The sequence below is a fragment of the Lactuca serriola genome, chromosome 3 (assembly GCF_051521515.1).
Source record: "Lactuca serriola cultivar US96UC23 chromosome 3, Lser_US96UC23_V15, whole genome shotgun sequence".
Classification (NCBI taxonomy): domain Eukaryota; kingdom Viridiplantae; phylum Streptophyta; class Magnoliopsida; order Asterales; family Asteraceae; genus Lactuca; species Lactuca serriola.
The window spans coordinates 144905696-144977784 of record NC_136410.1 but is presented as its reverse complement, the minus strand read 5'-3'; the positions used below and the strand labels follow the sequence as shown (position 1 = coordinate 144977784).

The 72089-nt window shown below is 37.3% G+C and overlaps 1 protein-coding gene across 2 annotated transcripts; it reads left to right on the top strand.

The window, feature by feature from the left end:
• Window positions 1–38092: 38092 nt before the first annotated feature.
• On the top strand, window positions 38093–57841 carry LOC145093230 (protein MHF2 homolog). Of its 2 annotated transcripts, none has more exons than XM_079031306.1 (8): window positions 38093–38204; window positions 41162–41226; window positions 41318–41366; window positions 41482–41522; window positions 41751–41790; window positions 41999–42052; window positions 42176–42341; window positions 57623–57841. In XM_079031306.1, exons 2-7 carry the CDS (start codon window positions 41206–41208, stop codon window positions 42271–42273), a joined length of 303 nt encoding a protein of 100 aa, XP_078887432.1. In that variant the 5' UTR covers window positions 38093–38204; window positions 41162–41205; the 3' UTR covers window positions 42274–42341; window positions 57623–57841. The 2 variants fall into 2 exon arrangements, with proteins under 2 accessions (XP_078887432.1, XP_078887431.1); XM_079031305.1 differs by having other exon boundaries at window positions 42170–42341.
• The last annotated feature ends 14248 nt before the right edge of the window (window positions 57842–72089 follow it).

Here is a 72089-nt window from a genome sequence, read left to right as displayed (position 1 = left end):
TCAAATCACTGGGAGAGGGTTAGGGTTCGGTATAGGAAGCTCTGAGGGTGAAGGAGACTAACTTGGGGAGCATAAGGGGGTTTAAATAGGGTGCAAACCCCTGAAATTAGGGTTTCTTCCAGACTGGTGGACTCGCCGAGTCGCCAACTTAAACGTGCTCAATATCCCGTCCCTACTCGGCGAGTCTAGCCTACGACTCGCCGAGTCCAAGGCTAAAAATGTAAAATACTCAAATAAATCATACATACCAGGAACCAGGTGCTACACCTAGAGAATCCAAACTGGTTGACCTTCTCATCAAAGCAAAGATTCCATCTGCAAGAAGCTTGATTCAATCCATAGATTGATTTCTCAAGCTTACACACTTTATTGGGGTATTTTGCATCCACAAAACCTTATGGCTGACACATATAAACATCTTCAGCCAACTTTCCATTAAGGAAAGCGGTTTAGACATCCATCTGCCAGATTTTGTAATTATGAAACGCAGCTATGACTAACATAAACCTAATAGACTTAATATTGGTCACTGGTGAGAAGGTCTCATCATAGTCAACCCATGGGGTTTGAGTAAATCCCTTCGCAACCAGCCATACCTTGAATGTGTGCACCTTTCCATCCATGGAGGTCTTCTTCTTGAAGATCCATTTGCACCCAACTATCTTACGACCTAGTACATTGTTAACCAGGTTCCAAACTTGATTGTCATACATGAACTAGATCTTGTTGTCCATTGCCTCATTCCATTTGGCAGACTTAGGGCCCCCCATGGCTTCCTTGTAGCTAGAAGGCTCATCCAAATTTACCAGTGTATTATCACTGATAAACGTATCATCATCAGTAGTAATATGAAAGCCATAAAACTTTGGTGCCAATCTAATTTGATTGGAACACCGAAGAGGTAATGATGCGTCAATTGGTTCAACAGGAATTTCTTCCTCGGGTGGAGTGCCAGTGTTAGAGGTTCCTTCATCACTTGACTTTTAAATTTCTTCAAGATCAATTATGCTCCCACTGTCCTCTTTGCATATGAGTTCCCTCTCGCGGAAAACTCCCCTTCATGATGCGAAGACCACGTTCTTACTAGGTCTGTAGAACAGGTATCCAAAGGACTTCTATGAAAATACACCGCTCACTTTGAGTTTCAAGCTTGTTGTGAGTTTCTCGTCTAATGAAAGCTTCACAACCCCAAACCGTGATATGTGCCAACGAGGGAACCTTCCCTGTCGACATCTTGTGAGGTGTTTTGGCAACCTTCTTTATTGGGAATAGATCAAGGATATAGGCGGCAGTCTCTAAGTCATACCCCCAAAACGATATCAGAAGCTAAGCTCGACTCAACATGGAACGAACCATGTCCAACAAGGTTCGATTATGCCTTTCAGCCACACCATTAAGTTGCGGTGTCCTATGAGGTGTCAATTTTGAAACAATTCCACATTCCTTAAGATAGTCTTCAAACTCGATACTAAGATACTCACCACCCCTATCGGATCTGAGCATCTTGATCTTCCTGCCCAATTGATTCTCGACTTCATGTTTAAACTCTTTGAACTTTTCAAAGGTTTCTGACTTATTCTTGATTAAGTAGATATATCCATATCTGTTATAATCATCAGTAAAATTCAAATAAAATCGATTTACATCCCTTGTGGTGGATCTGAAGGGCCTACACACATCGGTGTGTATGAGATCCAACAATCCCTCACCTCTTTCACAAGTACCAGTGAAAGGCAATTTAGTAATCTTTCCAAGCAAACAAGACTCACATGTATCATCCGATCTAAGTTCAAATGATTACAACACTCTATCCTTTTCGAGTTGGGCAATGCTCTTCTTATTAACATGTCCAAGACGACAATGCCACAAGCATGCTTTGTCTAAACCATTAAAAGAATCAATGTGCAATTCACTATTTCCTAAACTGTATACAACCATCACAGTTTCATATACATTATCACAAGGCAATGCTTCAAAATAAAATAAACCAATTTCATTATTAAATGAAAATCTAAAACCTTGTCTGTACAAACCATGAAAAGAAATAATATTCCTCGTCATTTCTTATGAGTAGCAAAAATTGTTCAAGTCGAAATCACAATCCATGTCACAACTAGGAATTCTGATACGTTGTAAACACTTAACAAAGAATGACATTGTAGCTAAAACATGTATGGTGTTTATTCAATGACAACAAAATTCCATCAAATACCTTATACAAACCTTCAAATAGTCAACAAAAGTTGGAAACCCTAAAAATTCCGGTTTAAGTCCATTTTGGACTAGGATTTTCTTATTGGGCCTAATGGACCAATAAGCTTCCAATTTGACTATTTTGGGCTTAGAACTCTTAAATGGACCCTAATTGGACCCATTTGCATGAAATTTAACATTTTGGGCCTCATAAGCCTAGAATGGACTAGTTCATCTCTAATGGGCCTTATTGGGCCATAACAAATTTAATTAGCCCTAATGGGCCATAAAACTCATACCTTGATTTATATTGGGCCGTGAACCATCTCCAAAGACCAATTGGGCCGAAAATCATCAAAATGGGCCCATGATATGGACTTAGGCACAAAAGGCCCAAATTCTTTTCTTTCTTCCCTCTTTCTCGGCCCAAGAGGAAAACAAAAAAAAATCATGAAATAAGGAGGGTTAGCCACCTCCTTATTACACCATGGACTTCCAAGCAACAACACACGTCTCCATGCACCATCTCTTCACCTCTATCTCTCTTCTCCTTTCTTCTTCTTAATTCTCGGCCAATTCCCACTCACTCCGCCTCATTTTCTTTCAATAATATCTCAAGAATACTCTCTCAAGAACTCACCCTCCTTCCATCAAAAATTTCGAAAATCACAAGGGCTCCAAGAAGATCTTTCCCTAATATCACTAATCCTTGGTAAGTTGTTGTTTGATCCATACTTTAACTTCTTGATTACCTCAAAAATCTCCCCCTAACTCATGCAAAATTCGTGATCTTGCTTCTTAGAACACATCTAAGCCAAAGACCTTCCTAGAAGCTTGCTAGGCCGAAAGACATCATCATTTTCTTTCATTTCTTCTTCAAATCTAAAACAACAAGCAAAGGTGAGTTCATACCCCTTTATTTTCGTTTTTTCACATGTTTTATGGGGAAGAATACAAGTAAAATGTGTAGATCTATGTGTATTTGTATGTTATGTGTGATTCATTGTGTTTATGTGGTAAATATGTGCCAAAAATGAAAGATTATTTCGAGATCTATAGTTCATGGGGTAAAATATGTGATCTAGGATGTATTACACTTAACAAGTTAAGAAAATTTATCATTTAAGGTTATAATAAGCATGTTACAACATAAAACCAATTTTTGGACTTAATTTTTCAAATAAACAAAAGTTGGGTTGAAAATTGCCATCCACGGTTTTCTTAAGAACTAAAAGAGTCAAAACAGTAAAAATAAATCTTTTTATGAATATCATACTCTTTTAAGGACTAGAAATATAATTTGTAGCTTAATGGGCCAAATTTGGGGCTTTTCGGCCCATTGAGCCAAAAATTGCAAAAAATACAATTTTCAAGGGATTGAAATGGTAAACTTCTCAAAACAGGGGGAAAAGGGTAACCAAAACTAATTCAGGGGTTAAAATGATTTATTTTCCATACAAGGATCAAAAATGTAAACTTTTTGGATTTTGGGCCAAAATTGTAAAAGTTGCGAAAAGTTTGGGCTTCAACTAAAAAACTCTTTACTGGACGGGCTGAAACCGCCAAAGAGTAAATTGTGAACTAAAAACATCACTTAAACAAGTCTATGGGTCAAAAATGTCAAGAAAATGGTTTAAGGGCCTAAAATGTCTTTTTTTAAAATAAGGGACTAAAATTGTCATTTTTATTAAAGAATGGCTGAAAAGGTCAAACCAATATTTTGAACCAGTTATTTTATTATTAAGATATTTGATTCAAAAATACCAAACTACAACTCATGAAAATGGAAAGATGAATATACATATAATTCCAAATATCGTTATAAACAACCGACCGGCCTTGTGCCGATACAAAAATAACAGTCGTTCAATCAAACTTTCCAACAATTATACAATACCTAAAACAAGTAAATATTCAAATCTTTGGGCTTGAAAGTCTCAAATCATGCTTATTGGGCCTTCGTGACCCATTAACATAACTTTTGAGCCCAACGATGAAAATAAATGTTTATTGGGCCTCCGGTGACCCAATTACATGCTTAAGGGACCCTCAATGGCTTTCAAGTGCTATTGGGCCTCAGTGGCCCATTGCCATTGCTAGTAAGGTCCAAGTAAATCAAATGCGAAATGGGCCAACATGTCCTTCGTATACCCAACAACCTTAAATAATACACGTAATTAGCAGGACTTTGTAATCCTCTTCTTCTCGTTTGTTAGGCTTACCTTCAATTCAGTAAACAAATACAAGTCGTTAATCAATGGTAATCAAATTAAATTTGGATTCAGTGAGTAATAACGGGCGGCACCTTGATGGGTCGTTTGTAGTCTGTAGTTATAATCAAAGTCTCCTGGAGGGAGAGCGAGAGTTTGTGTATAGATCTATACGGGGGTGACTCCCCCACACCTCAGTTGTTCGCTACAGTTAGACTCGAGCAGTCTAGGGTGACAAAACCTTAAGATCAATTCCAATGTTCGTTAGAATGTCAAGACAGACGAACTAGTCATTATCATGCATGTTTATAACGACTCACATAAATAAATCCAAATACTGTCCGGGTAATCAAGGAAAAGCATAATCATTTGTTGTGATGGTATAACAATTCGAAACAATTATATTATATTATGTTGTCGGAAAACATCGGGTTTTTCGAGGAAATCAACACCATACACTCGTACTTTTCAATAACTATCATGCAAAAACTTCTCATTTATACACGCTTTGAAATCACTCACGTACAAAACTATGGATCTTCACACTTTGGTATAAAACAATTGTCTTTTCAGAAAATATCGAATTTTCTGGGTTTTATAAACTATACAAACATTTTCAAAACAACCATACTTATGAACTCACCAACATTCCATATGTTGACGTTTTTCAACATAACTTGTATTCTTAGGTAACAGGTAAGATGAGGAGTAGTTTATGTGAACAATGTCAGCTGTAATGTATTGATGCATGGTGAAGTTTATGTTATGTTTCATGTATATTCGTTGTGATGATATTCAATTTGAGTCACGCGAGCCCTCAGACGTTTCCGCCGACTGGTTCGGGGGTGTGACAGGTTGGTATCTGAGCTCTGTTTATAGTGAACTGGCATATCTAACCACACATTGATATGCAACTATAAACCAAAGAGGGAATAAAACAACTTCTAACAAAACAAATAAAACACAACGATAAAACACCTCTACTTGTACGATATAGGAAAAAGAATATAATACCAAATCAAATAAGATGATACTGGCATCTCGGTTAAGTCAGGACTGTACATAGTTGTATTAAGGGGTGAATGTAGCTTGATCAACTACATTTCCTCCGAAGTACAACTATCACATGCCCCCAGGAAATCGCGATGGTCGGTAAACTTAAAAACATACCCCTTTATTACCAAGAAGAGAACATCAACTCAAATTATACAATAACTAAAACATCTTAGGAGTAATAATAGTTATTCATATACCTCCTCTCAGTCTCTATGGAAGGGGAGCACCAGGGCATTCAGTTTCATCAGGTCTTAGTGGCCTACGGGATGATCGAGGATGAGCCTGAGGGAGAGCAGGGGGAGCACACGACGTGGGGCCTAACGAGTACACGGACACAGACTACGAGTTTGATGGGATCGATGACGACATGGAGGAAGAACAAGACTTGGATGAGGATTCTGCCACATCACCTGCCAACGAGGCGCAGTAGGACCACCCCGCCCCACCAGGGAATCCCGCGAGGGAGAATCGCTCTCCGGAAGCTGGGATTGCTGCTCTGCGGCAACAGCTATTCGCCATGGAAGCACGAGCAGTGCAAGCTGAATAGGAAAGAGATGAAGTCATTGGAGAAATGACTGAGATGGCCCAGTTGTTGGCATAACACTTCGGTATATGACCTCGTTGCCGTCATAGGATGCTCCTTAGAGTGTTAGGACCAGCCTTACCTTACTAGTACTATGATCTATGTTATGTACCGTCGACTCTATGTTTAATTGATTACACTACTCATAGAGTCGTTACGCTGCAAAACTTGCACCACTTATGTATGCTCTTTCGAGCAAATTTTCATGTATCAAAGTACGGGTATTATTAGTGAAAAATAAATGTGTTCTATTGCGATGTTGTTATCTGTTATATCCATGATTATATGTTAACATGTGAAACAAGTTAAGTACATGCACTACACCTAGTTTATAGGACCACAAACTTACAAAGATCATAGGCACTCAACATCTTTCCAATCCATGACAGAAAGATGCCTCAACGACCAACCCGTGGAAACCCTGGACCAACCCCACCCGAAGTCAACTCAGCTGCATTCCAAGCAGTTGTATCTGTTGCGGTCACTGTAGCCATGGCACAAATCCACCAAGGGAACAATGGGGGAGGAAATGGAAAGGGGCTGGAAGTTCGAACAACGGGATAAATCAAGGACCTACCAAGACATGCTCCTACAAAGATTTCACCAACGCCAAGCCACGAACCTTTAAAGGCATGGGTGGAATGATAACCCTAAAAAGATGGATCGAGAAGGTGGAATCGGTATTTGAGATATGTGAATGCCCCGAGGAGATGAAAGTGAAGTTTGTCGCATGCACGTTCTTTGACCAAGCTCTCACCTGGTGGAATGGACACGTAGAAGCCATGACTCTCCCCATATCCAACGCCATGCCCTGGGTGGAGTTGAAAGAAATGTTGATGGTCGAGTACTGCCCGCGAGCCGAAATCTAGAAAATGGAGCAAGAGTTATGGAATCTCACTGTCCGAAACTCTAACATTGATGCATACATATCAAGGTTTAGCGAACTGTCACTGTTGTGCCCTGGCATGATTACTTCAGAGGGAAAGAAAATCGAACGATTCATCTGGGGATTAACCTCCCCAATTCAAGGGAATGTGATAGTTGCAAATCCCAAAACCTTCGACAGTGCCAAGAGGTTGGCTAAGAAACTGTACGAACACAACAACAAGAAAGGCGAGAAGCCAGGGGAAGCTGAAGGAAAGAAGGAGAGTGACAACAAGAAAGGAAAGAATAACAAGAGAAAGGGACGAAAAGGCTTGGATTCATCAAAGAAGCAACAAACAGTGACAGTCAACGCAGCAACCACCCAAGTTCCCTCCACACCACATGCTCCATTCTCAGCTACTCCGAGTTCCCCTAGGTAGTATTCTAGGAATCTCCCAAAGTGCAACAAGTGCAGTCTCCATCATAATTGCATGTGCAAGGAGATGCATTGTACCAGTTGAAATCGAAAGGGTCACACGGAAAAATATTGCAGGACCTATCCTTCCCAGAACCAGCAGCAAGGAAACAACAACAACAACAACAACAACAACAACCGCAACAACAACAACAACAACAACAACAACAATGGAGGCAATAATGCAGGAACAAGCCACACATGTTATGGATGTGGAAATACTAGGCATTTCCGTCGAAACTGCCCCAACAACAACAACCCTGGGAATGGAGGAACAGGAATAGTGCTGACCATGGGTCAGGGAGAAGCGGTTCAGGATCCCACTGTTGTCACCGGTACGTTTCTCCTAAACCACAATTATGCATGCATTCTTTTTGATACCAGGGCAAAACGAAGTTTTGTGAGTAATAGGTTCCAACACTTGTTAAAACAACAACCCCAGATGCTCAATGAAACCTTTACGGTGGAAATGGCTAACGGGAAAACATAATCCACTGGGGAAATCTACATCGGATGTACCCTGATCTTGAACCAACACGTCTCTCAAATAAACTTAATGCCTGTTTCCATTAGGATTTTTGATGTGATTATCGGCATGGACTGGTTAAAACCCCACCATGCTGAAATTATGTGTCACGAGAAGGTCGTTCGCCTTCACCTCCCAAATCGCAAAACCCTAATTATATACGGAGACAAACCCAGCATGAACCTTTGCCTTATCTCGTGCATTAAGGCACAAAAGTATCTACGAAGGAAGGACTTGAAGTTTCTGGCTCATATTGTGGATAAGTCCAAAGAAGAGGTCAATATTCGAGACATCCCAGTGGCTTGCGAGTTTTCGGATGTCCTTCCTGAAGATCTTCCGGGGATACCCCCATAAAGACAAGTCGAGTTTCGAATTGATCTTGTACCAGGAGCTACACCCATCGCCAAATCGCCCTACAGATTGGCTCCTGCGTAGATGCAAGAGCTGTCCAGCCAACTCAGCGAACTTTTGGACAAAGGATTCATCCGATCCAGTTTCTCACCCTGGGGAGCTCCAGTTCTCTTTGTTAAGAAGAAATACGGTTCCTTTAGGATGTGTATCAACTATAGGGAACTAAATAAGGTCACTATCAAAAATCGCTATCCACTTCCGCGAATCGACGATCTATTTGACCAACTCCAAGGAGCAAGTTACTTTTCTAAGATAGATCTGCGATCCGGATACCACCAACTCAAAGTCCGGGAGTAGGATATCCCCAAAACCGCTTTCCGAACTCGTTATGGACATTATGAATTTGTCGTAATGCCCTTCGATCTAACGAATGCCCTTGCCACATTCATGGACCTAATGAATCGAATCTGCCGACCATTCCTCAACAACTTTGTCATCATTTTTATCGACGATATTCTAGTATATTCTCGAAGCGAATAGGAGCATGGCCGACATCTCCGACAAATCTTAGAAACCCTAAGAACCGAAAAACTATATGCAAAACTCTCGGAGTGTGAGTTCTGGCTCTGTAGTGTGAACTTTTTGGGTCATGTTGTTAGCCAAGAAGGGATACATGTGGATCCTTCTAAGGTCAAAGCCATCGAAGGAAGGGCGATCCCAACGACACCCATAGAGATTCGTCAATTTTTAGGTCTCGCTGGCTATTACAGGAGGTTCATTCAGAACTTCTCCAAAACAGCCAAGCCACTTACCTTGCTTACACAAAAGGATGTAACCTTTAAATGGACAGATAAGCAAGAAACTGCATTCCAAACTCTGAAGCGAGCACTCTGCAGTGCATCGGTACTATCACTACCAGAGGGAACAGAGGACTTCGTAGTCTACTGCGATGCGTCGAATCAAGGTTTAGGCTATGTGCTTATGCAGCGTGGGAAGGTGATATCTTATGCGTCCTGACAACTAAAGACACATGAGGTGAATTATACCACCCATGATCTTGAATTAGGAGTTGTGGTCTTCTCCTTGAAGATTTTAAGGCACTACCTTTACGGTACAAAGTGCACCATTTTCACGGACCACAAGAGTCTCCAACACATTTTAAATCAAAAGGAGTTGAATATGAGGCAACGAAGATGGTTGAACTGCTAAACGATTATGAGTGTGAAATCAAATACCACTCAAGTAAGGCTAACGTGGTAGTTGATGCCTTGAGTTGGAAAAAATACTTGAATCGTCGTGTGAAGACTCTCTCCATAACCATTCAATCCCACCTGACCTCGCAAATCAGGGTAGCCCAGTTTGATGCCATGAAGGCAGAAAACAAAACAAGCGAAGCATTACGTGGAATGGAAAAGAATTTTGAAGTGAAAGAGGACGGAACATATTATTTCGTGAACCGCATTTGGATCCCTAAACTTAGGGGATTCAGAGAAGTAGTCATGAATGAAGCCCACAAGACACGATACTCCATCCATCCGGGTTCAGATAAAATGTACTTGGATATCAAGATACATTATTGGTGGCCTAACATGAAGGCAAAAATTGCCACTTACGTTAGCAAGTGCCTCACGTGTGCTAAAGTAAATGTGGAATATCAGAAGCCCTCAGGATTGATACAATAACTAGTAATTCCCGAGTGGAAATGGGAAAGTGACTAAACTACCCAAGACGACTGATGGTTTGGATACCATATGGGTAATAGTTGACAAGTTGACGAAATCTGCTCATTTCCTGCTAATAAAAGAGTCATATAAGATGGAACGATTGACAGGGACCTATATCAAGGAAATCGTGAGACTCCACGAAGTTCCACTATCTATCATCTCAGATAGAGATAGTAGGTTTACTTCACGCTTTTGGCAATCGCTTCAAAAAGCTATGGGAACACAACTTGACATGAGCACTGCCTACCACCCACAAACGGATGGTCAAAGCGAGCGAACCATTCAAACGCTAGAAGATATGATTTGCGCATGTGTGATAGACTTTGGAAGGTCGTGGAATACCCACTTGCCTTTGATCGAATTCTCGTACAACAACAGTTATCACTCAAGCATCAAATTTGCCCCATTCAAGGTAAGTGACACTCAGCTAGCAAGAGGACAGACACCAGGCAATGCATTAACAGGACCAGAAATCATATGCGAAATGACCGAGAAGACAATTCAAATCAAAGCCTGACTGCAAGCATCACGAGACAGGCAGAAAAGCTATGCTGATAAACGGCGAAAGCCCTTGGAATTTTAAGTCGGGGATCGAGTGTTGTTAAAGGTCTCACCATGGAAAGGGGTGATTCGTTTTGGGAAACATGGAAAACTAAACCCACGATACATTGGACCCTTCGAGATTCTTGCCCGAGTCGGTCCAGTGGCTTATAGACTGCAGCTACCCACTGAGCTCAGCAATGTACACATCCTGTGTTCCATGTTTCCAATTTAAAGAAGTGCTTATCCGACGAAACTCTCGTCATTCCATTAGATGAAATCAAAATCAACGAGAATCTCCTGTTCATCGAAGAACCAGTTGAAATCATGGACAGGGAAGTGAAGCGTACTAAGCAAAGTCGCATTCTGATTGTGAAAGTTCGGTGGAACGCAAAACGTGGACCAGAATGCACATGGGAACGTGAAGATCAGATGAAGTAGAAGTACCCTCACCTATTCTCGCATTCTCAAATCTAGCTTTAAAAAGAATCTCGGGACGAAATTCCCTTTAACGGGGGGATGATGTCACAACTAGGAATTCTGATACGTTGTAAACACTTAACAAAGAATGACATTGTAGCTAAAACATGTATGGTGTTTATTCAATGACAACAAAATTCCATCAAATACCTTATACAAACCTTAAAATAGTCAACAAAAGTTGGAAACCCTAAAAATTATGGTTTAAGTCCATTTTGGACTAGGATTTTCTTATTGGGCTTAATGGACCAATAAGCTTCCAATTTGACTATTTTGGGCTTAGAACTCTTAAATGCAACCTAATTGGACCCATTTTCATGAAACTTAACATTTTGGGCCTCATAAGCCTAGAATGGACTAGTTCATCTCTAATGGGCCTTATTGGGCCATAACAAATTTAATTAGCCCTGATGGGCCATAAAACTCATACCTTGATTTATATTGGGCCGTGAACCATCTCCAAAGACCAATTGGGCCGAAAATCATTAAAATGGGCCCATGATATGGACTTAAGCACAAAAGGCCCAAATTCTTTTCTTTCTTCCCTCTTTCTCGGCCCAAGAGGAAAACAAAAAAAATATGAAATAAGGAGGGTTAGCCACCTCCTTATTACACCATGGATTTCCAAGCAACAACACATGTCTCCATGCACCATCTCTTCACCTCTCTCTCTCTCTTCTCCTTTCTTCTTCTTAATTCTCGGCCAATTCCCACTCACTCCACCTCATTTTCTTTCAATAATATCTCAAGAATACTCTCTCAAGAACTCACCCTCCTTCCATCAAAAATTTCGAAAATCACAAGGGCTCCAAGAAGATCTTTCCCTAATATCACTAATCCTTGGTAAGTTGTTGTTTGATCCATACTTTAACTTCTAGATTACCTCAAAAATCTCCCCCTAACTCATGCAAAATTCGTGATCTTGCTTCTTAGAACACATCTAAGCCAAAGACCTTCCAAGAAGCTTGCTAGGCCGAAATACATCATCATTTTCTTTCATTTCTTCTTCAAATCGAAAACAACAAGCAAAGGTGAGTTCATAACCCTTTATTTTCGGTTTTCACATGTTTTATGGGGGAGAATACAAGTAAAATGTGTAGATCTATGTGTATTTGTATGTTATGTGTGATTCCTTATGTTTATGTGGTAAATATGTGCCAAAAATGAAAGATTATTTCGAGATCTATAGTTCATGGGGTAAAATATGTGATCTAGGATGTATTACACTTAAAAAGTTAAGAAAATTTATCATCTAAGGTTATAATAAGTATGTTACAACATAAAACCCATTTTTGGACTTAATTTGTCAAATAAACAAAAGTTGGGTTGAAAATTATCATCCATGGTTTTCTTAAGGACTAAAAGAGTCAAAACAGTAAAAATAAATCTTTTTATGAATATCATACTCTTTTAAGGACTAGAAATGTAATTTGTAGCTTAATGGGCCAAATTTTGGGCTTTTCGGACCACTTAGCCAAAAATTGCGAAAAATACAATTTTCAAGGGATTGGAATGGTAAACTTCTCAAAACAGGGGGGAAAAGGGTAAACAAAACTAATTCAGGGGTTAAAATGATTTATTTTCCAAACAAGGATCAAAAATGTAAACTTTTTGGATTTTGGGCCAAAATTGTAAAAGTTGCGAAAAGTTTGGGCTTCAACTAAAAAACTCTTTACTGGAGGGGCTGAAACTGCCAAAGAGTAAATTGTGAACTAAAAACATCACTTAAACAAGTCTATGGGTCAAAAATGTCAAGAAAATGGTTTAAGGGCCTAAAATGTCTTTTTTTTTAAATAAGGGACTAAAATTGTCATTTTTATTAAAGAATGGCTGAAAAGGTCAAACCAATATTTTGAACCAGTTATTTTATTATTAAGATATTTGATTCAAAAATACCAAACTACAACTCATGAAAATGGAAAGATGAATATACGTATAATTCCAAATATCGTTAAAAACAACCGACCGGCCTCGTGCCAATACAAAAGTAATAGTCGTTCAATCAAACTTTCCAACAATTATACAATACCTAAAACAAGTAAATATTCAAATCTTTGGGCTTGAAAGTCTCAACTCATGCTTATTGGGCCTTCGTGACCCATTAACATAACTTTTGAGCCCAACGATGAAAATAAATGTTTATTGGGCCTCCGGTGACCCAATTACATGCTTAAAGGATCCTCAATGGCTTTCAAGTGCTATTGGGCCTCAGTGGCAATCCACTACTAAGCTTTAAAGTCCTATTTCCCATTATCGCGTTCATCTTCCCAAGCTCCACATTCCTACTTTGTCTTAGTCCCTGCAAGTCAGAGAAAATGTGAAAACCACATCCTATATCAAGGAACGAAGAATTAGAGTGCGATGAATTTTTAGACAAAATAGTGCAAATACCTGCCGAGGAAGGCTTGATCTTTCCATCCTTGATGTCCTGCAGGTACTTAGGGCAACTTCTCTTCCAATTCCTGTTGTCTTGGCAGTAGAAACATATTGCATCTTTTGGATCTGAGGCAGGGGGAGCAAAACCATATTTTGCTTTGGATCCACTAGACGAGGACCCATCATGAGACTTTCCCTTCCAGCTTTTAGAGGGAGTTTTCCTCTTTTTCCCTTTTCCTTGTCCAATAGCTAGGGCTGGAGCAGCAGTAGGAGTAGGAGTGGATTCGATACTTTTCCGTTTTAATCCACTTTCAGCAGTTCTTAGAAGGTCTTGAAGCTAACTCTTTCATCAAATTTCACATTCAACTTCAATAGACGGTCCACATAGCGTTGCATCCTTTGCAGGTGGGCCGTGATGGACTCTCCATCTTTCATCTTGGTGGTAATGAATAACCTGACTATTTCGTACCTCTCTTGACATGCTCTTTGATGGTACTTCTCCATCAAGTCCTTGTACATCTTGTAAGGCCAATAGTCCTCGTAGAACCGCTGTAGCTCAGGAGTCATACTGTCTACCATAATGCAAGACACTTTAGTAGCATCCTTGCAGTGAGCCCTATACTCAGCTATCTCTCTGGGAGTTGCTTTGGTTTTAGCTATCTCGTTCAACTCCTTGTCGAGGACAAATTCATTTTCCTCATGTAACATCCGGATTCCCGGGTATAATATTTTATTCCTTTATTTTTGAAGTTGTGAGGGGACTCGGCGAGTTGGTGCTTAGACTTGCCGAGTATGGTCGCGGATTCTTATCCGGGTTCACAACTGGACTCGGCGAGTTCATGAGTGGACTCGGCGAGTCCACCCTGTTTAATGAAACCCTAATTTCCTGGGTTTGGGACCTATTTAAATGCCCTTAGGGCCGTCATTTGCGGCTACCAAACCCCAGAGAGAAACCCTAAGAGAGCTAGAGTGTTTGTGAGGAAGGAGAGGCCATTTTTGATCATTTTGTTGGTGTAACTGCAAGAAGGAGGTGACCAAGACAAGAGGAGGCTGAAGGAGGTGCGATTCTGGTGATTTTAGAGCTCATAGACTTCATCTTGAGGTATTTATTCGGACCTTCTTCAGATTTGATGTTGATTCTTAGAGTTAGGGTTTTCTAACCCCCCCCCCCCCCCCCTTAGAAGATGGATATGTGGAGTAATTAGTCCCTTCTCGAGTTTATGCTTTGGATCTGGACTCAAAGAGGTCCAAAGACCTTAACCCTTGGAGCTTTTTGAGTTATTTTGGGAGCCATGAGCTTAGGATGTTGTTTTTGGGGCTAAATCACCAAGTAAGACCATCTAGATGTTATATAAGTGTCAAGGTCTAAACTTTACGTGATTATCATGCTTGGGAAGGTCAGATCTATGGATTAAAGGAATAGATCTGACCTCAAGAGGTCTATGGAGTTTGTGCATGGCATGAACTCGCCGAGTCCAAAGATCAGACTCAACGAGTAGGGTTAAGGTTTCCCGTAAATCACTCAGTGAGTAGACTTGCCGAGTTGGGAAATAACTCAGTCAGTCAGGGGGCGATTAGAGGACTGGAGTTCTAGGCGGAACTCGCCAAGTTATTCTTGAGACTCGGCGAGTTGAGTCGGGGTGGCCCCGCGATTCATGCCAGGTGAGACTCGTCAAGCAAGGGGAGGAACTCGACGTGCCAAGCGGGACTAAAAGAGTTAGCGGACACATGTAGACTCGTCGAGTCGCCCAAGTGCACTCGACGAGTTGGGTCAAAGTTTGACCATTGACTTTTGTTGACTTTTAGGGTTTGGTCAAGAGTGAGGCCTTCCAGCCAGGAGAGGGGTAAAATGGTCTTTTACCCTTCTGACGGTGCTAAGATAGGGTTGAGTGTAGTTATATTTATGAGAGTATTACTTTTTGTGATTAGGCGGAGGCTAGATCATATTTCTACCGAGTCAGAGATTTACCGAGACATTTGAGGTGAGTCTTCTCCCTATACTTTACCTTGAGTGGTAACTAGAGTTATGTGACAGAGTTATTTCTTGCTAGTTATGTGATGTGTTGCACTGCATTATTTCTATGTGATTTATGCCATGTGTATATAAGAGTATAACAGAGTTAGAACCGGAAGGTTCACAGAGCTAGGACCAGAGGGTCCACAGACTAGGGCCCACAGAGTTATAGCCTAGATTGGCTAGTATGTGTTATGTGTGGTATTTTGGGGAAACTCACTAAGCTTTATGCTTACAGTGTTATGTGCTATGTGTTTCAGGTACCAGTGATGATCGCGGGAAGGCTCCAGCATGATCTGTACACACGCCCGCGGAGTTTATTATGAATTGATCTTGGGAAATGTTTTGTGAACATTGATATGATATAATGAGATTTTATTAATGAATGTGGTTGGAAATTTGTTTTAAAATGTGAAAAATTGTCTTAAATTTTACGGTGTTACAAGAGTAGGGCTCGAGGGCCCACATAGTTATAGCCTCGAGTGGCTAGTATGTGTTATGTGTTGTATTTTGGGGAAACTCACTAAGCTTTATGCTTATAGTGTTATGTGTTTCAGGTACCAGTGATGATCGCGGGAAGTCGCCGACATGATCTGTACACACGCCTGCGGAGTTTATTATGAGTTGATCTTGGGAAATGTTTTGTGAACACTGATATGATATAATGAGATTTTATTAATGAATGTGGTTGGAAATGTGTTTTAAAATGTGAAAAATTGTCTTAAATTTTACGCGTACGGTGTTACAATTTGGTATCAGAGCCTTGGTTTGAGGGATTCGGATGCATCTTCGGGCGTATCTGAACTCAAACTGAGGATTTGAGGAAATTTTTTTAATAAAGAAAATTTTTTGAAAAGAGTAAAAAGAGTTTTGAGACAAACAGAGCAGAGCCGTGTGTACGATCAGCCAGCGCCTGAACGGTGATTTTCCCAAAATACCCTTATAATAAGTGCTATTGGATATGTTATGTTATGCTATATGATGAATTATGATACGCATGCTAGAGTAGACTAGGTATTCTTATTAGGACTAGAGTAGCCTGATATATGATGCCTTAGTCTAGGGGTTTTGCTGCTAGAAATGTTGAGAGTGTTTAGATAGCAGCGAGGTGCTTATGAGATATCTGCTAGTGAGTAGCACATGATTTTTGAGAGTAGAGTGCTTGGAATTTGGGACTCTGGGAGGAGGACTTGGAATGAGTGTTGAGTCGGTGTGGTCGGTAGTATTGGGCCCGTACTATCGAAGGCACCGGGTCAGTGCGCAACCCAGGTAAGAATCCTTAGGGTACCAGAAACCAAGTAGGATTGGGGATATCGAGTGTGTGTATGCTCGAGCGAGTCTTTGATATCTTGTGTTGTTTTTTTCAGAGAGGTGTCATGGTGGGGACGCGCCAAAAACCAGGGACCAGTGGAGGGGGTGCGAGCGATGAGGAGCTCCGCCAGATGATTCATGATGAGGTGGCTGCTGCCATCCGCGTTGAGATTCCAGAGATGTTCGGGTCTATCAAGACCACCTTGATAGAGACATTTGAGGAGAGATACGCTGCTCTTTCTGATGCTGCTGTTGTTGCGGCCACTACAGCTGTAGCTGCGGCTAGACCGTAGGGTGGTGATGCGTTGTTGTTCCGGGAGTTCAGTAACACAAAACCACCGGAATTTGATGGGACCCAGGACCCGATTGCAGCGATGAGGTGGATTTCAGACATCGAGGGGTGTTTCTTCACCTGCTCATCTCTAGAGCATTTGCGAGTCCGGTTCGCATTAAACCAGCTTCGCTTGGGAGCGAAGGACTGGTGGAAGTTTGTGACGGCGCATTATTCGCCTGTTGAGCTTGTTGTAGTGACTTAGGAGAGGTTCACTACTATGTTCCGAGATGAGTACGTTCCCTAGGTGGAGAGGGAGCGTTTGGCCCGGGAGTTTCTGACCCTCAAGCAGCGTACTGATTCTGTCACAGTGATTACGAGGAAGTTCCATGAGCAGGTGATGTTTTGCCCAGAGCACGTGTCCTCCGAAAAGGCACGTATGAGCCGCTATCTAAGTATTTTGAGGAGGGATATACGGGAGTTTGTGGCGAACTCGACATACCGGACATTTGCTGAGCTTCAGGCAAATGCCCGGAAGAGGGAGATAAAGCTAGAGACCCAGGATAGGGAGGAGGCTAAGTCTTAGGGGAGGGATCGGTGACCGGCACAGTCTCAGCCGGCAGCCAAGCGGGCCAAGCCCGCTGATTCGAGATCTGGGAGTCAGAAGGGCCGCACTTGTGGCAAGTGCGGCAAGAGCCACGATGGGGTGTGCAGAGCGGGGTCTTGCTACAAATGTGTCAATGAGGGGCATATGGCCAAGGATTTCCCCAAGGGGTTTGCAGTATGCTTTCACTGCAACCAGACCGGACACCGCAAGGCAGAGTGTCCACAGTTACGAGGGACAGCCCAGGGAGCACCTCAGGGATTTGCCCCTGCTGCTATCAGAGCTACTAAGAGCCGGCCAGTGAAGGCCAAGGTACCAAAGGCACGAGGGAGAGCCTTTCAGTTAACTGTGGAGGAGGTCCGCACGGCGCCCGATGTCGTGGCTGGTATGTATCCTTTCTTGTATTTATTTTTGATGTTGGGATATTGTGTTTATTTTATTTTATGCGTAGGTACTTTTCTTGTGAATTTTGTACCTGCCTTGGTGTTATTTGACTCGGGTGCGAGTCGGTTTTTTGTATCTTTGGCTTTTAGTCAGCACATCAGTATTAGTCGAGAGGCGTTGAGTTGACCTCTGAGATTTTCCATAGCTGACGAGAGAGCGGTGTATGCTACCGAGGTGATCTGAGGGTGTGTATTCAAGATTTTCGGCGTTGAGTTTCCGATTGATCTAGTTCCTATCGCGATGGGTGACGTCTGTGTCATAGTGGGCATGGAGTGGTTGAGCAAATTTGGAGCAATTATCGACTGCGAGGGACAACTGGTGACCATACGAGACCCTAGTTGGGGAGTTCTAACAGTATACGGCGAGGGTATGTGTTCTGGGATGACATTTTGTTCGGCCGCTAGAGCGAGGCAGAGCCTACAACAGGGCTGTAAGGGATTTGTAGCATATGTGATGGATACGAGGGTTGATTCAGAGAGAACGAGGTCAGTAGATAAGGTTCTGATAGTGCGTGAGTTCTCGGATGTATTTCCGGGAGAGTTACCGGGTGTGCCTCCCGAGAGGCAGGTTGAGTTCAGCATCGATTTGGTTCCGGGGGCTGCGCCTATCGCCTTGCGCCTCCAGAGATGCATGAGTTATCCTCGCAGCTTCAGGATCTGCTAGGGAAGGGGTTTATTCGGCCGAGCAGTTCGCCATGGGGAGCGCCTATCCTCTTTGTCAAGAAAAAGGATGGTTCACACTGGATGTGCATTGATTAACCGGAGTTGAACAAGCTAACAGTCAAGAACCGTTACCCGTTGCCGAGGATCGACGATTTGTTCGATCAGTTGCAGGGAGAATCTTGGTTCTCCAAGATCGATTTGAGGTCTGGATATCATCAGGTGAGGGTGCGAGATGAGGACATCCAGAAGACAGCGTTCAGGACTCATTATGGGCATTACGAGTTCGTGGTGATGCCTTTCGGACTCACCAATGCACCGACGGTGTTCATGGATCTCATGAACAGAGTGTGCAGGCCGATGTTGGATCGCTTGGTGATCGTGTTAATCGACGACATATTGGTGTATTCGAGATCCAGAGAGCAGCATGAGGAACATTTGAGAGAAATCCTCAGAGTTTTGAGATCGGAGAGGCTTTATGCCAAATTCTCCAAGTGTGATTTCTGGTTACGGGAGGTCCAGTTCCTTGGGTACCTCGTTAACCAGAAAGGGATATTGGTCGATCCAGCCAAGATTGAGGCAATGATGAGTTGGGAGGTGCCGAGGTCACCTACAGAGATCAGGAATTTTCTAGGGTTGGTTGGTTATTATTGGAGACTTATCAGGGATTTCTCCAAGATCGCCATGCCACTCACCAAGTTGACCCGGAAGGGTGTTGCTTTTTCATAGGGTCCAGAGCAGCAGGCCTCCTTCGAGACACTTCGCCAGAGACTATGCGAAGCCCCGATGTTATCCCTTCCGGAGGAGATAGAGGACTTCGTAGTGTATTGTGACGCGTCGATATCGGGGTTGGGAGCGGTGCTTATGCATAGGGGTCATGTGATAGCATACGCATTAAGGCAGCTGAAGCCTCATGAGATGAGGTACCCCACCCACGATCTGGAGTTGGGGGCGGTGGTGTTCGCCTTCAAGATCTGGCGTCACTATCTGTATAGGGTTCGGTGTACCATATACACGGACCACAAGAGCCTGAAGTATCTTATGGATCAGCCCAACCTGAATATGCGCCATAGGAGATGGTTGGATGTGGTGAAGGATTACGATTGTGAGATCTTGTACCACCCGGGCAAGGCTAATGTTGTAGCCGATGCACTAAGCCATAGGGCGGAGGGCGCCCTGATGCTAGATGTTTGTTTGAGACTGACAGTGATGATTCCGGTGTTGGACACTATTCGTGGGGCCCAGGCTGAGGCCGTGAGGCCAGAAAGCCAGAAGAGAGAGCAAGTTGTCGGGCTGGTATCGGAATTTGTTACCGATAGTCGGGGGCTTATGACATTCTAGGGTCGGATATGGGTACCGTTTGTGGGCGGGACGCGTACCATTTTGATGGAAGAGGCTCATCGATCGAAGTTCTCGATCCTACCTGGGGCCACTAAGATGTATTTGGACCTGAAGAGGGAGTATTGGTGGCCCTGTATGAAGAGGGATGCCGCATGGTTTGTAGAAAGATGTTTGACCTATCGCAGGGTTAAGGCTAAGCACCAGCGTCCACATGGTAAGCTGCAGCCGCTAGAGATTCCCGAGTGGAAATGGGAACATATTACCATGGATTTCACCAAATTGCCAAGGACTGCGAGAGGTGTTGATGCAATTTGGGTGATTGTGGACAGGTTGACAAAGAGCACTCATTTCCTTGAGAGCTCTTCCACGGAGAGGTTGGCAGAGATGTACGTGAGAGAGGTGGTATCGCGGCATGGAGTGCCGATCTCGATTGTCTCAGATCGAAATGTACGTTTCACTTCCAGATTCTGGAAGAAGTTTCATGAGGAATTGGGTACGAGACTGAATTTTAGTACCGCATACCACCCACAAACTGACGGGCAGAGTGAGCGGACGATTCAGACGCTCGAGGACATGCTCCGAGCATGTGTGTTGGATTTCGGCAGGAGTTGGGACACGTACTTGCCCTTGGTAGAGTTTTCCTACAACAATATCCATCATTCGAGCATTGGTATGCCACCCTTTGAGCTGTTGTATGGGAGGAGGTGTTGGACCCCTAATTGCTGGGGAGAGGTAGGGTAGCGTGTGATGGGTAGTACTGAAATCGTGCTTCAGACGACAGAGCAGATCCAGCAGGTTAGGCAGAGGTTGTTGACCGCTCAGAGTCGTCAGAAGAGTTATGCAGACAGACGCCGGTCCGAGCTCGAGTTTCAGGTCGGCAACTTCGTACTCCTAAAGGTCTCTCCTTGGAAAGGAGTGATTCGATTCAGGAAGAAGGGCAAGTTGGGGCCCCGATATATCGTTCCTTTCAGGGTGATCGCGAGGGTAGGCAGGGTAGCCTACCATTTGGAGTTACCTGCAGAGTTAGGTTAGATTCATGACACTTTCCACGTGTCGCAGCTGCGAAAGTGTATAGCCAACAAGTCGGCAGTGGTGCCATTAGAAGATATTCAGGTAGATGTGGGCCTGAACTATATTGAGAGACCGGTGGCGATTAGGGATCGGAGGATCAAGGTTTTGAGGAACAAGGAGGTGCCTCTGGTGCAGGTCCAGTGGCAGCATCGGAAAGGGTTAGAGTTGACTTGGGAGCCGGAGCGTGAGATGCGGGAGCAACATCCAGAGTTGTTTGCAGAGTAAGACTTCGAGGGCGAAGTCTATTTCTAGTGGGGGGGGGGGGGAATTGTAACATCCGGATTCCCAGGTATAATATTTTATTCCTTTATTTTTGAAGTTGTGAGGGGACTCGGTGAGTTGGTGCTTAGACTTGCCGAGTATGGTCGCGGATTCTTATCCGGGTTCACAGCTGGACTCGGCGAGTTCATGAGTGGACTCGGCGAGTCCACGCTGTTTAATGAAACCCTAATTTCCTGGGTTTGGGACCTATTTAAAGGCCCTTAGGGACGTCATTTGCGGCTACCAAACCCCAGAGAGAAACCCTAAGAGAGCTAGAGTGTTTGTGAGGAAGGAGAGGCCATTTTTGATCATTTTTTTTTGGTGTAATTGCAAGAAGGAGGTGACCAAGACAAGAGGAGGCTGAAGGAGGTGCGATTCTGGTGATTTCAGAGCTCATAGACTTCATCTTGAGGTATTTATTCGGACCTTCTTTAGATTTGATGTTGATTCTTAGAGTTAGGGTTTTCTAACCCCCTTTAGAGGATGGATATGTGGAGTAATTGGTCCCTTCTCGATTTTATGCTTTGGATCTGGACTCAAAGAGGTCCAGAGACCTTAACCCTTGGAGCTGTTTGAGTTATTTTGAGAGCCATGAGCTTAGGATGTTGTTTTTGGGGCTAAATCACCAAGTAAGACCATCTAGATGTTATATGAGTGTCAAGGTCTGAACTTTACGTGATTATCATGCTTGGGAAGGTCAGATCTATGGATTAAAGGAATAGATCTGACCTCAAGAGGTCTATGGAGTTTGTGCATGGCATGAACTCGCCGAGTCCAAAGATCAGACTCAACGAGTAGGGTTAAGGTTTCCCGTAAATCACTCAGTGAGTAGACTTGCCGAGTTGGGAAATAAATCAGTGAGTCAGGGGGGATTAGAGGACTGGAGTTCTAGGCGGAACTCGTCGAGTTATTCTTGAGACTCGGCGAGTTGAGTCGGGGTGGCCCCGCGATTCATGTCAGGCGAGACTCGTCGAGCAAGGGGAGGAACTCGACATGCCAAGCGGGACTAAAAGAGTTAGCGGACACGTGTAGACTCGTCGAGTCGCCCAAGTGCACTCGACGAGTCGGGTCAAAGTTTGAACATTGACTTTTGTTGACTTTTAAGGTTTGGTCAAGAATGAGGCCTTCAAGCCAGGAGAGGGGTAAAATGGTCTTTTACCCTTCTGAGGGTGCTAAGAGAGGGTTGAGTATAGTTATATTTATGACAGTATTTACTTTTTGTGATTAGGCGGAGGCTAGATCATATTTCTACTGAGTCAGAGATTTACCAAGACATTTGAGGTGAGTCTTCTCACTATACTTTACCTTGAGTGGTAACTAGAGTTATGTGACAGAGTTATTGTATGCTAGTTATGTGATGTGTTGCACTGCATTATTTCTATGTGATTTATGCCATGTGTATATCAGAGTATAACAGAGTTAGAACCGAAAGGTTCACAGAGCTATGACCAGAGGGTCCACAGAGTTGGGCCCGAGGGCCCACAAAGTTATAGCCTCGAGTGGCTAGTATGTGTTATGTGTGGTATTTTGGGGAAACTCACTAAGCTTTATGCTTACAGTGTTATGTGTTATGTGTTATGTGTTTCAGGTACCAGTGATAATTGCGGGAAGGCGTCAGCATGATCTGTACACACGCCCACGGAGTTTATTATGAGTTGATCTTGGGAAATGTTTTGTGAACATTGATATGATATAAGGAGATTTTATTAATGAATGTGGTTGGAAATGTGTTTTAAAATGTGAAAAATTGTCTTAAATTTTACGGTGTTACACCTCGTAACACAAGGCCACTCGAATGTTTCGGATACAATCATTGAAATTGGAACCATTAAATGTGATCCTCGCGTAAATGTTCAAGAGCGAAAAAGAGTTAGCAGAGTTATTGGAGGAACCGGAAGCGTTGTTGGAAGTTGACATCTGCAAAAGAAGAAGGACAGGTTTTGATTAGATAAGGAATCCTTAATATAACACCCAAAATGAAATATTATGGCTAGGACCTAACACAATAATTCACAATTCGGAAGAGGGATGTCGTAATCCAATTGTAAATTATTTGAAGGTAGGTAAATGACAATTTACCAATTCCACCACGAAAAACGAAATTAAAAGAACTAGGTTTTACATGAAATGAAATTCCTAGATTCTTTGAGATTCATTGAACTATTCAATGTCATGTTTAATCTCGATTATGCCCTTCAAGTTTGTGACTGAGATGCCGAGTATCACAAACAAGGTATGAATAACCATGCAAATTAGCTTGGTACTCTCGATGTCATTTACCACCAAATCAATGTGCCGGTTAACCACACACGCTCCATTGATCAATGATAATTTACGAGTTACCCATTGCCACTTTTTGTTAGTCCAAGTTAGTGTGTCGATTAACCACACACGCTCCACTAATGACTTGGCAAAGTGCAATGTGCAATTTCATGGATTAACATCATATTCACATTTCCCTAAAGTAAATAAGATTGGGAATTTATAAAAACATTTAGTTACTTTATATTTATCATTATACTTAATAATGAAGATTAATGTCCTATCATACCCGTTCGGCTAACGACCCTCCATAAATCAAGGAAGCGGTGGTTGAGAGTGGACACCCATTCACCCGCCATTTTATAGGCAGTTTCCTTATACACCCTTATAGATCGGCTTCGTGAATGAGGCCTAATAACGGTAAGACTGGCCTTTTCTTATATATATTAAACTTTTAATATTATAATAGTATAATGGTGTATTTTAAACTTTTTAAATAATAGGGTTTTAGAACTTAATATTTCAAAATTAAACTTCTAATTAAATTTTAAATTCCAAAACTAAATGGTGTAATTTGAAACTTTTCAAAATTACTATATCAAATTTTAAATAATTAAATTAATCAAAAAAATTTATCATTATCTTAAAATTTGACCAAATCAATCTTGTTTGATAAGGAAATCAGATTACCATTCAGTAAATTCAGTTTAAGGTATTAAAACCAAATTATGGTAATTATCCGAATCCAAAGAAAATTTGGAAATTGAAAAATCAGGCATCTAACGATTTAACTCTTCGAGTCAGGCAATGAACTCGTCGAGTTGCCCCAACTCATCGAGTTCAACAGACAGAATGTGAATTATGTTTGCTTCAGCTTTGGACAAATCACAAGAGCATCCGATTCAATTGAAACACATCCTAGGCTTTAATACCAATATTGGGTTTTGAGCATAACAACATCCTATGTGATAATAAAACCCTAATTGCTTTGGATCTAAGATTTTCACTAACTGAAAATGCAAAAAAAAAATCCAAAGCAATAACCCTTGATCTAGCTTATATAATTCGAAATTCACATATGAAAAGGGTTATGAAGATTACCTTGCTTGCTATATAGTAATAACAAGTATTCCTTGCTTGATCTTGACATTTGAAGGCTTTAGTGCCTCAAATGTTGCACCTCAAATGGCTCACAAAAACTTGTAGCAAGAGGATGATAAGGAGAGGGTAGGAAACACTATGAATTTCGGCTAGGGTTTTCTCAAGGAAGCAGTGGCCGAAAATCCTTGGTGAAGGGGTCCTTAAATAACTGAGGTTTTTAGGGTTTTCAGGTGGAAACCCTAATTTCTTGCTTAGGCCCTAAGCAGTCCATGTACTTCCCCTTCTAGAGGCCTTGGACGAATTCTATAGGGCCTCCCTATAGATTTCGTCCACTCCATCCAAAAGGAGTCCAGCAGCCCAGTTTTGCAACTATCAATGATTTGCAAAACAATCCTCATTCTTTTAATCAATTCCTTTAATCCCAAAATTAATTCCAAATTAATTTCTGATTAAATACTAATTAAATCATATGATTTCTAATTAATATATTATTCTCATAATATGTTAATAAATCATTTATCAACCTCTCTCTCCACAAGTCATCCTGTCAAGTTGCTAAAGTGAAGGCAACCCAAAAGGACCATGCTACTATCAAATCAAGTTCATACCAATTATAGTTATGAGATTAGACACCTAATCCAACAAGTTTTGGCACCCATGATTGTTTGGTGTAGGAGGTTTTATTGACATGTGAATTTGTAACAGAAGTAGACAGGTGATGTTTCTTATGAGAATAAGGCTTTTAATGAATTACTGGATAGATACAAGGCCAGAGTGTTACAAAAAGGTACTTGTAAAAGTATGATATGGCTTATAAGGAGACTTTTGTTTTGATTGCAAAGATGATGATCGTTCATACTATAATAGTGGTTACATTTATCATTTTGTGGAAGCTCTTCAAAATAGATGTCAAGAATGCATTCTTGAATGATGATCTTCATGAAGATATCTACATGACTACTCTCTTGTGTATTGCTTACCGATCAGGTGAATTTTTTCTGCTCCAAAAAGCATTATAGGATCTCGAACAAGATCCCTGAGCTTGGTTTGAGAAATTCTCTATGATAATTACCTTTCTTGGTTTTCTTTTGATTAATCATGATTTGGCATTGTTTAGTAGATGACATGATTATTACACATGATGATTGTGATGCCATTGAGACTTTGAAGTATGATTTGGCTCACCATTCTACTATCAAATACTTGGGTTGCTGCATTACTTTTTGGGTAATGAGGTTTCTCAATATTAAAAAAATATCATTTTTCTTAGACAAAATACATGTAGGATATATTTGAATGTGCATGGCTCTCTGTTAGGACCATTAACATGCCCCTTGAGATAAATTCTTGATATTTTCTGACTAATGGTGTTCTGTTATTACATCTGAGCCTATATCATATTATTATTGGTACTTTGATTTATCTTACAATCACTTGCTTGGACATAACTCATGTGTTTATAGCCATTTTGTTACTTCTTGACTATTCTTCACTGGGGAGCTATTCTTTCTTATTTTGATATATCTTCATGGTGTTCAAATTCGTAGTGTCTTGTTCCCTTCAATGTCATCTTTAGAATTTCATGTCTATAGTAATGTAGATTGAGATGGTGATCCTAATGATCTCAAATCCACTATTCGTTTCTGTATTTTCCTTGGAGATTCACTTTATGAAAAAAAAATGGGATGTTGTCTCTCAATCTTCTATAGAAGTTGGGTTTCGTTCTACGGTTCTGATTTTGGTTGCAATGGATTCTTGCTGATATATATGATGAAACATATTGAGATTGATGGGCATTTCACTTTCCATCATGTATAACTCAAAACCATATTGATACAGTTTGTTACCCTAGTCTTCCAAATTTTTTATGTCTTCACGGAAGGTCAATCGATCTCTCGATTTCGTTTACCGAGTGACATAATCTCAATGTTCATTACTATCGTACCGTGGGCTTCAGGAAGGATGTTAGCATAATAAGTTAATGGAGTCATTTTTCATTAGGTTTTTATTTTATATTTTTAGTTAGGTTAATTATAGATTGCTTATCTATTTAAAATTAATTTCTTTTCATTTTTATGGTTTATTAAATATGGTGATATTTTGTTCTGTCCTTTCTTATGCTTGATTGTCAAATTACAAAAAAGAAACAATTAACTTGTTAATATGTTGTCACTTTTTCAGTTTTTCCCACATTAAGAATGGATAGAATGATTGAATGAGTAATATTAATTGTTTGGATAATATTTCTCAAGGTTATATTTTTTTTGGATATAGTGCTTTATACACAAAGTCTAATACTTTTATAGATTGAATACATTGACTGAAAGAGTAATAATGTTTGCATGGATACAATGGTTTATATAAAATGTCAGTTTCTTTTATAAACTAGACCGAACAAACGATTCATGAATGAAACTAAATGATCATCTAATCCTTACTTTTAGAAAAACAAATTTCATAATGCGTATCTAGTTTAACATGAAAGTTTGAAAGAAAAATTATCAAAATTAGGTAAAAGATTGGTGTCTTAGGCTGTGTTTGGCGCGCCACAGCTAGCTGGTTAGCTAGCTTATTTTTTGAGCTTTTTTATGTTGTCGTGTTGGTAAGCCAAAAAGTAGCTGATAAGCTAGCTTTTTGAAAAGCTATTTAGACTAGCTTTTTAGGAGCCTTTTTAAAATTTTCCAAATACACCCCTTAATTAATTATAGAAACACATATTCTTACATGTCCTTTTATGTAATTGTATATATTTCAGCTAGCTTTTGCAGCTAGTTTTACCAAATGCTATTTTTTATCAGCTAGCTTTTCAGCTATCAGCTACTTTTTATTTAACAGCTAGCTTTTCAGCCATCAGCTAACTTTTCAGCTAGTCCGCCAAATATAGCCTTAATATCTTATGTCAAGATTTTTGGCATAAATCAGTAAGTTATAATATCCATATTAATTGCTTAACCCCTTAAGCCCATTACGGCAAAGGACCCAACCCCTTAGTTACCTTATTTAAGTCCAATGAAAAAACACATCAACATTTGTAAATTACATTGATTTCAAGCTGAAAATATGATGCTATACTAAAATAAATCTAACTTGTTAAAGGTTATCATAGTCAACATTTAGCTTTTACCATTCCCCAATTTGCTTTTAGGCCCAAAAACTGGTTCTTGTTATTACGTTTGTTGATTAGAATTTGAAACTTAAAGGAAAGATGTCAAAGGTCAAAAACATTTAAAATAATCAAAGTATATATTGATGAGAATGGCATTCATGTGCATTTTGATTCTTTGGTGTTTTCTAAGAATGGAAATATGAAATGTAGTCATTTGACTATTTATGACGGTAACTTTTCTCATCTTGCTTTATACTTGTTATTTAGATAAAAATAGATAGAGTAATTCCTTTGCATGTATGAATGAACAAATGATTTCATAACTTGCTTTGATTTTATATGGCCACAACAAGGCATGAATAACAAATTTTAATATAAAATGAAGTGAAGAACATTGTAAAGGATGTATTTAAGTTCTCTGTTGGTGTTGATGTGATTTAATTGGATAAAAAGTTTAGTAATAGAGAGGATATAAATGATATGGATCTATGCTACCGAAAGGATTATCAAAGTTTAGACTACTTTTCTTATTTTCATAATCTTCCATTGGAAAACTGGTCATACATGCTTTTTAATTACATGCTACGATTATTGACGGTGTTGTTGTGAGACAATTCAATTTTAGTATTATGCGTTGTTCAAATACATGTAATAGCTTCTTCTTTTTCATGGTATTACCCACATTATCTTGAAACAAATTGCCCTTTTTAACCACCACTTGAGCCGACGCATATCAAAGGTTGTACGTATAGCATTGGATACACGTCAAAAATAGTGATCTATTTAGATTCTCTGAGGTTAAGAGTTCAAGTTCTGTTATGGACATTAATGTATTAGACTAACCAATTTAATATATATATATATATATATATATATATATATATATATATATATATATATATATATATATATATATATATAGAATTTTAACACATGTGGATATTTGTTTTTACAGTGTGTTTCTTGGTTGTTGTAGAAAATATGAAATGATTTTACTTATAATCATATAATTATATTTATTTAAGAAACGACAATCTATCGTTAAATAAATCTTAAACGAATAGAAATGATCATTGACAAAAAAAATAGCCATAAAAACAAAAAATCATTTATCTTCTCCTTTTATGAATTGAATTCTAGATAATAGTACGATAATTTCACTTTCCTTCTCAGTGGCGAATCCATAATTCAAATTTACAGGTGTCCAACTCAAATGAAATACATATAATAAATGGGTCAAAAAAAAATTATCTGGTCAGATTATCAATATAACATTTAAGCCAAATATAATATTAAATTTACTAACGGAGTATCAAAAATAATTTTAAAAAGTACTAGTAAATTTAAAACGAATGAATTAACGGTTTAACATTACAAACTCTAACTAATCATTGAAACCAACAGCAATACACGTACAAGTTGCATTTGAGTGTGAATTTAAAAATACTTAAAGCCAATTTATCAAATGAACAGTAAAATTGATAGTTATACATACTTGGTAGACAATTTATGACTATTGATTCGCTTTCAAAAAAATTGTTTCATTTTATAATTTACATACCTAAGAAGAACTTTAGCGCTTCATTTTTTTCTCTTAAAACTTTAAAGTAGTCATCAAAGAGGAAGACAACCTACCTGATTTTCAATAATAAAACTACTTTTGGAACTCTCGTAGACGACGCACAAGTCACCAAGGAGACATGTAAAAGTAAGATGGATAGAAAACATGGTAGATCCCAGTGAAGTGGCAATCAACAACATAATATAGTGGTGGTGGCCGGAGATTCAGAGAGGCATAGGTTATGGAGACAACCGACGTCATGTTATCTGAGAAACCCAATTATGTTGATTTCTTGATTATCAACACTTTTTGCCAAAATTATTAGGGTTTTTGATTTTTTCTTTATTTTTTCTTATCTTTTCTCACTTTCTATGGTTATAATTTGTTACAACTTAGAAATTAAAATTGTATATTGTTATTAGTTTTTATTTATAAATCTAAGGGCATCCATCCTTAAATTTTAAGGGTGTCCTATTAATTTTCTTTTATATACTCCAACAAAAATTCCAAAGCAAGGGGTGTTCATGGACACCCTCTCCATACATGTAGCGTCGCCCCTAGTCTTTCTATCAAATCATGCTTTCATTTCATCGATTTTCTCACAAATTTGTCAAAACTCATCTTCTATAGTCACATTTGTACAATCAACATTTTTTATCCAACTCTCATCGACTTAAATTTCATTTTTCATCTCTACTATCCACTTTTTCTTGTCTTCAATGGATAGCATGTCATCATGTATTTGTTGTCTGATCTTTTAGATTTCATTTTCAGTTTTTCGTACTCTACTTCTTTGCCTTCTATGATCTTCCTCTTAGATTTAGAGATGTCCTAAGACCTTAGCTCACTATTAGAGCTTGAAGAACGGCTTGTTTCAAGACCTAAATTGATTTAAATTGATTTTGAATATGGTTGTTGGTGAGGATTTTAATGATTTTGAGTGGTAGATAAGAAATCATAATTAGTTAAGTGGGTGTTGGCGAAATAATAATAAAATGGTATGTAGGAGTTCCTAACAAATAATGTTTAAATGTCTACTATGGAATCTAAGCGTACTTTGGAATACAAAGAAGGTGATTATTTTGTAAAACCTTCAAAATTAGTTATTTTTGTTAAAGATTTTGGGTTAGTTTAATCGATGCGCAATGTATTAATTATAATAATATAATTAAATTAGCAATAATTATATATTCTTGTAGTTAATATTAATTTAAAAAAATATAGTGTTTAAATGTAAGCATATGCCTAAGATGATTTGAGCTCGTGCTTCCTTTGATTTTTTTATATTAGTTTGAAAATTGTCTGTAAAAATAGAGAAATCTACTGAAAAAGCTCTTCTGTTACGCCATATAATTGATTTAGTCATTAATTTTTTTTATTCAATTAATTCTTAAAAACCGAAAAGGATATTCACTTTGACCCTTTTACCCAGTCAATAGGTCATCCAACTTTTAAAAAATATATTTTTGGCCTAAAATTTATATTTTATTACGAAATTGGTCCAATATTTATAGTTTTGGCCTAAATTTTAAGTTTTATTACAAATTTGGTCCAAAATTTACACTTTTGGCATAGATTTCAAAATTTTGTTACAAATTCATTATTAATTTAGTTTTTACATCTTTTGTTTTCAAAATTTTGTTTTGAATATATTTTTTTGCTTTATAAAATCATATTTATACAAAAAATCATATTTTCAAATAAAAACCTTCTTTTTTTTCTATATATTTTTTAAAGACATTTATGTATTCGAAATAAGTATTTATAAAATTTGGTATTTATTAAGTGCATATATATATATATATATATATATATATATATATATATATATATATATATATATTATTTGTAAAAAAATGTATACACACACGTATTTTATAAACAAAATATACAAACACCTATTTTACAATAAATACATTTGTATATAAACACGTATTTATAAAAAAATGTATACTAACATGCTTTTATAAAAAGATATATCAAAAAACGGATTAATATTTATTTATGTGCTTAATAAATACATATTTTTGTAATACCTATTTATAAAAATGTATGCAAACACGTAATTTACAAAAGTATATATTTTTTTTTTATAAAAATGTGTTTATATACAAATGCATTTTTATTTTATATAAACTAGGTTTTTGTATACATTTATTTTTATAAAATATATGTTTGTATTCATTTTGTTTTATAAAAACGGATTAATATTTATTTATGTACTTAGTAAATATATATTTTTATATTACCTAATTATAAAAATGTATACAAACAAATATTTTATAATACTTTTTTGTAACACTTTTGTATGTGTATTAGTATACATTTTTTTATAAACACGTTTTTGTGTATATTTCTGTAAAACATGAATTTGTGTGTGTATATATATATATATATATATATATATATATATATATATATATATATATATATATATATAATACATGTTTGTATATATTTTTTTATAAAAACATGTTTATATACAAATGCATTTATTATAAAATAGGTGTTTGTATATATATATTTTTATAAAATACGTGTGTGTATATATTTTTTTTTATAAAAAATGGATTTGTATATATTTATGCACTTAATAAATACCTAATTTTATAAATATGTATTTCGCATACAACAATATTTTTTTAATATGAAGAAAAAAGAGTGTTTTTATGTGAAAATATGGTTTTTTTGTATAAATATAATTTTATAAAGCAAAAAAACATATTCGAAACAAAATTTAGAAAAAAAAATGTAAAAAAACCAAATTTATGATGAATATGTAACAAAAATTTGATATTTATGCCAAAAGTATAAACTTTGGACTAAATTTGTAATCAAATTTAAAAATTGAGCCAAAAGTGTAAATTTTAGACTAAATTTGTAATAAAATTTAAAATATGGGTTAAAAGTGTAAGTTTTGGAACAAATTTGTAATAAAACTTAAAATTTGGGCCAAAAGTGTAATTTTTAAAAGTTGGATGACCTGCTAATTAGATAAAAATGTCAAAATAAATACAATTTTCGGTTTTTAGGACTTAATTGTCTAAAAAAAAGATAAAGACTAAATTAATTGTGAGGTCTAAACATAAGAGTTTTTCAGTTGATTTCCCATAATATTTCTTTTTGAACAACAAATATGATTTAATCTTAAAATACACCTATAACCACCTAGGTTCCAAACGGGACTTGAAACCTTAACTTTAAGGAGGGAGGACAACACCAGATACCGATGAGCTAGTTTTTAGAAAGGTTTGTAACCTTTGGCGGCCCACATTCCAATCAAACATGTTTTTACAATTTATACTTTACACTTTTGCACCCTTTTAAAATTTTCTTTTCAACCTTTTTAACTTACATTAACACTACATTAGTATCTTTATTGTTTTTTTAGATTTTTAAACCATACATATAAAACTAGTTTAAGGATTCAAGGATAAAAATGTTGAAAAATTCATATCTTAATTATGTCATCACTTTCTTTTGTTCTAGGCTAGCAGGCTCCTGGCTCCGAGTAACAACAACATTTTACTTCAGACTTTTAGTAACTATATGTTAGTTTTAAATAAAAATTTAAGCAGCAAATGTTAATTAAATAATCTTCAAAGCATCAATTAAATTAATGTTCAAATGATTATATATGATTAAGTAAGCATCAAATGGGGGCAACTATCAAGTTTCATAGGCCTTTACCATTTCTTAAGTTATTAATTAAGCGATCTCTTAAGGATTTTTTTTCAACAACTATTGTTTCTCAAACATTTACAAGGGATTCGTCCCTCAGAAACAACATTTTTTTTAATAGTGATTTCGATCTCATCAAATAAAACGATTTCCCTAAAAGGGTTGATCTCGTCAAATAAAATCGCTAGTTCTAGGTTAAGGTTAATGTAGGAGCTATATTTTGGCTATGTTGTTTAAACAAAATACCAATGAAATTTATATAAAATAATATTGAATGTAACTAAAACAGTTAAAAAAAATATAGACCAAAAAGGCTTTAATTTAACGGTATTAGGAGTTGACAGATAGATGCCTATCAACCAAATGTTAAGGGTTCTAGTTTCGTATTATGGACGAAATTTATAAATTTAGAAGTAAAGTAGTGTATGTATGTGTAAGTTGTTCTAAAAAAACAACTTATAAGAGACCTAAACAAAAATAAAACAGATAAATGTTTGTTATAGTGACCAGCCACCAATCCTTTATTGTAAACCTTTACAAATGTAACGCCCGGGTTTCAGGGCTAAGCATTTTTGTCAATATAATAGTCTAGTTCAACTCTTGTAACTCTTTTTGAAGTAATAAAGATGAAATATTTGAGTATTATGTGAATTATATGTGTTTATTATTTAATTATAAATATATAATTAATAAAGAATAAAAATGAGCGTCAAAATTAAAGTGTGAGATAATCCCGATATCTCTACATAAAGTTGTAGAATATGTCTCAAGGTTTCCGTGCATATAAGGAACGCCGAAATCCGAGTTATAACGAAGAAGTTATGACCCGTCGAAGTTTCACGACAGAACCGGCACGATACCGGGAAGCGTGAATAGTGAATTTATGATAGAGCGAGATTTAGCCTTAGTGATCTAAACGAAAGTCGTAGAATATGTTAAACTAAGAACATCGATAAAAAGAACGCCCAAATCTGACTTCGTATGAGGAAGTTATGATTTTTCTAAGATTTAGCATAGCAGTGCACGGCCCGAAATCTGAATTTTAGATCGGTCGATTTTTAGCCGACGGGATCTAAATGAAAGTTGTAGTACTCGTAAATACCAACGCGTGGATATAAAGAACGTTGATAATAGAGCTCGTATGCGAAAGATATGGACGAAGCTTAGTCCCTACTTTTCGAGCGCGGCGAATTCAATACAGTTTTGTAAATCCGAGATAAAATGAGAATTAGCCAACGAGTTCTAAATGAGAGTTGAAGATCTCATTAATAGGAACTCAACGGTAAAAAGACAGACAAAAACGGAACTCGTATGCGAAAGTTATGGACGAAGCTTAGTCTCTACTTTTCGAGCGCGGCGAATTCGATACAGTTTTGTAAATCCGAGATAGAATGAGAATTAGCTAACGAGGTCTAAATGAAAGTTGAAGATCTCATTAATAGGAACTCAACGGTAAAAAGACAGACAAAAACGGAGCTCGTATGCAAAAGTTACGGACGAAGCTTAGAGACTACTTTACTATAAAACTCCTATAAATACAAGGGTGAACTCCTCATATTTTCTTCACACCATAAGCCTCTCTTTCTCTCTCTAACTTCTCTCTAGCCTCCCTAAACCCCTCCCAAGTCTAGGGAACCTCCCTATCACGAGAAGAAAGCCCCGGAGCGCCCGACGGCTCCGAGAAGAAAAGCTTTCGGCTCGGAAACGCTGCTCCAGCGAAGTCCGGTTTTTAATAAAAACCCATTGTAAGTGAGTTACGCCTATACTATATTTAATATAGCTTTTATTTAATTATAGTAACATTATTAGGACATTAAAATAATTATTTGGGCTATTATTATGAGTTATATTGAGTGTTATTTAACGCTTATATAATAGTAATAATAGCTAGACTATTAATTAGTCGCGATTAACGTTAAAACTAAACTCTAGTGGTATTAATACAAGGTTTGGTCAAGGAAAAATTGTTTTAAGAAGTAACGAAGAGCTGTCCGAGTGCCGAGTCACCACCTTACCAGGTGAGTGCATAGTTACTTTCATCTTACACATAGATATGAAGTATTTAATATATATTACGTGTTGTGAGTGCATAGTTACTTTCATCTTACACATAGATATGAAGTATTTTATAAATTACGTGCTATGTGTGCATATTATCTGAATACTTGCTATCTATGTTGGATGAACATTGTTATACAGGTTTTCAATTATTTAAACTGTATATGTATTTTATATCTACGAAAATGTTGGGGTAAAACATGGGTAGATGTAATAGGTGATGTGTGATAAAATGATGAGAGGCCTCGATGTTGATGTTGTTGATTCTGTCATCTAGCGGAGTATGGATGACGACCACGGACTCTTCTAGACAGTCCAGTGGAACACTAGCAGGCTCGCAACCTGTAGGTGTTTGTGAACGATGTGTTCACCGGTGTACTCCATCCCCCACATGGTTGCCTTTAAGACATTTATTGTTAAGGAATCCCCTTAGCAGTAGTGTCCATCCCGATGATGATCCTTAGACTAGGTCCCTTATGATAGGTGTTTAGGGACGTAAAGTGAGGATAACGGGAACGGGTAATCGGGTTATTGTTGATTGATGAAATTAATAAACTTATTTATTGTGGGTTGAAAACCCTATGTGCTCACCAGGCTCCCAAGCCTGACCCACTCAGTTTCTTGTATTACAGGTAGTGGCGCATGAGCATAGGTGTGATGTTTTGGACGAGGGATTACGGATATAGGCGTGTAGATATGAAATAATGTAGTAAGGCTTATATTGTACTGTTTATGCTTTTGATCTGTACGAACATGACATCCCAAGTCTTTTAATGAAATACATTTCTATGGAAATGCTTTTGATAAATCTTTATCATATTTTTGTTTTGGGACAAATTCCGCAACACTTTCATTTAAAATGTAACTCTGATTTTTAAACAAAGCATAAACAAACCGGTCTTTTCTGGCCGTGATTTTGGGGATGTCACAACAAAACCATCCCATTTTTATAAGTTTCTCAAACAAATCCATTTTGTAATAATAAACATGTGTCTTTTTTCTCATCACTCTTTCAATTCTTTATAAGAAGTTGACATGACATGTCACATCAATAAAAAAATTATCTAACCAACATTGATCTGAAAAAATTAAAATAAATGAAAATCACAAGTTACATAAAAATTATAAGGTAAAATTGAAAAAAAATAATAATGATGAAAAAACCCTAAAAAATGATAAACTTAAGAGTTTTCTTGCATGTGTTATTTTAAGTAAACCTAGAAGCGGGTGTTAAAAGGCAAGATAGATAAAACCAAAAATTTGGATAAAAATTATGAACAAAATAAAAAAAACAAAGAAAAAAATAAAACTTATAAAACAATTACAAATTTACCTGCTTTATTGAAAATATCCCTTTTGAAGTAAGGATTCTCAGTAAGATATGTCTTTACCAGAAAGCTTAAATCATATCTTTCTGTCTTTTCCAGAAAACTTAAATCATATCTTTCTGACTGAATAAGTTGGAAAGACAATTGTGCCATAAACTCTGCCTCTTTCTTTCTTACATTATTAATTTATTTTAAATAATTTTTAATTTATTTTTTTATTGAATTATTGTATATTAATAAATATTATTTTTTTAATATATAATATTTATGTATTAAGTAATACTATTTTATTAGATTATTAATTTCTTTTAAATAATTCTTTTTTTTATTTCTTTTTAATGGACTATTCTTTTTATTGGATTATTATATATTAAAAGAATATTAATTATAAATATATATTATTTATTTATTAATAAATATTACTTTAGTGGATTATTAATTTCTTTTAGTTAATTTTTTTAATTCATTTTTGTTGAAATAGTTTGTATTTTTTTTGTACAATACTACCATCATCCTAATATATTTTGAAAAATCCATCCATTCCACCGTTATCAGACATAAACCAAGTCAAGAATTACATGTTGAGTTATATAAAAAAATTGCCAGAAAGAATAACGACGTAACATTAACTTGAAAAAAAAAAACTAAAAACAACTTAATGGACATTCTATTTGGAATTTAAATGATTATTATGTAATTTTGATTTTCTATGACAACTTGTATGGTTTTATAATTATACAACAACTTCATCCATCACAGTATAGAACAACAGGGTAATATTGTTATTTTTCATCCTTCAGCACAGTCGATCAGATGTACAATCAAACAACATGTTTCTTTCCCAGTCAGAAAACTTTCTTATACATCACTTTCCCGAACATAAACTATCAAACGGGTCGTTAGTTTATTAGTTACCATAAGTGCATAATGTAAATACCTTAATTTATGCTAATCGAGTACAATCAATATATTTAAGAGAAATGAAATATATTTCCATATTAAATGGTGGTAAGTATAATATTTAATAAAATTAATAATATTTTAAGGTATTTGTTATCAAAACTCGTTATATATATATATATATATATATATATATATATATATATATATATATATATATATATATATATTGTATGAAAAATTTACAAAAATCACTAAATTTTCAAAAAATAAAATTGATTTTAACATTGTTTTTTGTCTTAAATTGGACATTATTTTTATCAATTTGTTACAATTCTGACCAATTAACCGGTCAATCAGGTTATCAATTGACTTAATATGTTGATGTATCTGTTTTGACAAGTCAATTAATCGGTTAAGTGGTTAAAATTGTAACAAATTACTAAAATAATGTTCGATTTGAGATATAAAAATGCAGCGCCTCAAAATGGATTTTTATAAAAGCATAATTATTTTTATTGATTTTTTTTTTTTTTTTTTTAAATGTTAGTTTGTTTTTGCATAGAAAGCTTGTACCTAGAGTTTTAGTACTTGTATTATTTAAAACTTAAAATTTAAGCAACAAATTATATCCATAATTAACGCATCGTATCCTTTTTTATGTTTTATGCATTTTTGATTTGTACATCAAGTTTTATAGTTTATAAAAAAAATAAAATAAAAATAAAATAAAAATTATAGTTTATACCTTCTGATGCTTTAATGTTCTCCAAATGTGGTGATGAATAACTCGGAGGAAATCCATAAGCTCCATAAACGGAGACTTTCAATCAGAAGTTCCCCAACTTTGCAGGTTAGGGTTTTTTCGCGATCAGCTATTTAGTTTTGCTTACACTTATCACAAATCAGAAATTCGTACTTAAATTGTTTATATAGCGAATAACGATCGATCAACTTGATGCTGTTAACATTATTTGGTTTTCGTTAACAATTAGCGTCAAACATTGCGCTGGTTTACTTTTAGGGTTCGTAAAAAGGTTCAGTAATTGGAAACTAGCAACTTACTGAATAGAGCGCAATGGTTACATATGATTAAAATAATGTATGTGTTGTTGAAAGCTGGAAACTTTCTCATCCAAAATTGATACAGTAATTCCTTTGCATGTATCAATGAATAAGTTAATCAATCACTTGCTTTGATTCGACATCTTCCATCTTTTTCTTGCTTTTTGCGTTTGATAATCGTACATCTACTACACGAATTGAAGGAGATATGTACATTCTAACATTTATTAAACACCAATATCGCAGTTACATTACAGCGATTGAAATTTTGAAATAACAACTGATCTCTGCAACTGCAAGAGACATTCACAATGCACAATAGATATAACAACAATCAATTTCATTTTCCCTTACATCTATCTATACTTTTTTGGCATTATACGCTTATGGCATAGCAGTTTGATTGTGTATAGAATGACCAGCACCAGGGCTGTTTCCTGGTTTTGTAGGCCTAAAACCAGTTGCAGATTCTGAATTTGGATGATGAATTCCAGAATCTTTACTTTCTACTTCTTTTGATCTGAAATAAGGTCTGTTTTCAGTGAAAGAATGCCCTGCTCCTGGACTATTCCCTGGTGTTGTAGGCCTAAAGGCAGTAACATCTTTTAGTTTCCTTCCTTCAAACAATGGGATTAATCCATGGAAAGTGATTATCAGAAGGAAAAAAACACAAGGGTATATCTGGAAATGTACCATGACTAACTAACTACACAAAAACAAGCTTTAAAAGTTAAAACAGATTGTGAAAATGAGAAAGGGTTATGGAAGCAATATGGAATGTTATTCTACTCTTCTGGTATTTATAGTATCAGGTATTCAAGTTATTAAGGAAATGATATTAATGTAGAAAATTTAGGTCCTTTGATTAATTTCATTTTTTATGCAAATCTTTTAGTGAAGCCATTAGTGGTCTTGACTCTTGACTCCTTGAATGCTTACTAGCCATAGAATTTGCACTATTTTTAGGTGATGATTAAATGATTATGCAAAATCATTTATTTTAGAATGTTAGATGTGACTGATGCTTAGATTTTGTAAGTTATAATATCAAAGGAAGTAGCTTTATCAAATTATCAATTATCACCACCACCAAATAGATTCTTAGTCCTTTCCACTGAGTCATTTTTATAAATTATAATTTTAGGTTTGATGGTTGAGAAAAGATGACAAAATTAAGTGAAATACAACTGTCTGTGTAATCTTTATATGTTCTTTTACATTGATTACCTTTGGAAAACAGTTTAAACATTGATTTGTTAGCTTGTGTTATGCATATAAATCTTTGTTGAAAGTTGTTTAAGTCCTTGAAAGTTATTTCTACTACTTGTAGTGTTTCTTTTTCTTGTAAATTATCAATTAATATTCTATCATAAAATAGCAAAATGCGCTTTTCAATGAATGGCTTACACAGAGTCATAGTTTGACCAAATATCTTTTGAATTTGACCAAATATGATTAGTCTCAATCACTCCTATGTTTTTATATATGTCAACCTATCAATTTATTGACTTTTTTTTTTTTTCATGTTTTGACTTCTATCTTGACTAGTGGAGTTGACTTCTACATCAAACAACAACTTTATACACAACTCCCAAACCACAAATTTAGGGTGCGTTTGGTTGTAGAAAACTGTTTTTATTTTCTAAGAAAATGTTTTCAGAAAATAGAGTTGAGTTTTCGCTTTCAATTTTCAATGAAAATTTTAGAAAACGTGTTTGGTTGAAACCGGGGGAGTTTTCATTTTCCATTTTGAAAATTTTGGAAAACTATAAAAATCAATTTTCTAATTTACATACAATTTGGAAAACTAAAAATTTTCATTTTCTTGGAAAATTTTGGAAAACTGAACGAACCAAATGTGTTTTCAAAATTTCCGTTTTTTTGGAAAATTTTCCTCAACCAAACACACCATTAGTGGATCTTGATTTTCTTAAAATAAAACACGATTATTGATTTATCGCCAAATTTTTATATTTGGCCTTTCGGAAAAATTCATGGTCAAGGATATAAAGAAGCAATAATCGATTTTAAATTATAAAATTACTAATCAATCGTCGATGTGACCCTACCACTCTTAACATTAACAAAGCAAGTTGCAATTAGTTTACTAAAAAGAAGTCAAAATATAAAAAATGTTGATCTTTTCATGCCGACATTTGTATTCATGGTGTAATTTAAAAAATATATATTTTTTCCTTTTTAAGAAATTTCATAGTTGGCTCCATAACCTTTGGAAGCCTCACACTCCCACTACATTTATAACATTGGAAAAGTGGTTAATAGTTTAACAAGAGACAAACAGAATAAGATTCTTTATTATGCATTATGCTAGGCTGTAGTTTTAATTTTTAAACTTTAAACTTTAAACTTTTAATATTGTTTTTGAAAAATCATTGGATGAAAGTGACTTAATTTTGTGGGGTATGGTTTTATTATACTATATCTTTTTATCTTTTTATATATAATAATACTTTCTACACTTTACTGCTGTGTAACTCGTTAATATACTTATACATACCTAATCTTGTAAGTATTTGAAATATTATGTATTTAAGAATATTTGAGTAATTCAGATTTTATGTTGTTAGAAAACTTAAATACTAATGACAAAACCAATTTAATATATATATATATAGTAATTGTGAAATAAGTGAAGAATAGTAAACTTTTGGTGATTTGAAATTGGCCACAATAGTTTGTCAAATTGATAAGTTTGGTCCCTCTAATTATATCGTTCTTCTTCAGATCGTTAGATTGAATTATCATCGTTCATCCTTGGTTGTTCCACCATGGAGAACAATTTTGATCAGGTGAAATGAAACCCTAAACTTGTGTTTGATTTCTGTTTACGATATGTTTTTAGATAATACGTGAAGTTCGGTTTTATTGTGAAATTAACAGGATTTGATTTACGCAATATTCAAAACGGTGTGGAGCAAAAAAGCAATCGGTTAGATTTCTATTACGATCGATCTACTTCCGATTGAGATTTTCTGCTTAAACTCTCAAATTCCGATATGATTTTTGTATTTACCGAAATACGTTTGTTTCCGTTTCCGTTTCAGAGCGGGAGAAGAACGTCGACGACGAGATTTCCAAGGGCGAGGTAGAACACATTTGATTATCATAACTTCAGCTCTCGAAAACATCTTCTGTTCAATTTTAGCGTCTAGATTGTGTGAAACGCTGTTATTTATCATGCTAAGTTTAATCGAAGTTGTTCCAAAACTTCGCCACTTTTGTGTGAACAATCGATTCTGTATTTTATGTTTCATGTGTCTTGATTTGCATAAATTAGCTCCGTTTCTTGAGTGTATATGATTTTGTTGTGCAGGAAGGAGCTGGAACATCCAAGAAAAACCGACCTACTTCTGGTAAGGAGCCTTTTCAAGTTAAATTAATGGTGTTACTTTGAATTAGATACAAAATCCAGTACCACTTCTTCTTTCTGATAGTTTTAAGATAAAATTGTTCTTCTAGATTTCAAATGATTTATCTCCAATGTATTCTAACATGTTTTTTTTTTCTATTTATTTTTGCTTGATTTCTACAAATCATGATTACAATCTACTCTTGTTGCAGCCAATTCAAATGCTGTGAAGCTGAGTTGTGAAAAACTTCGCCTCTTTGTTTCAGGTTAATCCACCTTGATTATAGCTACTGTTAGCATAAAGAAAACTGCATATGTATCCATTTGTGATGTATACTTATTTCCTGTGTAGTTTATAAAAAGTTTTTATTTTGTCAATGCAGAAGCAGTTCATAGAGCTGCTACTATTGCTGAAGCTGAAGGTGGAAATAAAATCGAAGCAACTCATCTGGAAAGGATACTTCCTCAATTACTTTTGGATTTCTAAGTTACTACAGCTTGACTGCTGTATTGTTTCTTTAACACTTTATGGAATAGTTTCCGACTTTCAATCAGGTAAGTTTTCTTGTTTATATCTTCTTGCAATTTATATCCTTTTAGATAAAAATAAAACTATAATTACATGACATTACATTAATACAAGATATAAAATGCTGAAATGAGTTTACAAATATATAACCATATAAGTTTCACTTGACCTAGTTGTGAATAGAATGCCCCGCCCCAGGGCTGTGGCCAGGTGTTGTTGGCCGGAAGTCTTGAGCACTTCGCGGTGGTGGTGGTGGTGGTGGTGGCTGAGACTCGACTGTAGTGTTAGTTGAGATAGGTTTTGTCTGTAGAGCTTCAATTGCATTAAGTTGGCTGATGTTTTGTTTTAAGTTTCTTGCATCAAGATAGTGAATCTGAAGGGTTATGGTTAAAATGAGGATGAAAGTAACTAGGGTTAAGTTTTTTAGAGCCATGGAGTATGTGTGTGTGTGAAAAAATGAGTGTTAGATAGAGAAATAGGCAATTGATAAGAATGAAGATGCTTAAAATGCATGGTGTTTGTGATATTTATAGAGGTTGTATGCATGGTTAGTGTTCTTGTGAACCACAAAATTGTAGTGTATATATATATATATATATATATATATATATATATATATATATATATATATATATATATATATAGTAGTGGGATTTAGCAGAAAATTATTTTAAAAAAAAGTAATGTAGAAATAATTAAAATATTAAACAGACTTTTTGTGGTTTTTAAATTTTTATTTAAGTAAAATAAAAATCATATATAATTTAAATATTGTTGTAAACTCGATGAATATACTTCTTGAGATTGAAAACATATAAGCTTGATTCTTGAAAGTGTTCTCTTGGTTATTTACTTTATTTTAAGGTTTTGGTTTAACTTTAGGTTTTTATTGGAAAAAGAAGGGGAAAAATGGAGAAGAGAAAGAGAAAATGGTCATTTTTCTGAAAAAAAAATAATCTTAATATGAAAGACTAAAGTACGGACAAAATAAAAATTGATTTGATGTTATTATTAAATGTTTGATGATAAAAAAATAATTTAATCTTTTTTGGCTTTCTTTTTGTTATATCTTCACCTCCACTGACAATGACCACTGATCTGGTCAAACCAACCATTTAATAACTATGATTTATTTTATCATTAGTGATAAGTAATTTTTTAATATTTAAGGTACTTCCATTCAACATTTTATTTACTCTTTTTACTTTCAAAAATAAATAGCAATTACTATTGTTATAAGATGTATGATTTCTTAATAAACAATCTTTTTTCAGCCACTACAACTAACTTGAGGATAATTTATTTTAGTATCCAGTTAGTCTAATTAAATGGCCAGTCTCCTACTTGGTACTATTTTCTTATTTAACTAATATTTGGAAGAACCAAATTTAAATGAATTAAGACATTTGTAGTCTCTCAATTGATGCATCTTTGGTAATTCACTTGAATTTGTAAAATCTAAAGTTTAGGGTTAACCAATTTCAACTAAAATAAAATATAATAATAATAATAATAATAATAATAACACAACCAGAGGTATCTGTTACAAATCTAATATTTGATATTAGAGATTTTTATTTAATAAGTTACATTAGTTAGTCACATAATGAGCCGAAAATGAGTTCTGAAAATTTTCATTCAAACATAGGTTTTGAAGTAGTGTATAATCCGCTATATTAGACCTATCACTTCTTTTCTTCAAAACTCCACGTAGTTTAATTTCGACTTTTTCACTCCAAACTTTTTTAATTTTGATTATAATATTTTCAAGATCATTGGCAACCATTTATTCGGTTATCAATTAATAATCATCAATTATTAAAGATCATCGCAGTTTAGACGGTCTTTTAACATTGGAGTGTTGAAAATTGAATGTCCTTTAATAAACATCGGTTTTCATTTCCAACCATATTGGTAATGGCCAAGAAATGACTTATAGATCATGAAAATGTCATAATCTTTTCATCATTTATAGTGGAAAACAACTCATCGGTAAACCACACACCCACAATTCAAATCTCCAAGAACAGTAAGCAACCATTTCAAACATTTTGAAAACAAAAACATGAAGATGACATGGAATGGGCCCTTATCCAACAATTAACACGTGCCATTAAAAAGGTTTGGAGCGAAAAGGACGAAGGAACACTACATGGTTTGGGACTTCATTGGAGAAGGTTTAGTGAATCTTATGGCCGAATTCCAAGAGTCCAATGGTATTCTTAAAGTGGGACTTCATTGGAGAAGGTTAGTGAATCTTATGGCCGAATTCCAAGAGCCCAATGGTATTCTTAAAGTGTGTGATCCCTATATTATCACGGTTATGCCTAAACTTAAAGACCTAACTTTTATCAAAGACTATAAGTGAATTAGTCTAATCGGGGGCGGATGCAAAATTCTTGGCGAAATAGAAGCCAATGAAGAAGTTAGTGCTGCCATAAACCTAATGTGCCACTCACACGCAAACCAAATCTTGTTTTGGCATCAACAAGAAAGTCTCATGACAACGAATCGCAAGCTCTTTTGATGTCTACCTAAACACCGCCGATTTCTTCTTTATACCAGCCAACAATCTTGTTTATCATTAAAGGACCATATAAAATTTGACGCCCATTAATAAAAGTTGATTGTTCATTGCTAACCACTTCATTAATGATTGAAGAATGCCGATTTGACAAAAAAAAATTGCGTTGGCACCCGATTAGAGTAACTGACCTATAGTTTTGATAAACACTGAGTCTTTAATTTTAGTATTATCGTGATAAAAGATGTCTTACGTCATTTGGAAATAACTTTGGACTTTTAAATTTGGGCCATAAGATTTAGTATATCATCTTTAAACAATTCCTTTTAATTTAATTCCCTTTAATTTATCACTACGATAGCCACACACAACCTTCTTTTTCTTCTCCTGTGCAAAAGGTTTATAAGGCGTATAATGTTCACCTTAAGCAATAGTGTGAATAGTAGTTCCATGGATCGTTTTTAGAAATAATTCATGAGATTCAGCTTAGGATACGAGGGTACGAAAGCTTGGAGCTGGTTTGAGAGCACGATAAGTAATGGAGAATGTTTCAAATGAAGCTCCAAGCCCACATAAGAACCAATGGTTTTTATCTGTATCATCAACATGACTGCCAAGCGGCTAGTTGATCACATATGGATTTGAATTTTGCACCAAACTCTGAAATAAAGGATGATCCTTTTTGAAGTTGACGTAGGCTGTCCCGAAGAACATGTTGTCACACCCCCGAACCAGACAACGAAAACGTTCGAGGGCTTGCGTGACTTAAATTGAATATCATTACAATGAATTTACATGAATCATAACATTACCATCACCATGCATCAATACATCACAACTGCCATTGTTCACATCAAGTACATTGTTTAAACATTACATATCCATAACATAAATTGTTTGATAGTTTTCCAAAAACATAATTCCCTAACATACTTGGTATTACTCCTCAGCTTACTTGTTACCTGAGAATACAAGTTATTTTGAAAAACGTCAACATATAGAATGTTGGTGAGTTCATAAGCAGGTTTGATATGAAAATGTTTTTTGTAAATTGTAAAACCCAGAAAATCCGATATTTTCCGAAACGGCAATTGTTTAGATAAAGTGTGAAGATCCATAAATATATGCATGATGATTTCAAGATGTGTATAAATGAGAAGCTTTGTATTGAAATTACAAGTGAAAATTGTTGATCTCTCCCGGAAAACCCGATGTTTTCTGATAATGAAATATTATATAACTGTTCGAATTGTTATTCCATCACAACGAATGATTTTGATTTGCCTTGATTACACGTATAGTATTGGATTTATTTATGTGAGTCGTTATAACCATGAATGATAATGACTAGTTCGTTTGTCTTGACACTCTAGTGAACGTCAGAATTGATCTTAAGATTTTGTCACCTAGACTGGCCGAGTCTAACTGTAGCGAACATCTGAGGTGTGGGGGAGTCACCCCCGTATAGATCTATACAAAAACTCTCGCTCTCCCTTTAGGAGTCTTTGATTATAACTACAGACTACGATCGACACACGTTGGTGCCGCCCGTTATTACTCACTTAATCCCAAATGAATTTGATTATTATTGATTATTGACCTGTATTTGTTTACTTGGATTGATGGTTAGATCATGATTTTTCACACATATTTATCAAATAAATTCAAGAAATCACACATATCATACAAAAACACATAGATCTACACATTTTACTTGTATTCTCCCCCATAAAACATATGAAAATCGAAAATAGAGGGGTATGAACTCACATTTTCTTGTGGATCTCGGTTTTGAAGAAGGAATGAAAGAAAATGGTGAGATTTTTCGGCCTAGCAAGCTTCTTGGAAGATCTTTGGCTTAGATGTGTTCTAAAAAGCAATATCACGAATTTTTGTATGAGTTAAAGGAGATTTTTAAGGTAATCAAGAAGTTAAAGTATGGATCAAACAACAACTTACCAAGGATTAGTGATATTAAGAAAAGATCTCCTTGTAGCCCCTTGTGAATCTCGAAATTTTGGAGGAAAGTGAAGGAGTTCTAGAGAGAGTTTTGAAGAAACTTTGAAATGGTGATGAGGTGTGTGTGTTTCGGCCGAATTAAGAGGAGGGGAGAGAAGAGAGTGTGAATTGAGTTGACATGCATGGAAGTATGGGATTTGTGCATGGGTTTCCAATGGACAAATATGAGGTGGCATATAAAAGTCAACTCTTTTCCCCCCATTGAGAGGGAGAAGAAAGAAAGAATTTGGGCCTTTTTGTGCTTAAATCCATATTATGTCCCATTTTGATGATTTTTCGGCCGAATAGGTCTTTGGAGATGGTTCACGGCCCAAAATAAATTAAAGTATGAGTCCTATGGCCCACTTGGGCTAGTTAGATTTGTTATGACACAATAAGGACCATTAGAGATAAACTAGTCCATTTTAGATCTATTATGGTCCAAAATGTTAAGTTTCATGAATGTGGGCCCAATTAGGGCCCATTTAAGAGTTCTAAGCCCAAAATAGTCAATTTGGAAGCTTATTGGCCCATTAGGCACAATAAGGAAATCCTAGTCCATGATGGACCTAAACCGGGATTTCTAGGGTTTCCAATTCTTTGTTGACTATTTGAAGTGTTGGTATAGAGTGTTTAATGAAATTTTGTTGTCATTGAATAAGCATCATACATGCTTTCAAGTTTTAATCACCATGTTATCATTGTTCAATGTTTACAAAGCATCAAAATTCCTAGTTGTGACATCATCCCCCCGTTAGAGGGAATTTCGTCCCGAAATTCTTTTTAAAACTATATTTGAGAATGTGAGAACAGGTGAGGGTACTTCTGCTTCATCTGGTCTTCGTGTTCCCATGTGAATTCTGGTCCATGCTTCGCATTCCACCGAACTTTCACAATCGGAATGCGACTTTGCTTAGTACACTTCACATCCCCGTCGATGATTTCGACTGGTTCTTCGACGAACATGAGATTCTCATTGATTTCGATTTCTTCAAGTGGGATGACGAGAGTTTCTTTGGATAAACACTTTTTCAAATTGGAAACATGGAACACGGGGTGTACACTGCTGAGCTCGGCGGGTAGCTGCAGTCTATAAGCCACTGGACTGATTCGGGCAAGAATCTCGAAGGGTCCAATGTATCGTGGGTTTAGTTTTCTCCGTTTCCCAAAACGAATCACCCCTTTCCAGGGAGAGACTTTTAACAACACCCGATCCCCGACTTGAAATTCCAAGGGCTTTTGCCGTTTATCAGCGTAGCTCTTCTGTCGGTCTCGTGATGCTTGTAGTCGGGCTCTGATCTGAATTATCTTCTCGGTCGTTTCACGTATGATTTCTGGTCCCGTTAATGCATTGCCTGGTGTATGTCCTCTTGCTAGCTGAGTGTCACCTACCTTCGTCCAACACAACGGTGATCTGCATTTACGCCCATATAGTGCTTCGAAGGGAGCAACTTTGATGCTTGAGTGATAACTATTGTTGTATGAGAATTCGATTAAAGGCAAGTGGGTATCCCACGACTTTCCAAAGTTTATGATGCGAATATGAATTGTAAAAGAAACAAGAAATAGATGGAATGATGAAATGTGATGAATGAATGAAAGGAGAATGGACTTGTATTGATAATTCAATCCGAAGATTGCCCAGGGAATGATCCCTCTCTCACTGAAACAAATCTTCAGGAGCCAATACAATCATAACAACTAAAACATGACCTCATACTGTCTTATTCTCTCTCTATATATTCTCTTATCTACATAACTAACTAATGATAATCTTTCCCCTTTTTACCCCTGGTCCCTTTCTAGAATACACCAATAACGGTTTAGGTGTGACATTTACTGTGGTCCTCTCTTCTCTATTTGCATCATTACTCCCTTCTTCAGAATGAGTCTTGTCCTCAAGACTCAACTCTGGAAACTGTCCCTGAATCATGATAGCATCTTCCCATGTAGCTTCTTCTTTCCCTTGTCCATCCCATTGAATCAGCCATTGCTCAAACTCAGCTTGTTGATCTTTGATTAGCCGGGTAGCCAAAACCCGTTTAGGCACTAAAATCTTATCTTGATTCAATTCCAATTCCTGAGGGAAGACAGAATCTGCTGGAGTTTGCACTGCTTTCTTGAGGAGAGACACGTGAAAAACAGGATGTACCTTTGAAGTCGGGGGTAACTGCAATTTGTACGCAACCGGACCCACTCTCTCAACGACCTGGAACGGACCAAAAAACTTGGCTGCCAGCTTGTGATGAATACGACGAGAAACCGATATTTGTCGATACGGTTTTAACTTCACGTACACCCATTCTCCTACCGTGAAATGCACCTCTCTTCTTTTCTTATCCGCAGCTGTTTTCATCAACGCCTGAGCATGGGACAAGTGAGAACGCAGTTGCTTCAATGCCTCATCACGATCTTGTAATTCGATCGCAACTGCTGGCACACGAACTTCACCTGGCACAAATTGCACCACCGACGGTGGTTTACGACCATAGACCACTTCAAAAGGAGAAACACCCGTTGACCCATGAAACGTAGTGTTATACCAAAACTCCGCCCACGGAATCCACGAAGCCCAGGAACGAGGTTGATTGACAGCAAAACAACGTAAATATGCCTCCAAACAACGATTGATCACTTCAGTTTGCCCATCCGATTCCGGGTGATACGCTGAACTCATGTTCAATTGAGTTCCCTGTGATTGAAAAATCTCTTTCCAAAAATTACTTAAAAATAAAGGGTCCCGGTCACTTACAATGGACTTGGGAATGCCATGATGACAAATAACTTCACGCACAAACAACTCGGCCACCGATTTTGCGGAAAACGGATGTTTTAACAACAGAAAATGATTGTACTTCGATAGCCGATCAACCACCACCAGAATCGTATCAACGCCTTTGGATTTCGGAAGACCCGTGATGAAATCTATAGAGAGATCCTCCCAAATAGCAGCTGGAATGTCCAAAGGTTGTAACAGATCCCCAGGCAATAGCGAATTAACTTTACAACGCTGACACACATCACATGCTCGCACAAACGCCTTTACACACCTAATCATACCGGGCCAATATAAATTGTTAGCCAAACGACGATACGTACGGTAATACCCAGAATGCCCTCTCGAAGCAGACGTATGAAACTCTTGTAACAATGCTGGAATAAATTTAGAAGCCCGAGAAATAACCAATCTGTTCTTATAATAAAGAATTCCTTGTTTAACTGTGTACCCCACCGGATGAGTTGAATTATGCTCACATGCCACAATGAGTTTTTGTATTTCCGGATCAAGTCGTGCCTCTTGCACTAACTGTGCCCCTTGTTCCCAAATGGGAGAAGAGATCCCTTGACTGAATTCGCCTTCCTCTTCGCGACGTGACAACGCATCGACAACTCTATTTTCCCTTCCTGGCTTATAACAAATATCGAAATTGAATCCCAAAAGTTTGGCCACCCAGTTTTGTTGATTCGGAGTAGTAATGCGCTGGTGGAGAAGAAATTTAAGACTTTTTTGGTCGGTGTACACTATAAACTTTGTGCCCAATAGATACGAACGCCAATGCTGCACCGCTAAGACCAATGCCATAATCTCACGTTCATAAGCAGACTTAGAAAGATTCCGATCACTGAGAGCTTTGCTAAAATAAGCAATAGGTCGATTGTTTTGCATAAGAATTGCACCAATTCCCCTTCCCGAAGCGTCACATTCAATGAAAAACGGAATCGAAAAATTGGGGAGAGCCAAAACAGGGGCAGAAACTAAAGCTTGTTTGAGTTGCTCAATGCCTGCTGAGCCTCCTTGGTCCAACAAAAAGCATCTTTCTTGGTAAGGTCTGTTAATGGTCGAGCAATACTACCGTAATCTTTGACAAATTTACGGTAATACCCCGTGAGTCCAAGAAAACCTCTAAGAGCCTTGATATTTTTGGGAGCCGGCCACCCAAGCACTGCCTCCACTTTACTTGGATCCATAGCAACTCCTGTACCATTAATGATGTGGCCCAAGTAATCCACAGCGGTTTGAGCAAAATGACACTTCTTTTGATTGGCTACAAACTGATGTTGTTGTAATAAACGAAAAACCAACTCCAAATCAGCGAGATGAGCCTCCCACGTGGCACTGTATACCAGAATATCGTCAAAGAAAATTACTACCTTCTTCCGCAAGAGGGATCTAAAAACATCATTCATAACGGCTTGGAATGTAGAAGGAGCATTCATCAACCCAAAAGGCATAACCAAGTATTCATAATGACCCTCATGTGTGCGAAATGCCGTTTTTTCAATGCTGTCCGGATGCATACGGATTTGGTTGTAGCCAGATTTCAGATCCAATTTAGAAAAAAAATTTGCACCCTGTAATTCATCAAGTAACTCTTCGACTACCGGAATAGGAAACTTTTCGGGGATAGTGGCTTTGTTCAAAGCTCTGTAATCAACACACATTCTCCAAGATGCATCTGTCTTACGAACCAAGATCACTGGGCTAGAATAAGCGCTCTTACTTGGACGAATCATTCCCAAGGACAACAATTCCTTCACTTGATTTTCAATCTCTGTTTTGTGTAAGTGGGGATAACGATACGGACGAACACAAATTGGGTCCTGATTTTGTATCAAATTGATACAATGATCATGTGTTCGAATAGGAGGTAAGCCCATTGGGTTCTGAAAGATACCTTCAAATCTTGCTAATAATTGTTGAAGTGCCTGTTGAAGATCCTGTGGATGATCCTGAGGAAGCCATGCAGTTAACTGATTCGATGCACCCAGTGTGGAAGGTATGTATGACTGAGATAATTGATCTCCAGAACTCAACCAATGGTGTAACGGAGTGTGAGAACGTTGGCCAACAGACAACCCATGAAGTGTGATTTCTTGATTGTCCCACTTGAATTTCATCCATGCATCTTTCCAATTGTGAGTCACTTCTCCCAAGGAATTCAACCAAGGCATACGCAATATCATGTTTGTAGACCTCGTGTCTAGCACTAATGCCGTAATAAAAAAAAACACACAACCCCATCGTGATGGAAAGATTAAGACAACGTTTGGTAACATGAACAATGAAACCGTCACCCAACTTGATACGAATACCCGAAAAAATATCCGTAGAGAAATTTAAAACGTCCACTAACTGTCTCGAAATGAAATTATGGGTGGCACCGCTATCAACTAACAGAATAACGGGAATACCTGTGAGAGCCCGTTCGAATTTGAGAGTTTTGCCACCAAAGGGCAACTGAGAATCGCCGACAAATTCTAGGGCAGAGCATATTCCGTCAGTCACGATCTCCTGTTCTGGATGCTCCAGAGCAGACGAGTCCAGCAAACGGAACTGGTCCTCTAGTGCAGTAATACGCGTAATTGACCCTCAGCACACTTGTGATTTGGTCCATATTGTAACCCACAACGAAAACAGAGCCCCTTCTTGCGGCGTTCTTCCCATTCCGTGCGCATGAGTGATCGAGTTCCCCGATCTCGATTAGCAGATTTGGTGCTGTCTGAAGGAACAGACGGAACAGATTTTGGTGTAGTTGTCGATCGAGTGACATCTAGACGACTTGAAACAGATTTGGATCCCCATCTATTGAAATTGGGCTCTTTTGAGGCCGTTTGACCTACCATATTATTGGGCTCAGGAAAAAACCCATTGGAAACCCCAAATCGGTTCAAATAACGGAAACGGGTCTGAGACACATTCCCCGACACCGGACGGAGCAAATCCTCCACATCCTTGGCAACGTACATCGCTTCCATTGTTGTACGGGGTCGCTGCAAACAAACCCAACGACGAACATCATCCTGGAGCCCCGCCACAAAATACCCGATAGCTTGTCTTTCCGGTAGCTTGGGAACAAGAGAGAGCAAATACTCGAAATCATCAATATATTCCAGAATGGAATCAGATTGTTGAATTCGAGCCAGCTGGATATAAGGGTTTTGAACTTCTAATCCACTGAAACGTTGCAGAAGTTCCTCTTGGAACTCCCAGGAAAGTGACGGATGAAGTTGAAGAACAATGGTAAACCAATGTTGAGCAACACCCACCATACTCAGTTGAGCTAATCGTAAACGAAATTGGGGATGCGTACCATTGATGTCGAAGAAGAGATTGGCCTTCTGGATCCATCCTTGAGGATCGAACCCATTGAACTCCGGAAGCTTAATTTTCTTCACCGACCAAGGTAACCCAGATGATTGCTGCTCAGACTGTGGAGGAAGACGGGAATCACCACCGGAAGGGAACAAAGGCTCTCTTGTAGGCGGTGGTGGAGATGGAAAGACTAGACCAGATCCAGATCCAGTTTCAACGAATCGCTCCGAAACCGGCGTCTTCTCAAATTTGGCCATCCACGTCAACATTTGCTTACGAAACGCGATGTTCTCCTGTTGTTCTTTCTGAAAATTGGTGTTCAAAGTTTCCATATTCACCTTCATCTCTCCCATGTCTATCTGAAGTTGAGAAAGAGTTGCATCATAATCATCCAAACGTTGAGAGGTAGAACGAGTCCCAGCCATGGATTCCCCGGCGGCAGGTCAGGGGCAGGTCGGACCAATGATGCGAATATGAATTGTAAAAGAAACAAGAAATAGATGGAATGATGAAATGTGATGAATGAATGAAAGGAGAATGAACTTGTATTGATAATTCAATCCGAAGATTGCCCAGGGAATGATCCCTCTCTCACTGAAACAAATCTTCAGGAGCCAATACAATCATAACAACTAAAACATGACCTCATACTGTCTTATTCTCTCTCTATATATTCTCTTCTCTACATAACTGACTAATGATAGTCTTTCCCCTTTTTACCCCTGGTCCCTTTCTAGAATACACTAATAACGGTTTAGGTGTGACATTTACTGTGGTCCTCTCTTCTCTATTTGCATCAGTTTATCACACATGCGCGAAGCATGTCTTCAAGGGTTTGAATGGTTCGCTCACTTTGACCATCCGTTTGTGGATGATAAGCAGTGCTCATGTCTAGATGTGTTCCCATAGCCGTTTTAAGTGATTGCCAAAAACACGAAGTGAATCTACTATCTCGGTCGGAGATGATAGATATTGGCACTCCATGAAGCCTCACCACTTCTTTGATGTATATCCTGGTCCATCTCTCCATCTTGTAGGATTCTTTAATTGGCAGGAAATGAACGGATTTCGTCAACCTGTCAACTATTACCCATATGGTATCCAAACCATCAGTTGTCTTGGGTACTTTAGTCACAAAGTCCATAGTAATCTTTTCCCATTTCCACTTGGGAATTACTGGTTGCTGTAATAATCCTGAGGGCTTCTGATATTCCACCTTCACTTTAGCGCAAGTAAGGCATTTGCTAACGTAGGTGGCAATCTCTGCCTTCATGTTGGGCCACCAATAATGTTGCTTGATATCCATGTACATTTTATCAGAACCTGGATGGATGGAGTATTGTGTCTTGTGGGCTTCATTCATGACCACTTCTCATGGACCAGCCGAATCTTAACATGAGGTAGCGTCGATGGTTAGATGTGGTAAATGATTACGATTGTGAGATCCTTTATCACCCGGGGAAGGCCAATGTAGTGGCCGACGCCCTGAGCCGCAAGGCGGCAGCGGCCCCGATCATGGATATATGTCTGAGGATGAAAGTGATTACTCCATTGTTGGAGCAGACCAGGGAGGCGCAAGTCGAGGGCCTCAAGGAGGAGAGGCAGAAGTGTGAGAGGATCGTGGGCCGAGTAGCTTCTTTTGATTATGACAGTCGGGGATTGTTGACCCTTCATGGGAGGGTTTGGGTACCGTACTGGGGCGGAGTACGACATATGTTGATGGACGAGGCCCATAAGTCTCGATTTTCCATCCACCCAGGGGCGACGAAGATGTACAAAGATCTTCGACCCGGTTTTTGGTGGCCCTGAATGAAGCGGGACGTAGCCTGGTACGTGGAAATGTGCCTGACATGTAGGAAGGTCAAGGCGGCCTGACATGTAGAAAGGTCAAGGCGGAGCATCAGAGACCCCACGACAAGATGCAGCCGTTAGACATTCCTGTGTGGAAATGGGAGGATATCACCATGGACTTCATCACAAAGCTTCCCAGGACCGCACAGTGAGTTGATTCGATTTGGGTCATAGTAGATCGGCTGACCAAGAGCACGCATTTCATACCGATCCAGGAGAGTATATCGGTTGAGAAGCTAGCCGATATTTATGTGCGCGAGGTAGTAGCACGAAATGGAGTGCTTGTATCAGTAGTATTAACTCGAGACGTCCGTTTCACTTCTAGGTTTTGGAAGCGGTTTCATGACGAGATGGGGACTCGTCTCCATTTCAGTACCGCTTTCCACCCCCAGACGGACGGGCAGAGCGAGATGACGATTCAGACTCTTGAGGACATGCTTCGGGCATGTGTCCTACATTTCGGTGGCAGTTGGGATATGTATCTTCTGTTAGCGGAATTTTCGTATAACAACAGTTATCACGCTAACATTGACCACCCTCCTTTCGAGATGCTCTACGGGAGGAAGTGTAGGGCCCCAATTTGTTGGGGTGATGTCGGTCAGCGAGTCATCGGGAGCACCGAACGGGTGCTCAAGACCACAAAGTTGATCCAACAGGTTCGTAGTAGACTGCAGACTGCGCAGAGTCGGCAAAAGACTTACGCCGACAGGAGGTGTTCGGACTTGGAGTTTCAGGTGGGCGACATGGTCCTCCAGAAGGTATCACCCTTGAAAGGTGTTATCAGGTTTCGGAAGAGGGGCAAGCTAGGCCCCAGATTCATTGGTCTGTTTAGGGTTTTGGCCCGGGTGGGCCGGGTTGCTTATCGGTTGTATCTTCTGGCAGAGCTTAGCCAGATCCATAACACTTTCCATGTTTCACAGTTGAGGAAGTGTTTGGTGGACGAGTCAGCAGTTGTACCCTTAGAGGATATTCAGGTTGATAGTAGCCTGAATTATATCGAGAGACCAGTTGCAATCTTAGATCGGAAGGCGAAGACCATGAGGAACAAGGTGGTTCAGTTGGTGAAGGTGCAGTGGCAGCACCGAAAGGGTTCAGAGTGGACGTGGGAGACCGAGGGGGAGATGAGGGAGCATCATCCGGAGTTATTTTTCAGATACAGTAGCAGCAACAGACTTCGAGGACGAAGTCTAAGATAAGTGGGGGAGAGTTGTAACGCCCCATTTCTGATATGTAATTTAAATAAAGTATTTTCATTTCTTAAGGGGTACTCGACGAATCTGTTACCCGACTCGTCAAGTAGAGACGGGATGATCACACAATATGAGTCGGCTACTCGACGAGTCTATACGCTGGGACTCGGCGAGTCTGACTGTCTGGATGAAGCCCTAATTTTAAGGGTTTGCACCCTATTTAAACGCACTTATGCGCCCCAACCTCGCCTCTATCACCCTCAGAACATTTCCCCTGTAAACCCTAGCCCCATTGTTGAGTTTGAGTGTGTTTGTGCTAGCTTGGAAGCTTTGGGAAGAAAAGGAAGGAAAGAAGGTCCATAGAAGAGGAGGGGGATCCAGGAGTTAGCTTCCATCTGTTTCTCATTCAGGTAATGAAGTTATAACCTTATGTGTTCCTCCATTAAAACCTCCTTTATGCTTGTTATGCCTTCTTTGGAGCCTTTTATGATTCAAAACTTGAGATATGGACTCTCCTTTGGATGGAAACCTTAGATCTGGACGTTATTGAACCCCATATGCTCATTGTAACCACCTTTATGCAATCTTGGCCTTGTTCCAAACCCTAAGTGCTTAGTATGTGTTGATTTTGGGTATTTTAGCTTCATACTCTTGTGCATGTACGTAAAGTTGGAAACTTTACGTGTAAAACCAGTCCTAGAAGCTCAGATCTATGATTTGGAGGCACTGGAATCGATTAGAATCGACTGTGTAGTAATAACATGCGCATGACTCGGCAAGTTGTTCTTCAGACTCGGCGAGTCACAGACTGGAAGTGTTCATATGTTGAAGAAGAACTCGACGAGTTGTTCATACAACTCGGCGAGTCGGATGAAGTTAGACTTGATGTTAGCATCGAAGAAGAACTCGTCGAGTCTTTGCCAAACTCGACGAGTAGAAGCAGGAAGAGGACTAGAATGGAAGACAGGGACTCGGCGAGTTGACTTTGTCCAGGGAGTTGACTTTGACCAGGAGTAAAATAGTCATTTTACCTTCAGATTAGTTATCAGTATTTGATTGAGTGTGTTTATGGGAATTGTAGCCGGGGAGATACCGGAGCAGCAGTAGAGAGTTCCTGAGTAGATTTTCAGCAGCCAACTTTCGAGGTGAGTTTCCTTCCAGTAGGAACGGGTCTATGACCACAATATCGGCCCGTTTAGTTAGCAGTAGCACCAGACTTCGGCCCGATACAGTAGTTTAGTGTGCTTGACGTCTTTGTGATTCAAGCATGCCCTTGTGTTATGTGTTCCGGACTTCGGCCTGATGCAGTATACAATATATGTGTTTATGCTAGTTACTATGTGTTTATGCTATGTTATGTTCAGTCAGTTCCGGACTTCGGTCCGATGCAGTTAGTTACAGACTTCGGTCCGATGCAGGGGACAAGGTCTCAGTTAGTTTCAGACTTCGGTCCGATGCAGTTTTCGGACTTCGGTCCCATGTAGAGGGCAAGACCCTGGTTAGTTTCCGGACTTCGGTCCGATGCAGTTTCCGGACTTTGGTCCGATACAGGCAATACCCAATATGTGCTTTATATGTTATTGTATGGTATGTGGTAGTTTGGGGGAGCTCACTAAGCTTTGTGCTTACAGTTTTCAGTTTGAGTTTCAGGTACTTCCGCTAGCAAATGGAAGAGCTCGGGATGATGGCATCGCACACACCATAACCTCAGTTTTATCCTGGGAGTTTTATTTGGATTATGTTATGATTGATACAGTTTTTGTTTGGATACAGTTACTATGACATTTGAGTTACTCATTGCATGGTTTTTATTGTTTATGTTATCCGATGATGCGATTTTTAGTAATATTAAAACAAAATTTTTGGGTCGTTCGTTACACGCACAAAGCGAGGCATAATGTTTTATTAGGGTTTAACCCTAATAGTATACTATATACGATTACAGAAACGAAAATTCCACTATGTAAAGTTTGATCCTAATCACTAAGATTACAAATCAGATATCTATTCTATAATTTTAGAGTATATCTACATAATATACAAACTATTAGTCTAATATACAAAATGATCACTAAGATCATGAGGATCACGTTGTCGCTGATGAAGTTGTTGCTGGTGCTGGCGGACAATGTGTTATGTGTTTAACTCATCAGATCTTAAGGCGTGACCTTACAGTAATACTTTCATAAGAATGAATAATTTTGTTTCGATTAAGTTAAAATGTCATGACTTAGACGATAGGTTAAATCAGATGCCTACAAAAGTAAATAGGTTAAATCAAATGTTGAAAATCTTGAACATCGCATTCTCAAATGTCTATTTGTGAAGTCGATTTGGCTACAAACAAGTTGATGGTATGGTATCATGGTTCCTTGTCACGACTGAAGTGGTTAAATCACACAAAATACAATGTCATAAAACGTAAATTGTTTCAAGCAATTATTATAACAGCTATTTGGTGTATTTGTTTTTTCGGTATGTCTTTATTTTTTTGAACAAAAAAACCTAATAAATCGTAGATTTTTGAAAAAAAAATTATGAATTCACTTAATCTCATTTTTGGACTGTGAATATGAACAAACAATGTAAGATGAATTGAGTAAGCTTATTACAAAATCCATGTTTTTCTATGTTTTCTTTGTAATGTTATTTTCTAGTATTTTGCTTGTTTTTAGATAATAAAATTATGTATGTGTATTGGAGGTGCTTTTAGTCTTTTAGGGAAATGTTTGATTTAACACATGGAAATGATATTTGTGGAATCAAGTGTCAATGTATTATTATTATTATTAGTAGTAGTAGTAGAAATGCAGTTGTATATAAAATGAATGAAAAACTAGGACATGTTTCATCTAACATTTGGGATCCCATAGTTAAATACTATATGAAATGAATGAAAAAATGTTGAAATATTATAAAGATTTGTTGAATCAACGATCCGTAGACTTTGGATTCGATCATTTTGTTTCTTAAACAAACACAATTGGGCCTTGGGCTTTTCGTGTTGATCCTTGGAAATTTGAATGAATCACGACTGAAACTATGAACGAAACATAAAATTGATACAAGAGAAGCAGAAATAAGTGATTTAAGATATCCACATATCGAGCTAGTCAACAAACACCAAGAATAACTTCAAGAATACTTTTTAGTTCCTCTGAAAAATGATCGAAAACAAAGAATATTACTTGTTCAACTTATATTTCTCACAAAATTGGAATGAAAAATCTCAGTTTAGTTGAGGAACTTTATTAGGAACAGAACTATGATGGTGTAAAGTGGTCGGTAGATATCCTATTGCAAAAAACGCACTAATGAACTAACCCTATCAATTGTCAACATTTATTGGGCTTAGCCTATTTAATAGTGAGAGACTGTGGAGATTTTTTTATTAAAGCTAACACATATCTATTAAATCCTATTTTTAAACTAAATTTTTTGTCCACCACTGAATTCACAACTCTTTAAGAAATACACATTTTCAACGCCTTACCTTTCAATTGACTTTCAATGCGCGGGACGAGATACTAAAAAGAGGCTCTTATATATAAAAAAGGTTATATCAAAAGTGAAATAAATTTGATAATAAAACTAAATCATGGTTATACAAACAAAAACATAGAAAAAAAATCATCTAATATGATGTCTACCTGTAATCTTTGAAGCAAAAACATTCCAAATTTTATGATAATCAAGACTTTGTAGAGAGTGACTTTCGATACTCAAAATTACTAATCCGTTTAATATTTTTTGACTCATGGTACTTCAAATATATGATTCCAATAACTTTAATTTCGAAAAAAAAAAAATCATGTCAACAAAATCTTAGATGCTATCAGCATATTGGGAAACATGTCAATTTTCTTTGGAAACTCTATAATTTGAATAGCTGTCCAAAGAAGTTCAAATGTGTATGCTTTATCCGACAACATTATATTCAAAACTTGTAACTTATAAATAAATATTTCTCATCAATATTAAGTTCCTCACCAACTATCATACTAGTTTTAAGAAGTGGTGGCCCTAGGGTGTACGAGGAGTGTGGTCACATGAGAACTTAAATTTTAGGAGGGCTCCAATTTTTGGGACAAATATATAGTTATAGTGTTGGTATTTTTATATAATACTTTTTTATCTGTTATCATTAAAGAAAATAGCTATGTCGATTACTTATATACATAATGTAACATCTTGTTGTAATCTTGAACTTATTTTAATCATGAGAAAATCATAGAAAATCAAAAAATTAAAATCTAATCCTAAATTTTAAAATTTATCAACAAATCAAGGAAAAATATTTATAGTTTAAAGAAAAATACAAAATTGTTTCTAATATAAATTGTTTTTTTTCTTTTTACTTTTGTTTTGCTTCTAGTGCTCTACTACCCAATATGTGACAGTTTTCCATAGTTATTTGTCATTTTTCATAAATATAAATGTTAATTACAAAAACATAGTATCATTTTAAAATATTTTTCAAGCACAAGTTGGAAAAATATGATTGAAAATGTAAAAACAATAGTAACTCAATCTTCTGAAATAGTAGAAGATCTGTATAAACTTGTTGATGAAGAAAAATATATAAAAAAATAAAATAAATGAAGCTATTTGTCTAGCAAAGTATAGACTTGGAAAATCTGACATTATAATTGTTATGGTTATTATGGTATCATATATTGGATAAAGTAAAAAACCTTGGTAAATAATGCTAATATGCGCCTATACATAAGGATTAGGAATAAGTAGTTCTCGAGCACTTCTTGACTTTTTTTAAAGACCATCGAGAAAATGGGTTTGAGAAGGCTTTGGATTGCGGTAGACCTATAACTTCTTATTTGGTAATTGATCCATTGTTTATTGAGAAAAACAATAATAGAATAATATATATATATATATATATATATATATATATATATATATATATATATATGTTGTTCATAGTTGATCAATTTGTTGGTTCATTAGAACGAATGTTTAAACAATAAAAAAACGATATGAATACATTTTTGGTTTCTTATTCACAGCTAGAAAATTGAAGTCACTGAATATTAGTTAATTAAAGTCAGTTGCAAAAATCTTGAGAAGATGTTGCAAAATGGTCGTATCTTAGACATCGATGCTGATGATTTATTCAACGATCTGAAATTGTTATAAAAACGTTTACCATTTGAACATGATACGGCTAAAGGAATACTAAATTTCTTAAAAATTATATTTATTTAGTTTCTTGTGTATCATAAAGAATATTGTCGATTATTCTCATTATAGTTGCATAAGCGAAAATAAGCTTTTCAGATATAACATTTTTAAAATCTTATTTGCACTCGACCATGTATCAAGATAAGTTAAATGCATTGGCTTTTATTTCGATTTAAAATGAGTTTCGAGAATATTAATTATGAAAGTGTAATTGTGATTCTTTGATTTTTTAATCTTTTTTAATGTTTTTTATTTATTACTAATGACTGAAGACATGATATTGTGGTAGTAAATTTACGAGATGTTTTTTAGTAACTTTAAGTTTTGAGTCTAGCGGTGATAAAACTACTTAAGAATATTCTTACAAGAAATTTTTTTGTAGGCCTCATTTTGATTTCCGCATAAGGTCTCCAAATTTTCAGGGTCATGCATGATTTCTAGTTTCATACAACATTCTTTTTTTTTTTTTTTTTTTTTTTTTTTTTTTAAATTCATGAAGTATGGATTTTAACTTTGAACCATCAAACAAAAATCCATAAATAGATTGAACATGTTGCATTTCCTTAAATATAATTTTCAACTGTAAAAGAGCAATATCCACTAGAATAATAAAATAATTTGTTTTAAATATTTTTCTATTGTAGGACAAGCTGCTTTAAAAGCTATATAAAGTGGCAAAACATGTGAATGCGTGTATCGAAAATCAACATATGTTTATATCCTTTGCATTTGATAGTTTTGGTTTTCTTGCGTCAGAAGCTGTGAAGCTACTCAATAGAGTCCTGCGAGTCATGCATAGTAATGTTATGACTCCAAGATCTATAGATGTTGTTTTTAAAAGAATTAGTTTTGTCATCCAAAAAATAGTTGCAACCCAGTTTGTTGCTCGTTTACCCGCTACATCTATGTAAATCTTTCTTACGAAAAAAAAACTAGATAAAAGAAATACATTTAATAGGAAATTTAGGCTCAACTTCAATACTCTATGTTATTTCTTTAGCTTCATTAATAGCAAGTCAAGCCTATTTTCCAAATAATTAACTAATTTTTCTAAATTTTTTTCTGCAACATCAAGAATCGTATCTTTTGGTTGTAAAATTACTTACTAAATTAATTTTAAATAAAATATCATGCCATATTACTAAATGTAAAATAAATTCAAAACTATAAAATTCACTATTTATTAATGATTTGACGTCTTTACAAACTTTTCTGTCCCCTCACTTTAGCTAATTTTATTAAAGCTTTTAATTTGAAAAAGTAGAGTTTTTATTACTTTAAGATTTTCAATGTGACTTTTTCCAACATGTTGAGACAATGATTTAAGTGTTAATTCATCTTCATATTTAAATAAAACGCTCTCATCTTTTTGTGAAGCTAGAAAAAAAACATTGCATATCGTTTGACAAATACCAAAAAAAAGTTTTTGCTTTATGACAAAAATTTGACATATCACAAAAAACCAAATTAAGACTATAACATTCACAAGACATAAAAACTCTCGAATTTATATCGAACAATATTTTTTGTAAATCTTGATGTTTGCCTTTCATATTTACACTATTATCATACCATTCTCCTAGGATACAGTTAAAATCCAAGTCAAGAGATTTCAAAGTGTCTTATAAAACATTAAAAAGTCATAAGCCATATGTATCTTTTGCAACAAAGAACTCTAGAAAAAAACTCTTTTATTTTTATTGAAACACTTACGGCATTGACATATCTTATAATCAAAGTTGTTTTTTTGTGACTTTCATTCAGATCAAGGATTATAGAAAATATTTTGCATTATTATTTTTTTTTAATAAGTGCATTTTCTTACTTCGGATGCCAACATTTCAATTAATTCATTTTGAATTTTATGACTAAAATAATTATTTTGTCTTTTTTTTTTTTAATTTATTATGAATAAGTTGAAAATGTTGTTTCATTACTGGATCAAATTCAACAATCATTTAAACTATATGTAAAAAGTTATCATTAAAATTCTCATATATTTGTTCACTTGTTCCACAAAAAACAAAGTTATTTTCAGCTAAACATTTTACAACATCAATTATTCCTACCAAATTTCTTTATAATGTTCGGTATCCTTTTTTTTTTTTATCATTTTTTGTAACTCTATCAATTGTTTTATTTTTGTTTAACCAAATTCATGTCTCAGTCCAAGTTTTAAATTAATCATATGCTTATAACTATTTTTATGTTCACATAAATTTTCATTAAGATGTTGATAGCTTGGTTTTTAGTATATATTTTAGCATTCGTTTTCTTTTAGTTTTAAGCATTTCTAATATTATAATATTCTTGTTGCATTTAATCGTTAGACTTATTGTTTTGGATATTTTTACTAATTTAAGTTATTTTTGTGTAGATTTGTATGAGCAATATGTTATTCTAGAGCATTGGTAAAGTCACATTGAATACCTTGCAATCGCGATTAAAGTCTCGTAGCAAAATCTATGAGTGACAAAAAAAAAAAGATATATAAACGAATTTTCGGATTTTGGCAGCGTTGTGCAATTTTCTTCAAGTGATCAGACGGAGGGCAAAACATTGTCTGATTGAGCTAAACTTTTACGGACGTCTTCCCAACTCATCGATCTACAATCTCACCGAAAATACATGGATTTTAACGAGATTTGGTATGAATTTTGGTCTTGTGAACAGAAATGTTGGCAGCCCAATTTGATGAATTATTTGGAAGCCCTTTTATTAAATTCAGCAGCCCATTATAAAGAGCCCAAAAGAATTATTGGGGAGCCTGATTTATCAGTAGCCCAAAATTAAATTTCCAGCAGTCCACATGAATTAATCATTAGCCCATTAGGTTTGTGTTTGGTGACAAGTACAGAAGGCATCTCTAATTTTTTATCACGCCGACAAAAAGAAAAGAAGAACACAGGAGAAGCAGCGCTTCATTGGTGCCTCCTTATTTCTGTTCTTTTTTTCCCTCGTTGGAACAATTATCATGATATTATTATCTTGATATTAATATTACATTTATGTAACTATTTTTTTTAGATTAGATTAGGTTGAAGTTTGTATTAATGTTTCGATTGTCAATGGAGTATTTAAAACAACAAGAAGTGACGGTTTCAAAAAGCTTTTATTATCTCCGTTTAGCAATCAATATTTGTATAGTTTTCTATCCCTTTTATAGTTATTCTTATTATGTATAGTTAGATTTTATTTCTAATGTTGGATGAATCTATAGAATATATAACGATCCAAAAATCAAGGGAAAAAAGTTTTATTTTTATTATAGTCAAAACACAGATATCTTCTAAATCCAAGCATTCCAAAAACATTGTTAATTAAAAACATTTATCAGAGTTCGTCCCAAAATCACATATTGCGGAAACACGGGTGTGTGCGCTGTGATCAAGTCGTACCCTTCATTTCCAAACCAATGATACCTGAAACCATAAACAAAATTGTAAGCACGAAGCTTAATGAGTTCCCCATAACATACCTCATACAATCCACATAAACCATATTAGCCATATAAGCTACATAAGCCACATCAACCACATAAGCCATGCATGCAAACATATAAGGATGCCCTGGAAACTCTCCAAGGTCTTACTTTGGGTGTCATGGCAACCCTAACATGGTCTTAGCCCACTGTCATGGGAACCCCCACATGGTCTTAACTAATCAGAAGAAATGTCATACAAGCCATATAAACCATACATACAAACATATAGGGATGCCTTGGAAACCCTCCAAGGTCTTACTCTGGGTGCCATGGGAACCCCCACATGGTCTTAGCCCACTGCCATGGAACTCCCACATGGTCTTAACTAAGGATGTCATGGAAACCTCCAAGGGCTTACACCGGGTGCCATGAGAACCCCCACATGGTCTTAGCCTGGAATGTCATGGGAACCCCCACATGATCTTATATTTCATTTGCCTCAGGAACCCCCCGGGGTCTTCCATGCAAGTATCATAAAGACAACTAGCATACCACATACCACATAATCAACTAGCATACCACATAACACATAACGGGCCGACCTTGGTTCCTTCGACCCATTGGTATGGTGAGGAGACTCACCTCACACTGCTGAAGTCTCGTAGATAAAACTCTAGCTGCTGGATGACAGATTCTCGAACTATCAACATCAAAACAACACCCAATTAACCATTTGGGTTTTAATGCATAACCATAAATCGAAACTTGGGTAGACAAATCACGTAAAGTTTCTAACCTTATGTCCATGCATGCTTAAAATGCTCTTTAAGGTCCATTTTAGACTTCATAATGAACATATGGAAAGCATGGGACATAGGGATCCATAAAGCTTCAAGAGGTCATTTAGGGGTCAGATCTACCCCAACAACCCTTGGAATCCTCTTCTTCTTGGATAACTCGGTAAAAGACCCAAAACCAAGTCAAAACTACAATAAATGAGATCTAATAATCTACATGTCAAGGTTATGACTTTATACCTCCAAGATGTGGCCTTTGATGTAGGGTTTTTGGATCCCAGATTAATCCTCAAAGCTTGATGTTGCTCTCTTCAATGCTTCCTTCAAAGATCTCCAACAATCACTTTAAAACTCACAAAACTCAAGGAACTAGTGAAAAGACGATCTAGGGTTTCTTCTGGACAAGGGAGGCTGGTAAGGAGGCCAACCCTAGAAGTTAAGTCCTTTAAATAGGGTGCTATACCCGAAAAATTAGGGCTTTCTCTTCCAGCGCCAACTCGTCGAGTTGGACCTCCCCAACTCATTGATCTTCTAAAACGCATGTGCCACATATTCCCAACACGTCGAGTTTATGCCTTAAACTCGACGAGTTGACCTTTAGAAATAAGGTTTTATTTCCATAATTAACCTTCTAAATGTCGGTTGTTACAACTCTCCCCCACTTAATTTAGATTTCGTCCTCGAAATCGCTCCTTATTAACACTTATACCAACACAATCAACTTGGTGATCATTACCGGAAATTCTGCGCATAAAATAACATTCTCAAGGCAACCGAAACCCGAACCGAAACCTCTATCCCGAAAATACACCCAAACCTTCAACCCTTGCAAGCCACTTCTACCTTATGAGACTTGAAACCTACCATATCCTGACTTCCCAACAGTTTGCCCGTGCTGAAACCACTTTCTGCCAAACTCTCAACGAGTTGCAAACCAATCATAACACTTCCAACAATGATCCATCCAGATCTACTCTAACCATCCTCGGAATAGTTCACCGAATCCGATGAAGAATGAATCCTTAAACTCTTGAATAGAAACTGACCCCACTTATCTAGAATCCAAAACCTAAATCTCAATGGTCCGACTCCCTGTCAGACCCCTCACACTGAACTGCCATCAAGCCATCCACAAAATGCTTTCAATCCCTGATCACATTGTCATCTCAATGAAGATAAAGTCACTGACCATATACCGCTAAAGAACACTTAACTCGACAGGAGGCTCAGATAATCCTTGGAGTAGAAGATTAACGCCTGAAATGGTTAGACTCAGACGAGAGCTGCGCAACAGGGTCAAGTAAATTACTCTGAGATTATTTAATCCCGCTGTGAGTGACTTAACATTAACCAAACACCTAGATGCTCCTCATACACATGAAAACCCAATTTCCTAGTACTGTCCGGAACACTGGCTGCCTTCTAGCTGCTTTCAAAAATCCATCCTAACCTCCTGGTCCCGATTCGTCAACCAGTCATCTGAAATGTCGAGTTTCATCCTGGTTACTAAGCCAAAGACTCCCATACAGTCGCCCCTCGCGACTTCCGACAGAAAACCTCACAGGCAATAACTACCCAGACCACCTTGTCACTAACCAGATGATAAATTAAAGGCCACAAGACCAAATGTAGTCTTCCTCATACCCGGTCTCCCACGACCTACCATATCTTGATTCCAAACATGTTATGGCCTTTCAACAACCTTGCGAACGGACCCACCCTGGTCTAAACCATCCAAAGGAAATTGTGAGCAAAACACAGGTTTGCCATGACCTTTACCACTGAACAAGGACCAGTGAATGCTACAGGTCACTCGAGTCAAACCCCGAACGGTCCGATGTACCTGGGGCCCAGCTTGTCCTGTTTCTTGAACCGGATGACAGTTTTTCCAAGATAACACCTTCTGGAGAACCATATCTCCTACCTGGAACTCTATGTCTGATCGGCGCTTGTCGACATAACTCTTTTGTCGACTCTGTGCTGTCTGGAGCCTGCATTGATAGTTGATGCAAACCACGTTCCTGCACCTTTCCACCCCCGTCTTTCTCCCTAGAGCATTTTTTTGTCAGAAAAATAATCAGTAACAATGCCATAAATTGTACGGACACATGAACGGTGTAACACCGTAAATTTCAAAACAATTTTTCGCATTTTATAAAAACATAATTCATTCATTATTCATGAAAACATCATTGTTTAAAACTCAATTCATAACATATATAAATCCCAAGATCTCATAACATAAAAATCCCATGTATGTACTGATCATGCCGGCGCCTTCCCGCGTACCTCATTGGTACCTGAAACACACCACACAACAACTGTAAGCATAAATGCTTAGTGAGTTCCCCAAAATACTACTTACACACATACGCTTTTCCAGGCCATGACCTTCCGGTCCATGTGTCTCAGGGGACTTCCATCCCAACCCGGTAAACCTTCCGGTCTTACCCGCGTCGACCTTCCGGTCCACATCACAATGCCTTCCAGCCCATAACATAAATGTCTTTCGGCCCATAACATAACGCCTTCCGGCCCATAACATAATGCCTCACGGCCCGTAACATAATGACTTCCGGCCCCTAACATAATGCCTTCCAGCCCACAACATAATGCCTTCCGGCCCATATCAAGCATAGCATACATAGCACATACAACGGCTAACTCAATCATATACAACTCATAACATATCCGAACTTCCGGTCACACATAGGTACCTTTCCAGGTACAGTATAGTGAGAAGACTCACCTCGTGGGAAGTCTAGAATCTCACGTGCTCGATATCTCCAAATCTCGAAACGACGGCCCAACCCTGCCTAATCACAACAAACATTTCTCATTAATTCGTTTCCCCAAGACTAGGCTCTCTCCTTTCTTATCATTCTCAGAAGGGTAAAAGACCATTTTACCCCTCTCATGGCCCAACTATCCTAAAGTTGACCAAATCCTAAAAGTCAACAAAAGTCAACCTTCTGAGGTACGCGGTGCGTACTAGATCTGTACGCTGAGCGTACCCGGAGGCTTCACAAAATCGGGGTACGCGGCCCCTTACGCCGCGTGTACTGGGGATTACGCCCAGCGTAACTCCCAGCTTTCTCTTCCTTTTCATTCAGGTCTTAATCGGTTAAGACTTGTGTCCAAAGTCCAGATCTGACTTCTCTAATACGACTTAATCCATAAAGTTGGTGACTTTAAGCCTTTGCATGGTTGTGGAAGTCACCAACATTCAAAACACTCCATTTCCAACCTTAAAAGGTCCATATCTCATGCATTAACAACCTTTAACAACCAAGACTGGATTTTTATCACATAACAACACTAAATGAGCTAGTATGAGACAGATCTCGGCTTTTGTGAGCTCAACCACTCAAAAAGCTATGAACTTGGGAACCAAAAACCCTAAAACTTCTCTCTACAAAGCATGAACATAAAAGATGCAAAGCTTGAAGCTTTTTTCCTTTAAAATGAAGCTTCTTTCTTGGATCCAAAAGCTTGAGCTCCAACTCTTCCTCTTCCAAGGCTATCACTTTACTCCAAATGGCCAAGAACACAATACAAAGCCCTCCTAGACACTCCTTTGCTATATGAACGAGATTTAGGGTTTTGAAATGGTAAAGCTCTGGAAAAGATGGCCAACAAAAGAGCCTTAAGGTTGCTTAAATAGGGAGGCTCAACATATTAAGGTTTCTTTTTTGGACCGGTTACACCTGACGTAACCTTAGGTACGCCCAGCGTACCCGGATGAAATCCGCGTACAAATTAGGCGCGTGAGTACGCGCAGCGTACTCCTTGTATGCCCAACGTACTCACCAACTTAACACCCAACACTAAGGACCCAATATGATAACTTGGAAAAATGAAGGGTTAAATGGTAGAACCTGAATTTCGGGCTGTTACAAACGGCACACGTCGGTGAACGGAAACGATGAACTCGGGGAAGTAAAATGGGCGAAGCATTACTCGTCTAACTACCAGATATTGTTGATTTGAGAAGGAGATTTTGTAGAGAATTTTTATCGAGATTATGAATGCAATTATGAATTGAATGATTAAGAAATAAGAACATGAAGAGTAAATATTAATCAGATCTTGTATTGAGAAAGACTGATTACACGAAATAAGTAGAAGGATATTTGAGTTGCAAAAAGTTATCCTCTACTTCTAACCTCAGTCCCTATTTATAGGGAACCTGAGTGTACAAAAAATATACTAAGTCTAAACATTAAGGTTTTGCAAATAAATGACTTAGTAAAATAACTAAAATGCGAATATTACAAAGACATAGCCACTTCGACTTTTACAACAAAATAACTCTACAATCTCCCCCTTTGTAAACAGTCGAAGCTATTCAGATAGAAGCCTCTGAACAGCTGAGTGGATAGCCTTTCGCATTTCGGAATACCAGTTGATCACCTTCTTCAGCTCCTTCTTGTCTCCTTCATTGTTTCTCTTGCAATTTTTCATACGAACAATAAAGTTCGTATATTGCGCAGAGGTATATCTTTCTATCTCAGAGACCTTGAACAAAAACTTCTTAGGTTTACCCTTTGTATCCCTTCCTGAGAACACCATGCCAAAAGGTTTAAGGCAAATTTCCCCATCAGCATATTTTGATAATACTGACTGGGTCAATGTGGTTTCCCAGGGAACTGTCACCTTTCTCCCTAAGCTCGTGGCTAATTCTTCATCAGTCAATGCTAAGCAATTGTAATAACTATCAATGAAGACTTTGATATGTGCGAAGCCGACTCTGAACACTTCTATCTCTGAGCCCTTGAGCTTGTGATCCTCCATATGCTTCAAAATCATTGCTACTTGAATTAGATCGTAGCAATTCATCAGAGGAAAATCAGCAATGGTGAAGTCGTATTGTTTGTCATCAGCTCGCATGACAAAATATCAAAAATTTTGTAGCATATCTTCGAACATTGCGTCTTTCTTGATGGTTAGCACTTTCTTTATTTTCATTAAAGACCACACTTCCTCCGGATTCTTCGCCAATACAACATGAAATCTGATTTTCATGTGTATATAATCATCAGCATTGTCAAACTTCTCATTGATCTTGTATTGAGCAGTTATGAAGAGCATCTCATTTATCGAAAAATCCAGTTGGCATTTGTCCGAATTAGCAATATCATAGCTCACCTTAGGCTTCTTCTCGAATTCATACATCTCTACCCCCACAACCTTTGATTCGATTGTTTCATATGAATAAAGCTTTTCAGGATCACCTTTGTTTATTGTGGGGGGATCACCAGCCCTGAGCCTCGTAATGCTCTGTACCTTCCTCATTCGCTCAATCTCCGCTTCAGCTTCGGCTTTCTTCTCCTCCTTATACTTTTCGTATGCAATGCCCTTCCCTTTTCCCACGTCATCAGTTGGAGGTTTCACACTTGAACTCTCTCCTTCTTTTGACCCAATGGATATACCTTTGGCTATTGGTCTCGTGGTCAAAATTGTCGAGGAAACAGGCATTATGAATGTAGGAAGAATTGTCTTGAGTAGGGTCGAAATAACTTTCCCAACCGTCTTCGCATCTTCTTTACCCTTCTCTCCCCCTTGCACCCCTGTGAAAGCAGGTGGGGCATTCTTTGGGAGTAAAGAAGTGAAGTTTGCGATGGGTGCTAATGCTTTCTGAATTGCTTGCTCTAAAGTATTAACCTTCAGAGACAAGAACTCAGGGGTAAGGATTTGTTGTGGTGAAGATTGCGAAACCACCTGTTTGAGTTCAGTTACCATCTTAAGAAGTTGATCAAATTTCTCTTTGGTCTCTTTGTGGTTAGCTTCAAGAATAGGGGCAGTAACAACCTTGTTGAGTTCAGTAGCCACCATATCAACCTGCTTCTGGACTTCAAGATGTTGAGAATGAATAGCCTTAAGCTCCTTCGCAATCTCATTCTTCAATTCTTCAATCTTGAAATTTACGTCCTCTCTTACCTTCTTCACATCCTGTACAAATAGAACATGTCGTTCTTTTTGTGACAACTTTTAACTCCTTTACTACACCCGAAAATGTACTCCCCTGAGCTTGAATGCGAAGCTCTGTATTTTTGTCCACTTGATCAACTTTTTCAAGAATATGCTTTTCAGCCTCCTTGATCAAGTATTCCACTTCTACCCCGGACATAGAAGATTTAGACCCTGAGTCGGCTTGTGATTGAATAATCGCATTCAACTTGCGATTCAAAATCTTGAACTATTTTCCAGACATGAGCATGTGATCCGGTATTTCCTCCAAAACCTCCTCCTTCCGTTTCATCATCGGACATGTGCTGTGTAGGCTGAGGAGTTTCAGGTGATTGCGAAGGGAATAGAGTAGTGAATGGGTGTTTCAAAACATGGTCAAATATCGAAGATGAGGTGAGTGTAGGTGTTGGGAGTGAAAAAGGTGGTAATGAGGTAGAAACAGTGATAGTGGAAATAGGAAATGTAATTGGTAGGCTGATGAGCATTGTTGTATCAACACTTGTGATAGGTGCCCCCGTATCAGATATGTTGACAACCGTATCAGAAATAGGTACCTCCTCAGAAATTGATTCGGTAGTGACTATTTCAAGTGGTTCTGTGAGTGGAGTGGTGGTAGATATTTGCGAAGTAGGTTGAACGGAAATGATGGATAAGGAAACATTTACCATAGTAGTGATCGGTGGAGTCTCAGGAACTACCTCTTCATCAGATGATTCATTGCGAACCA

What these genes read in the sequence shown, in the direction of transcription:
- LOC145093230 (XM_079031305.1), top strand. Translation starts at nt 41,206, where the DNA reads ATGGAGAACAATTTTGATCAG. An exon ending in TGGAGAACAATTTTGATCAG is followed by an intron (nt 41,227 to 41,317) that starts GTGAAATGAAAC and finishes TGAAATTAACAG; the next exon opens with GATTTGATTTACGCAATATT. An exon ending in GAAAAACCGACCTACTTCTG is followed by an intron (nt 41,791 to 41,998) that starts GTAAGGAGCCTT and finishes CTCTTGTTGCAG; the next exon opens with CCAATTCAAATGCTGTGAAG.